This window comes from Amphiura filiformis, chromosome 15 (genome assembly GCF_039555335.1).
Source record: "Amphiura filiformis chromosome 15, Afil_fr2py, whole genome shotgun sequence".
Taxonomy (NCBI): Eukaryota; Metazoa; Echinodermata; class Ophiuroidea; order Amphilepidida; family Amphiuridae; genus Amphiura; species Amphiura filiformis.
In genome coordinates, this window is record NC_092642.1 from 31004870 (window position 1) to 31076958 (window position 72089).

The 72089-nt window shown below is 36.1% G+C and overlaps 1 protein-coding gene and 2 pseudogenes across 1 annotated transcript; 2 read left to right on the forward strand and 1 right to left on the reverse strand.

Annotated features, from left to right (window-relative positions):
- Window positions 1-2198: 2198 nt before the first annotated feature.
- Window positions 2199-29607, forward strand: LOC140170864 (arylsulfatase J-like; annotated as a pseudogene).
- On the reverse strand, window positions 15116-16116 carry LOC140171995 (uncharacterized). Its single transcript, XM_072195343.1, has 2 exons — window positions 15648-16116; window positions 15116-15610 (listed from the first exon to the last, which is right to left on the reverse strand). Exons 1-2 carry the CDS (start codon window positions 16114-16116, stop codon window positions 15210-15212), a joined length of 870 nt encoding a protein of 289 aa, XP_072051444.1. The 3' UTR covers window positions 15116-15209.
- A 15482-nt stretch (window positions 29608-45089) lies between the features above and the next one.
- Window positions 45090-65787, forward strand: LOC140171510 (arylsulfatase B-like; annotated as a pseudogene).
- Window positions 65788-72089: the final 6302 nt, after the last annotated feature.

Here is a 72089-nt window from a genome sequence, read left to right on the forward strand (position 1 = left end):
CTGTGACAACAAATCTCGTGATCAGGGGAACATTTTGCAGGGGTCAGGTCAAAGGTCATGCAGAGGTCAAATCTTAGAAATGTATTTTCTGTACATCTGTAAGGGGTACGCAGCTCAAACTCGGTGACAACAAACTTGATGACCAGGGAAATATTTTTGGAACATTTTGCAGGGGTCAGGTCAAAGGTCATATGGGGTCAAATCTTAAAATTGCATTTTCTGGACATCTGTAAAGAGTACGGGACTCAGACTCGGTGGCAACAAACCTCATGACCAAGGGAACATTTTTGGGTCATTTTGCAGGGGTCAGATACCTCCACAACACCAACACGCCCAGCTAGGTTTGTGGTCTATGGCCACCATTTGCCACTAGTTAATCCTGTGTCAGATCCTGGTCGGGGTAGACAATTTGAGAGTGCTTTGTTGACATCGGAGAATTGTAAAATGGTTTATCGCCCTTTGACCTATTTAAGCTCATATCGTACACCAAAGCATCTTCATGTAAACACATCTGACAATTGACTTTTATTCCTGGTGACTAGAGAAAGAATTTGACTTTAGTTACATTACAACTTGAGTACAACAACTCGTCGCCAGAGTGCTACACTATCGTAAGTGACATTTTTGGCCAACATGAGATTTTGACTAATTATGGAAGGCCATATAAAAACGCACATTTTAAAACAGGTTTTAAGTTTCAAAATTGCTTAATTAATTTGTAATTAATAAAATAAAATATCGTAAGGGCAATGCAATTTTAATTAATGCGTGCAAGACTATCGTACGTGCCACTTACGATAGTCTTGCACGCTAATTTTGTTTTTCATTTGCTGCAAGACCATCGTATGTGCCACATACGCTACTTTATTTGGGCCTAAACAACAAAATCACGGAAGGCTACACCATCGTAAGTGCAAAACAGTCTCTAACACATCACTGGCTGTGAAGCTGACGGCTGTATGCGTTGTCATCATGCTGGCTAAGTTCATAGCGCCCATGACTGGTAATAGAGACGATAAATCCGGTGTTTTTAGTTTTAGATTCAGTAATAAATCTTGAGAGATAACAAAATATGTCTTGCTATTGTTAATATTATGTGCCAAAATAAATTAGCACTTGTTAAGAAACATAAAATGACATACTATCGTATGTGGCACATACGATAGTGTTGCACTCTACACTTATTTCTATTTGAGTGCAACACTATCGTATGTGGCACATACGATAGTGTTGCACTCTACACTCATTTCAATTTGAGTGTAACACTATCGTATGTGGCACTTACGACATCTAAATCAGCAAATAATTCATCGATTTATTAACTTTAACACCATTTATATAGTTTATATTATAAAAAATCAAATTACTTTACATTCCCATGTCATTTTATGGCTACTTGGAAACAAACGGCTACGCTAAACACAAAAATGCTCCTCCTGTAAAACTGTCCAAACTGCACTTACGATAGTGTAGCACTCTGCCGACGAACTCTTTTAGTCCTAAAAAAAGGGGGCGTGGCCGATGACGTTATAAACAACTTTTCTGAAATTGTCATACCCATATAAAGTTTCCTGTCAAATGTCTTGCTTTAATCACAGATCCTCAACACATCCAGATGTGCACGATCATTGTGAAAATAAGCAGTTATTGACCCCTTTGTCAGTGTGCCAACATTATTTTCCTTGATTGTCAGTAGCATTTCAGTCGCACCATATTAATATAGAGACGTCCCGACCATAGGGTATAGAATTGTGGAATTTCGATAATGAACGTGGAGCTATTTTGTTAATGTCTCAGTTGTAGAATATACTGTCATGTAGCATAGACTGTAACCAGCTACCTGCGACTATATTTATAAATACGTATTTATAAATACGTACGTTACTCATGGCCACGACATACCAGGACCAACAAGCGTGACCAAATCATCATGCCATTGAAAAGGATAGGAACTTTTTAGATAAATATCATCAAATTTAAGTATTAATTGAATAGCAAAATTATTACAAATGCAGAGAGATTCCGAATTTGTAATATGTTATCAAAAATAACATTTTGAAAGTATTTGTCAACGAAACGTTTACAATAATCACAAAGTTGAAAAAAATAGACAATTTTGCTGCACAGTAGTCTCGTGTTGTACAGGAAGACCACCCGCTATGTAGAATGTTACTTCGAGACTTACTCTCTACAAGCTGTTATGGCAGCACGGAGGTGGTCACGTGCGTATTTAAAAATACGTATTTATAATATTATAGTCAATGCATACTGGTAACCAATACCTATATGTAACAGTCTATGAATATATGCTGACTGACAGCATAGACTATAGAGAGGCCAAGATTTTCGTGGAGAAACTTTAACCCGTGCTCTACGCAAAACATTTTTTCCGAATTTCGTAGCTTCGTGATAAATATACTTTTCTTGTTATTGTTGCTATTTTTCCTGCTTTATTATTCCTTTTTCCAGCGCATTTTATTTCTGCACAATTAAGGCAATGGAGGTATTATTTTAGTTTTGGCTCTGATAACATGGATAATATACCCTGGCGATTCCATAACATGCGTAATCTTCGATGGAAGCACAGTATCTGTGATGGGAAGTCAAATTGAACCATATGTTTAGACAAAGTGTGTTTAAACTGTCATCAGGTCATTGGAGAAGGATGTGATTGACAACGATTATGTCATCAATTTGACCCATTTTGACCATATCTACAGTGTTTACCATATGACTTGCAAGCCTACACGTGGTTTTGTGGAGAGATACTCAATTTCATTCACATAGTAATTCACATGATATGAAGATGTGGATATGATCTATAACAGGATCAAACAGATGGATTCCAAAATCTACCCTGATATGCACATGTTATTACAGACTATCTTCGCATGCCTAACAATATAAGGTAAGATTTCAATATTAATTATTTTCACCAATTTTATATCAATAAGAGTTATTCGTTTTGAAAAGAGGATTCGAAATAGTATACGAATCTTATACTGTTTCCTTTTGCACCCCTTGTCGTAAACATCGGCCGGAGGGGTGAGTGCAAACATGCAAAGAAAATTAGGCACGATGTAGGCACGCGCGTATGACCCCATGTGGCCAGGGAGCTCTGTGCAAGTTTTTATTAAAATTCCCTCTCAGCAAATAAGGGCACGGACCACGGACCCTTAATTTTTGTTGGAATTCTCAATCTCTATTATTTTGTATGTGACATTTACCCAAATGCAAAGTAGCGCATGTGCGCTATTGGGGAATATTTTATCGTTTTAACTGGAATTTTTGATTATAATGATAGGCTACATATCACGCAACTATCGTATTTGTACATCGCATGATTAAGCGCTGTTGGCTATTCGATTTTTAAAAGAGAAAATGAAGGGTAAAGTTAAAATCGCATTTTGTTTTTTAAAATAACAATATGATACTATTATACAGATGGAATTAAAACAAATTGAAAAGTGAGGTTAATGACTTTGCATCAGTTATTTTTCGGGTAGACCTATTGTGAAAAATCTAAACATTTTGCTTGGACTTTGGTTCCAAAAGCAAAATGTTTAGATTTTCGCGATATCCTCAAACCAACTGATACGCAGTCATTAACCCTTAATTTGTGCAAAGTAACAACTTTCATATAATTTGATCTATGAATCGTGCAGTTCCGAATTCCGCATTCTTGACCAATTAACCTTCTGCCTTGGATGCCAGTTGTAGCATTTAAATGTCTCAAACAAATTTATTTTTAACATTAGAGCAATATGGTACAATGCTGTGGGTACAATGGCAAGGATGGGAAAGTTTAATAACCTTTAATGTATGTCGCTGCCAGATGTTAAGAAGACACTGTTACCCGACACCTGTTTTTACATTTTTTTATTTTTTTCATTTTCAATAAAATGATGATATAAGAGATATTGCACATGCCAAATACAATTATATTTAACCAAGGGTCGCAGATCATGCAGTTTCCTGCATTCCCACCGCGATGTCTAACAAGTTTATTCAAAGCGGCCGGCTTGTCAAGCTGAAACTTTTAGTCTCGGCTTTTTAATGATAGCATAATAGTGTTAAATCGGTCTTTATTTGAGAAATTAGTAAGTTATCTTTGAGAAAAATTGTTAATAGTATATCGTTTTTAGAACCATTCAAATATATAAAACAATAATAATGATAATACATATAATATAATATTTCAAAACAACATGTTTATTTTAGAGAGTTTCATATGTGCACAAGTAAGTGGTTATTATGTGAAATTTGAAACTCGTTTTTTCCAATATTGACAATGCGCTTAATTTGTTTGATCGTTTAAACATTTGATAGTCATGTCATTGAGTCCCATGTCATTGGTCATTTCCCATATCAAATCAAAATCGCCAGGGAATAAGACATTATACAAACACTATTTTAATCCCGCTTAAAAAGCACTCGAATGATAAACCTGGAAACAGTCACACAAGCCATTCCATTAGTAGCTAATAGCAAAATTTATAACATTTCTATTTTGCTTTTTATTGGGTTTTATGCACAGATTAGGCCATGGCTTGTTTTCTACATCTTGGTTTCTTCAAATTATTCATCATATTCAATTGGTTTGAATTAACGGGATCAGAATCTCGTATACCTATTGATATAAGCTTGTCAACGCCCGTGTCAACACCAAAACCTCACATAATATTTATTTTGGTTGACGATTTGGGGTTCAACGATGTAGGTTATAACGGTAAGCTACAAGGGTCGGCTGTGAAGACACCAAATATCGATAAAATTGCTCGCAAGGGGGTAATTCTAAACAACTATTATGTACAGCAGAGCTGTTCGCCAACGAGGGCTTCACTTCTGACAGGAAGATATACGGTAAGGATAAGTACAATGTATATTAGGACGCCAGTGGCGTACTGGCAAAATTTCCAGGGGTGGCAGGGGCCATGTGCATAATTAAAATTATTGCAATATTATCTACCTTGACTCGCTCGCACCACATATCCTGGAAACTTTGCTCCACAATTGTCCTTACCGGGACTTATAAACATGAATATTGCCACTATGACTAAAATAATGTTAATTTTGGAGCGGAACATGGCGAAATGAAGGTGCAAAAAAAACCCATAAGATCCACTATTTTGGGCAAGAATAGCCAGAAGACCTATGATGGGCTCAAATCACTAAATTTTAGGCAAGAATTTTCCTATTTGTGGCAAAAATTACATTTTAGGACCCCCCCCGCTTGCATCCCCAGAAAAAGATCCTTATGCCGCATTTGCACTGCTCCCGCTTGGTACACACATGAAAAAAAAAGTCCCATATTCCTGGTACACCAGTAAATATAACGGAAGAAAAGGATGGGGAAACATTTTATCGTGCATCATAATACGCACATTTTATTTGATTCGGTTGACTGGTTGCGAAGACATAAACGATATCATAATGCACGCATCAATGCAGATCATTCCAAGTTTGATCAACAGGCGCTTTATTCATACTCACTCACCCCTTCCTAAAGTTTGTATATCTCATTAAAATTAGTCCTCATTATCTATTTTATAATCCGACGGTGTTATGTTCTATGCTTTCACTAAAGATGAACAGCAGTTTATCCGAGAAAACTTTGATTTCAGCAATTGGAAACTTCCCAGCTTTGTTTCTGTACGTTATGCAAATGTCAGCTGAAATGTGTTATATTTAAACTTTCCAAAGAACATTTGAGCCAAGAATGACAATGATCAAGTACTTACAGCTTTACGTGTGATTTTTGATACCATGCAACATTATATTGAAGCTTTAAAAGCTTTAAATATTGTATTACCATTTTTTGGAAATATTCCAAACACATTAAGGGGGTACTACACCCCTGCCCAATTTTGTGCCTATTTTTGCATTTTTCTCAAAAATTATAGCGCATTGGGGACAAGTAAGATATGCATTTTATAGGGGCAAGGACTACAACTACTGCACTGGAAATTTTATTTCAGCACAGACAACAGTAGTGGAATTACAGTCAAAAATGAGGGAAAACCAATATTTGATCAATAAATCAATAACTACTTGCTTTGAGTTGCTGAATTTTCAGTACAGTAGTTGTAGTCTTTGCCCTATAATATACATGTCTTACCTGTCACCAATGTGCTATAATTTTTGAGAAAAAATGCAAAAATAAACACCTAATTGGTCAGTAGTACCTATAATGTGCATGAGAAAACGTTTTAGCCAGCTGGAATACTTTATGCAATAACTTGCCATAAGTGTATCAACATTAACGAAAAAAAGATATTTACAAGTACCGAGCATTATAAAAGGTTGTCAGAAAACGTTTAAATGTCGGGTTATATAGAGTGTACATTAATGGTATGTTTTATACCATAATATAATATATAAAAAACATTTGTTGGTAATTTACTGCACAGCATATATACATAAATGTTTTACAGAAAACAATTAAATGTCAGGTTATATAAAGGGTATTTTTGAAAACTTGGTACAAACTATTCTAAACAGAATGTTATTTTGGGGTTGAAAAAATATTTACAATAACGTTTTTAAAATGTTTTCACGACCTTTATATAACCCGACATTTAAATGTTATTAAAACGTTTTGTAAAAAAACATTTTGAGAACATTTCTGTGTTTGCTGGGTGCAAATATTTTAACATAATGTTATTTAAGTGTTGACAAAATATTTGGCCAAAAATGTTTGCAAAAATAGTTTACAATGACATTTCGAAAACATTTTAAAAATATTGTTGTAGTGTGTTTTCATACAAAACGTTTTAAAATGATTTCATGACCTTTATATAAATGTTCAATGTTATTAAAACGTTTTTACCTGAACCAAAAACCTGCCACACAGACAACCTATGGATACGGCCACTAAGCAAAACAAAGGTTCGTTGTCTGTGTGGCAGGTCGCATGGGAACAAGTGAACACGGAACAAGGGCACGCGCCACAAGGGAACAGCCTATGGATACGGGGCCTTATCCATACGCCCCTTATCCATAGGCTGTTCCCTTGGTGGCGTGTGCCCTTGTTCCGTATTCACTTGTTCCCATGTGACCTGCCACACAGACAACGAACCTTTGTTTTGCTTAGGTTCGTTGTCTGTGTGGCACACGCCACAATGGTACAGCCTATGGATACGGGGCCTTACTCGACTTATGTCCAAATACATTCACCTGGTGTTTTTTTCTGGGACACCCTGTATGTGCACGCGGCATTTGTTGGGTCTGCTCGAACATGTCACAGGAAACATTGCCTAAAGTTGACCAAATGTTGTCCCAAAACGGCTGATATTTCACAACATTAATAACATTAATATTATGTAAAGTGGCCCAAAGCTGCATAGCATATTGCCTGACCGCTTTGAACGATTTTGGACAACTTAACCATGTTAGCGCAATCCGCGCTAAATTTACGCAGCTGTACACAGGGAGTAATTTTGAAAACTTTTGATCGTTTTTTCGGCAACTTTTGAAAAAAATTTGAAAAAAAAATCTTTGAACATTTTCATTTTGAGTAACTTAATGAAATTTTGAGAAATGTAAAGCAATGTTGTGAAACTTTGAATAACTTCATTCAATTTTGACAATTTCCTCTGTTACATGGGGCCTTACTGACCACTCCTGTTCCGGAATCATTTGGAGTAACCTTTATTTTTGGATAAGAAAAATATTTCAATTCACGGGCTCACTGGCATGACTCCAGCTATGCAATTCAATTAGGAAGAGATCAATAATGAGAAGAGATAAATAATTCCGTCTATTTCAGACAACGTTCAAGGTTGATTGTTCGTTTGTTGTATATTTTTGAAGTGAATTAACACCTCAAAAATTTCATTTATGGATTTTCAGATTCTGAGTGTAAAAACCCTATTTTTTTCCAATAAGCAAGATTTCCAAAGGTTTCACTGGGTTTCATTTGTTTGTACTGCGCTCTCTGTCGTTGCTATGCTGACAGTCCCGATGCTCCAGTGTAATATGGAATTTATTTATAGTCTACAATCAACGAAAAAAGTCTTGGAACGCTTGCGTGTAAATAACAAAAAACTCTCACCCCTCTCCCCCGTTCAATGTTGGGAAATGCCAATGTCTTCAGCGGTTTCCCAATGTGTTCCAACATTGATTGATGGGGAGAAGGGAAGGGTAAATCATTGTTGTAGATGTCATGCTTGTTCCCAGGCAAAATATACGTCATTTCTATGATCATATGAAATTCTGCACGGAATTTCGACAGAGTGTACCAAGCGTTCCAAGGAATTTGTTCGTAGATTGTAGTCAAGGCTCATATAAATATACAATTATGTAAGTGACGTCAGTTAATTAACGTGACGCGACGTGTACCGTAGTATTATTCTTAACCGGTTTAAGTTAACCCGCACTATTATCAGATTTCTGCAAAAGTCAGTAGCAGAAAGATAATCAGTAATATAAATTTAAGCGTACTGAAAAATACTTGACGATTTTAAGGGTTTAGTGATGAGGTCGTTACGGAAAGCCGTGAGGGTCAAAAGATCAGACACTGTACAATCAGCGTAGATAAAATAGGTTAGTTCTCCTATCAACGTCAAAGCTGTCAAGTTTGAATGATCCCATAAGGTTTTCAGTCCATCTTGTAACGTTTCCTATGAGGCCTATGATACAGAACTGAGGATATGATGATGCGATTCTTAAAATAAGAAAGTTAATCAAATGTATAAATGCAACACCATTATACTCTCTAAATGTAAAAGAGTGAATTTCCACTCTTTCAAGAAGTTGAACGAAGGAAAACACGTTTTTAAAATGAAAAAAGTACATTTTCTTTAGGCAATATTCCCTCTTTTGAGAGTATACAGACTACTTTTTTCAATCCTTTTAGAGTAAAATTTGTCCACTCAAAAAGAGGTTGTCCTCATTTTCAATAATCTCTTACTCTTTTTTTCCACTCTTTCCACTCGGTGTACATTTAGAGAGTACACCACAGACGGATGTATTATGCACCTTAAATTTACGAAAACCTTACGCATGGCGAAAGCATTTCTTTCAATGGCGTATATTTCTTTTTTGACATTGGGGGGGTTGGATTATTAGATTGATAATGAAGACTAAAATACTAGTAATATTTTAAGCACTTAATTAATATGATTACATTTCCTTCAGTTATCTCCTTGGTTAATCGGTTTATCCTGTCAGTGATTTCCTGTTTCCTTATGCCTGGACATATTAAGAAATTTGTTTCTTTTGAAATAAACACAGTGTCTTATGTTTGTTCGGATTATAATAGACGAAAAGTATAACGTCGCTTCATACACTCTTAGATAGCGAAAACTAATCAGAGCAAACGTGCGAATATTGTTTTAATTGTGTATAACTAGCGGGACACTTTTTTGAGTTTCTTCTACATGGGCCAATTTTGTTCCAGTCCTTTTTATCAAGATTTTTTCTCGTGTATAAAAATAGGTTAATAAATGCGTATTACTTGTTGCGAGTGAAATTGTACAAAATAATGCACTTGTACTGCGATGTTGATGCGCCTAATGCACTCCCCCAGTAACTTTTGGGGAAATAATGTATATTTTCATCCCAGCTATATACACTTTAAATATAATTTATGAAGTTTATCAAAATATAAAAAATATCACATTTTAATAATTTGCCATTTGTATTATATCGCGAATTAAAAACAAATCTAAATTATTTGATGTCAGAAGGACATTCTTTGTATTCAGAAAGCAATTCGATATGTCTGATGTGCTCTCATGTCCCATAAAAGTACTGGCAAACGTTGCTATCTGATTCTTTAAATGATTGCAAAAAAAGTAGTTTAACATTCTAATTCAAGGGTTTAAATTGAGTACTTTAAATGGTAGTTTCTTTAAGGAACCTATCACAAGCATAAGTTCTCAAAAAGCTGTCGTGATATTACACTTTGTGATAAGAAAAAATGCTGGTTTTTTTATTATTAATTTATCACATTATTTACGTGGTCTTTTTGGGTGACATTATGCAATGATAAACTTAGCGGCATAGATTTAGTCATTACAATTACACACAATTACATATCTCGTCCACACAATTACAAGTTTAATCTCTCTCCTAGAGCTGTACAGTTTAGCGAGTTTTTTTAGAATTTATGTATACATATTCCCAGATACATACAGGTCTGCAACACAGCACTATTGGACCGACTCGACCTCACTGTCTTGCATTAGATGAAGGAACGATAGCCGAGAAGTTAAAGGAAAACGGCTATGCTACTCATATGATAGGAAAATGGCATCTTGGATTCTATAAAAAGGAATGTTTACCAACTTACAGAGGATTCGATACATTTCTAGGTAAGGTAATAGTAGGCATGTCCACTAAAAATTGAAGTACTTTTAAATTGATTCAGACCTAACTTATTAGCTGGGAATTGATGATAGAAACATTTTGGCGTTTAAATAATCTTAATCGGACGTTTCATTCCAGAGATATGGCCTTTTGAGTGTTACGGTTTTATATAGGGCTGCTAGAACATGTTAAAAGTTAAAGTCCAAAAAGGATTACTAACAGAAAGTGCAATTTTAAGGTACTTTTTCTTAATGTATTTATTAACTAGCGTTATCTGGAACATTATATTTGCTTATAACAACATGAAAATAAGATCATCCTGAAAATTTAATTGATTTTGTTGACATACAACCAAAAATATAAGACCTCAAAACCCATGGTTTGTTTGGTGAAACCGCAAGCATGATCATAGATGGCCGCCATGGAAAATATCTCCATAGAGGAGATGAACAATAAGTGCATTATTTCTAATGAATGGCGGTAGTCTTAAACATTGTTCAATCTTTTACGGTCAGCACATTTTATCTTCAAAAATTATTATATTTCATCATGGCATAAGTTTGGTAATATTAATCACTACCAATTTTGAGAAATTTGCTCCAACTCAAAGCTTATCTTTAATACATTGAGCAATACACTGTGTGTGCATGGAAGCCATGATGGATAGCATATGAAATGGACATGGTAGTGAGAAGTGCATGATTTGAGATGGGCCGCGGTAGGCTTAAACATTCTTAAATTTCTTAACATCCTGTACATTTTGTCTTCAAAAATAGTTACATTTTATGACTATGTAAGTTTGCTTGTCTGATTCACTCCAAATTCGGAAATAAATGCGTTTGAACACCTGATGCACGGAATGGTGTCACTTCAACCTGTTGTAGTTCTCATCTCATTAAATTTTTCATTAAAAAAAGTTGATCTCTGCATGGAGGAAGGTCCTCTCTATTTACTGACCAATCAGGAAAAAGTTTGGTTAATGTTTTCCGGTGGAATCAGGAATTTCTTGAAACACCCTGATATAGGCCTACATTTGGATCAAAAACAAGTATGTACGCCATTTAACAGGCCTGGGATTTCTTGTATTGATCAGTTTCTCCATAGACAATACGTGTGTGAGTGCACGCACACAGTAAATGAAAAATCGTTCTAGTGGAAACTGTATGGACAGTGGGCATCCCTAGTAATAGAAACAAATTAGTTCGATTTTGCGATCGACCATTGGCCGATCTTTATTATTTATGAAATCAATTAGATAACATATGCCCCTTTCTATTTATAGTACAAAAGCTATATTAATTAGGAATTTTATATTTTTGATATATTTTTGAAAATGTCACATAGCCCGGTACCATTCATTTTGATACACCCTGTACATCCATATATCATGACTTTACTTTTTCGTGCTGAAAATTAGGCGCGTTGCATGAACTTCGACATTGCGTAAAATCAGCATATTTCTACGAAACACGTGCGTTTTATACGACGTTGGTATCTAAAATGTGAAATCACAATGTCATTTTTTATTCGCGAATTATCACACACTTTTCAATGGGCAGTCTGTACATATGAACATCACATATCTTTACAATAATATGATTTCTTACAAACAAAAAGGATCATAATAATAGTTTGACATTCTGTTGTATGTTCAGTATCCTTGACTGTATTTAACATATTTTGAAATGGAAAAAAATTGTGCATTTTCAACGTTGTAACCACGTTGATTTCGCTCGTGGAAAATCTTCAAAACTGGCTAAACACGCGACCTCGCTTTGATATAGGGGAGTGGTTTTGAATAGATCAACGTATGCACGTTCACGGCATTTGGAAATCGCAATCTCTTTAATGTCTTTTATATTATTGTAAAAAGGACACATTTTGTGTATTTTCTGTGTTGCCCACGTGTTCATTTCGTACGTACAGAATCGTCAATACTGGCTAACTATTGACCTCTCTCTGTCACAAGAAAAGATTTTGAATAGATAGACAGGTTTACGATCACGGCCTCTAATGGGGGGTGTTACACTCACGTCACAATGCTTGTATTTAATAAACAGTCGCTGTAAATGTAACTTATAACTATTCGGTATTTTTTGTATCCTTGTCATTTCCAAGCTCTTTAATCAGTGTACTTCGGTATCTATAAATGCGCTTTTATAAATGCGTACGTGACCCATGGGCACGACATACCAAGACCAGCAAGCGTGACCAAATCCTCATGCATTGACTACTATACAGAAGGGGATAGGAACTCTGTAGATAAATATCATCAAATTTAAGTATTAATTGAATTGCAAAATTATTACACATTTTGCAATTCCGAAATTGTAATATGTTATCAAAAACATCATTTTGAAAGTATTTGATGACGGAAAAAATATTCAACGACGGAAACGTTTACAATATAATCACAAAGTTGAACAAAATGGACAATTTTGCTGCACACCAGTCTCATGTTGTTCCGCCTTTGTATTCAAATAAGACCACCCGCTATGTAGAAGGTCACTTCGAGACTTACTATCTACAAACTGTTATGGCAGCGCGGAGGTGGTCACTTGCGCATTTATAAAAGCGCATTTATATATAACCGAAGTATACTGTTAATCTAATTTAAACCAACAGTAATATCTTTAAAGTTACAGGTTAAGACGCATTTGGTACATTTTTTCATAGAAAGGCATAGCGTAGTCGGCAGCATCTTGAAGATCTTGCGACAATTCACTACGTTTGGGTAATGCAGTCAATGGAAGAAACCTACTGCTTTTCATGGCATTTTCAAAGTATCCACCTTCTTTCTCCAACAAACTCCCTTGCAATTGAATACGGGAGCCTTTCCATGTTTTCATGATGCTGAGATCCCCCGGCAATTCTAGTAGACTGCCACTATATGGTATTCCAACGGCGTGACAGAATTGACTCAATATTGAAGATGTGTTACTCTGAAGGTCATCGGCATCTATGATGACAGGGTTGGGATCAAAATGTTCTTGAACATACTTGAGAAGTTTAAACTGCATTTCGTACGCACAGTTTGTTCGATCCATCGATTTCATAAGTTCATTCCAATTTGTAGTATCGTTATCCATGTACAGCTGTTTGGTGACTAAACCCTTCCACGAGGGGAACACTTTGTAAGGATGTCGAATCAGGAATACGTGTCGAAATCCAGGTGGAATGGTGTCGTACTTTGCATCTAAGAAAACTGCATGGTCTCTGACCAATAACACTTTCTTTTCAGGGTAATCAGCCTCCAGTTGTTCGCGTATCCATCCATAGGTACACTTGCTATCATCAAAGGCGTGTTCAAATATCACATGTTGGTTCAGTGCTAACGCACTGGTCACGAACTTTGTTTGATTCGCAATTGGCGTTTTACCTTCAGGGCCATATTTAAAAGCACTAACACAAGGTTCGTTAAATATTTGTATTCCATCTACGTAACTCAGGCACTTAGTAAGGACAGTTCCCAGAGTACGAGGTACACACCAAATGAATACCTTCGTCAGCACTGGTCCTGGATCATTGCTATGACTTGACGCCATGTCCATCGACATTATCTTCACTACGGATTAGGCTAGATTTATTGAGTAAAACCCGGAGTAAAGCCTGATGAGTAAACCAGATCAGGTATCTCAGATAGAGCAGTATTCAATTTTGTTCAAATTCCAGACCGTGAAATGCGAATATATTTACATGCCGATTTGTAAACAGTATGCACTGTACGCCCAGATGAGAACGCATTTTCATGTATTGATAATAATGTCTTTCCAATTCAATGTTCGTATATGGAACTATATAAATTGTGCCTAATCAATTTAACCTTTGATTTGGTAAATATTTTCAATTATCGTGTACATTGCACTTTGGTAGTCAATCAACAGCCTTCTGTATTCTGACCGACCGATCGTAATCATCAATTAAACAGTTACAAAGGTGACAACAATTACAATAAATTAGCCCTTTCTTTGTGTATTTTTGGCAATGAATAATATAAAAGTCCAGGGACCATTCCTAAGAATGTGCCTTTTAGTATTATATATCTTGGCCTGTTTCTGTGTCGCACATCCGAATAGGAAGAACTTTAGTAAGCGATTAAACCATATCACGAAATATTCCGCGATTTTGTAGCTTGTATACTACTGAAAGAAATTGATCCGGGAATTTATCACACTTATTTATTAACCTTGTAAAATTAGATGAGTGTAATTTCTTTCAGTAAGGAGTACATCCAATTTTTTACTGTTGTGTCTGATAGTCTTTGAGATCACGAAAATATACTTAGGAACCATCTGTATGAAATGACTTTGATTTCTGTCTCAGAGGTGATAGTTAAAAAATAAAAGACGGCTAACCACTTTTTGTCATTAGCTATTTTCAAACTATAGCCAGAATGGTGTCAAGTGACTCTGAAAGTGGAGTAAACTAGCACTGACTCTCAAAAGAAGTCACCTGACTGTCACAAGATAGTCAGTTGACTCTACCCGTGGAGTCAATTGACTCTACATTCAGAGTCGTCGACGGAGTCAAGAAATGTATGACTCTTCGAGAGAGTCAGACTCTGGAATAGTCAAATGACTCCTGCGTAGAGTCATCAACGGTGACTCTTCCGCGGAGTCAAGAAATTTGTGACTCTTCAAGGGAGTCAGATGACTCCCAATATGGAGCCATTTTAGACATAGAGTCGCAGAGTGGCTGGACTCTCCTTTTAGAGTCACCTTGACTCCAGTTATACTTTAAGTGCCCTTAGTGCTTTTAAGCACTAAGGGCACTTAAAGTCAAATTGAGTCAAGTTAATGAAAATTACAAAGTGCCATTTCCATAGCAGGTTTATCATGCCTTCTTCTTTCTCTTCTATCTCTTTAATCTAATTTAAACCAACAGTCAAATCTTCAAAGTTACACGTTAAGACGCATTTGGTAATTTTTTTCATAGAAGGGCATAGCGTAATCGGCAGCATCCTGAAGATCTTGCGACAATTCACTACGTTTGGGTAACGCAGTCAATGGAAGAAACCTACTGCTTTTCATGGCATTTTCAAAGTATCCACCTTCAGTCTTCAACAGACTCCCTTGAAATAGAATACGGGAGCCTTTCCATGTTTTCATGATGCTGAGATCCCCCGGCCATTCTAGTAGACTATCACTATACGGTATTCCAACAGCCTGACAGAATATTGAAGATGGGTCACTTTGAAGGTCATCAGCGTCTATGATTACGGGTTTGGGATCACACAGTTCTTGAACATATTTGAGAAGTTTAAACTGCATTTCGTAACCACAGTTTGGTCGATCCATTGCTTTCATTAGTTCATTCCATGTTGTAGTATCGTTATCCATGTTGAGGTGTTTGGTGACTACGCGCTTCCACGAGAGGACTTTTGTAAGGATGTCGAATTAGGAATACGTGTCGAAATCCAGGTGGAATGGTGTCGTACTTTGCATCCAGACAAAATGCCTGGTCTCTGACCAATAGCACTTTCTTTTCAGGGTAATCAGCCTCCAGTTGTTCGCGTATCCATCTATAGGTACACTTGTTATCATCAAAGGCGTGTTCAAATTTCACTTGTTGGTTCAGTGCAGACGCATTGGTCATGAACTTGTTTAGATTCGCAATTGGCGTTTTACCTTCAGGGCCATATTTAAAAGCGCTAACACAAGGTTCGTTAAATATTTGTATTCCATCTACGTAACTTAGGCACTTGGTAAGGACAGTTCCCAGAGTACGAGGTACACACCAAATGAATACCTTCGTCAGCACTGGTCCTGGATCATTGCTATGACTTGACGCCATGTCCATCGACATTATCTTCACTACGGATTAGGCTAGATTTATTGAGTAAAACCGGGAGTAAATCCTGATGAGTAAACCAGATCAGATAAAGCAGTATTCAATGCTGTTCAAGTTCCAGACCGTGAAATGCGAGTATATTTACATACCGATTGGTAAATAGTATGAACATGATCAGTACGCACAGTTCGCATTTTCACGTATTGATAATAATGGCCTTCCAATTCAATACAAACAATGTACATGTAGAACTATATAATATTTTCATTTATCGCGTACATTGCACATTTATCGCGTACATTGTTGTAGTCAACAGTGGCGTCACCAGGATTTTTTTTTGGGGGGGGGGGGAAGTAAAAATCAACTAATTTTGTATAAAATTGCCGTAAAAAGTGGAAATTTGTGATTTGAGGGCTTTTGCCTCAAAAGTGGGAGGGCAAACAGGGGGGCATAAAAAATATTTTGGGGCAAAATAAACCAAGTACACGGCGCGGACGCATCGTTGTTAATCAGTGATGAACAACGGTGAAACATGAATGATTCCCTTAGTAAACTCTTGCTGTTTCCTTTTTATAGTTGAATCCAACGAGCCAAGTCATGGTCAGGATTCGGTCGGCCATTACTGGGTCCCCGCAGCACCAAACTGGTGTTGTGACTGCCCAATTGAGTGGATTAAAGCCGCTTAAAATTCGATGTCAGATTCTTTTGTGTTGTAAACTGTCATCATTCTTTTGTCTACGTGTAACACGGGTGATAGAATGCAGTTTAAATTACCCTCCAACGCCGCATCATTTCACATTTTAGGTGAGATGGAGCCGACGGGGACCCAGCTATGACTGTCATTGAGGTGTTGGAATGCGTGATACAGTAAAGACGTGATGGAAGTATAATCAGTTTGTGGAACTTAGAGATGGTTGAACCCTGAAGGTCCGATTGTGGTTGGAAGTAGGCTATTTATATTGATGCAGAAAGGGTTGGATAAAGGGTAGTACTTTATGAATTCAAATGAAATAATCTATACTTTAATTAACATTGGGTTCGATATAATGCTTCCTTGTATGTGCTTTTATTAAACGTTAAGATAACATCAAAGATTTTACGTACTATTCTTGCTTTAATAAATAAATATTTTGTTCGATATTTGCAGGCTTTTATTTAGGTTCACAAGACCATTATCAGCATATACGACCCTTTAAAAAGATGCCAGATGCGTATGATTTCCACAAAGATAGTGGCAAACACATACATGTAGCACCGCAATATCGTGGCAAATATTCTACACATATTGTTGCACAGAAGGCACAAAACATAATAAGGAACCATAACCAAAGCACGGTAAGTTTGTGTAATTAAAGGAGGTGTTTATTTGCCTGGGTTTGAAAGCACGCAGCAATATACACTAAGCCAAAAAAAGAAACTTACAATTTTCCACAAGGTCATATCTTCAAATCCTGTCCATCGAAATGAACCAAAATTCAATACTCTATTCTAAACACATGCCAGTAACTAAGCAGTTGTCAAACTGACACAACAGCAAAATTCACAGTCCAAAAATTGGCACACAGCACAAGAAATTTGTGAGAATGCGGACAAGGTCCTTGCACAGATGATAATTCCCAAAGAGTAAGTGGAATAGTGAGGAACAAGACCAGTTTCTTAAAGAAACTGCGTGAAAAACAGAAAGCAGCACCGTTTTGTAAATTATAATCTGTTCAACGATTCTCACAGATTGGAACGTGTTTAGAATAGAGTATTGATGTAATTCTGTGAGTAATTTTGGTTAATTTTGATGGACAGGATTTTAAGATATGACCTTGTGAAAAAAGTTTCTTTTTTGGCCTAGTGTATATACAGGTTTTTTGGTGTATTTCTGAAGACCATGTAGACCATTTCTATCATTAGTACTTTCCTGTCGTTGATGGGGTGAACAACGAAATCACGCCGATGTTACGAATTATAAAATAATGGTAAGCAAAGTCAAGTAGGGTATCACGTGATAAATAAAATAACTAATGAAGGACGTGATATCGATATTCACCTCATCGTCGGCAGGAAAGTGCCAATAATGGTCTATTGCATGAAAATAAACGCGGTACATACGCATGATTTGGGGAGCCGTACACTATAAAAATATTTTACTCTAATTTACGTATGTACGAATATCCGGCAGTGGCGGTTCTGTAACTATATATATTCTGTGTAATTATGTAAATTTGTTATATTCTTACGGTGAGTTAAATATTTCTACGCAATTTTCAAGCACTTTGCTGCCAAAAATGTCCGTCAATAATGGAATTGTGTATGTACTTTCTGTAGAGGCAATATGTGTCCCGTTTCAAACCAAAAGTACCGAAGGCAAATTGATTTTTGGTAGTTCAAAGGTGGAGAACAGCTACCTTTTGAAGCACCTTAAATATTATGCAGTAAAATCAAATTTTTGACAAAAGATGTTTTTTATCTCTGTCATACATTCCACAGCCTTTATTCCTCTTTCTTTCATTCCAAGCGCCACATGGTCCGTTGCAGGCTCCAAGCCGATGTAAGAAAAAGTTTGCTGGCATCGTAAAAGACAAATCTAGACGAACTCTTGCCGCTATGATTGCTTGTTTGGATGAAGCAATTGGCATGATATTTAGGACTTTAAAGAAAACTGGACTTTACAAAGATTCAGTAATATTTTTCTCAACAGGTAAGTGATTTTCAAAACGTTTTACTACTGTACATAAATAAAGTCCGCACTTATGTAACCCGTCCTACACCAAAACCTGATCTTGTTATGACAATTTGATTGATAAGGTCGTGTGCAGAATCTTGTTAGCTCCAATTTACTAGATTTACTACCAAACACTCTAAATTCACAAAGATTAAAAGATGCAAATTAAAAACGGACCACGCCGACCTGTAGAGGTCAGCAGTAAAGCATTGTACAAATTCATGCGTTTTAAATTAACAATTGAATAAAGCGCGCACTTGGGATAGTCGACAGGAGCCCATCGTGGGCAAGCAAGCTTATCCACATTGCCATGCTAAGCAATTTCGACGGCGTGCATCGTTTTGATTTTCAACTTTTGAAAATGCACCAACTTTCATATACTCAATCTTTGTTAATTTAGAGTGTTTGGTAGCAAATTTGGTATCAAATTGGAGATAAGAAGATTCTTCACACGATCTGTTAATCAAATTGTCATAACTCGATCAGGTTTTGGTGTAGAACGGGTTACATAAGTGCGGCCTTTCTTTATTTGAGAAGTTTATATTGGAAAAACAACCGATTAAGCCGTTTCAAGAGCTAACATTGTACACATTCCTTAATATACCAGTTGAAAAAGAAGATTATTATGCGGTATATTTAAGAATTATACATATTTTGACAACTCCAAAGGTTTTACTCACAATTGGAGCTTTCGCCATCTTGGCTGATGTCTTGTTCATCAACAGGGATTGATGTGATCTGGTCAACAAGGTTTGATGCATTTTCGACTACTAAAAACAACATTTATTTTCATTTTAGACTTTTTTATAGTCTATATTTTCTTCATTTCACCTTAATTTAGCAGTTGTCATGGTTGTGTGCAAATTCCTATTACTATTAGATACGTTGTAATAAAACATGATTTTAAACATTTGTATATTACTTTTCTCTGAGGGCTTGCAGCAAAATTGATATTTTATTTTCCTTGGTATGGGTTTGTGGCTAGTAGTCAGGTAATGATGATGATATGATGATGATGACGACGACGACGACGACGACGATGATGATGATAATGATGACGATGACGATGATGATGATGATGATGATGATGATGATGATGATGATGATGATGGATAATACAACTGATGTCAGATGATTATTAGAGTCGACGATGATGGCAGTGATGAGGGATTTAATTTAGTATGACATTCTAACCCCCCCTCCCGCACCCACCATTCAATGTTGTTTTGATACTGAGACAGGAACGGACAATTGGTATAGTATTGGCTCCAGCATTGCTTGGGGGGGATTGCAAGCAATATGAAACATTAATGTTTGCCACTCTTGTTACTTGCAATGTTTAAACAAAGAGCACGTTTCTATATGGTATCAGTCACAGTATATGTTTTTGCTTAACACGTGTGCTATGACCCAAAAAATACATCATCTCCAAATACACAGTTCAGTGACCTCGAGGCCTCCATTCAACAAGAAAGTTAACCTGTTGTTATAGAAGGACATGCATTTATACCCAATACACTCAGAGGTCAATTTATAAGTGCACAAACATTATAGGGTCAACAAACTGTGTCTTTATAATCCGACATATTTATAATGTGACATATTTACAGCAAGGGCCCGTGCCAAGGCCAAATCGACTTTTACAATGTTTATTGAAGAGATAAGATATGCATAATCTCAGTTTGCGAGTAGATAAGAGGTCAAATTTTTCCATGTTAAAAATAGAATTACATGCTAGTCATGTTTGTTCCTCTTTTTCGTTTGTGTATTAATCATCATCATCATCGTCATCGTCATCATTATCATCTTTGATTTGATTTGATTTGTTCATCATCATCATCATCATCATCATCATCATCATCATCATCATCATCATCATCATCGTCGTCGTCATCGTCATCATTATCATCATCATCATCATCGTCGTCGTCGTCGTCGTCGTCGTCATCATCATCATCATCATATCATCATCATTACCTGACTGCTAGCCACAAACCCATACCAAGGAAGATAAAATATCAATTTCGCTGCAAGCCCTCAGAGAAAATTAATATACAAATGTTTAAAATCATGTTTTATTACAACGTATCTAATAGTAATAGGAATTTGCACACAACCATGACAACTGCTAAATTAAGGTGAAATGAAGAAAATATAGACTATAAAAAAGTCTAAAATGAAAATAAATGTTGTTTAAAGTTGTGTTCAGCCAGGATCTGTGGTTCAGCAGAGGGTTATATAATACGTCAATGATTAGAAGAAAATGTGCCATCGTTTGAGTTAATTGGCTTGGTTCCCTTCCTACGTATTTGTATAAGTCTTCGTGATGTGGCGCTAGAGTCTTAAATGCTTGCCCCCTCCTAGGAGATGCCATGATTTTTTTTCCTGTGCCATATAACCTGTGATTGCAGGCTTGTGTTGTTCTGATGTGAAACCTCTCTGTTAAAGTTTCGGAGTCTTTCTGCTATTCCTCTAACTGGACACTAAAACGTCTTTTAGTTTCACCGACGTATATTTATCGCATCATTGGTTTACATAGTGTCTTTTCTTGTCCTTTGGGTGAACAACGATGCTTTCTAGAGTATTGGTTCTACGCATCGCTGTGGGCCGGATCTTGTGTTTTTAAGGGCAGGCGAGGTATTATTGGTCAAAGCAGCCAAACAAAATCAATTTTCATTATCTAAATTAATATATTATTGAAAAATAACAAGATAACTTGCTTGATTTATTGTTGTTAATGAGTTATGTACATTTTACAAAAGTGTTGCTGTTTCACTCCTCTTTACAGAATAACTCAAGAACCACAGGACCCAAAAAATATATCTATGATATTTGAATTCCGTTTAAAATCAGTGCCGTAACTAGGGGGGGGCAAGGGGCAACGTGCTTAGGCCGCCACATTTAGGGGCGCCAAAATGACGGTGAATAAAACACAATCAATTCGGCACCCGCTCCAAGCGGTGAAGGTCACAATTGTGAGCGCTTTGCGCGCATTTCAGCATAAATAGTCATTTGACATGTTTGAAAGATGAATTTAAGACCGAAATTCAACTTCATTGTAACCAAATGAATCGCAACCGTTTAAAATCAGTGGCGTAACTAGGGGGGGCAAGGGGGCAACATGTTTAGGGCGCCACATTTAGGGGCGCCAAAATTACGGTGAATAAACACAATCAATTCGGCACGGTGAAAGTCACAATTTTTGAGCGCTTTGCGCGCATTTCAGCATAAATAGTCATTTGACATGTTTGAAAGATGAATTTAAGACCAAAATTCAACTTCACTGTAACCAAAATTTAATTTCATTAAAGTGGTGTTTGTGCAAAAAATGGGTGCGAGGGGAGGGGCATTATACATCCTTGCTCCGGACGCCACAAGCCCTAGCTACGTCAAAAAACCTCAATTAAGAAAGCGTAGGCACAAGCAGGTATCCCACGTGATGCTATTGCGTCATCATGCGAACAGTCATATGGCGACGGAAAGCTTGGCCGGGCAAGCTACTCCCCCGTGGCAAGGTAGGCCAGTGCACGGGCGTGGCACCCGAAGGGTCGATGGTTCAAAACCGCACCCAAGAAAAAAAGTTTTCTCTTCTTCTTTCTTTCTTTCTTTACTCCTTCTTTCCTTCCCCCTCGCCAAAAAGCAACTGGGACGTTAGAGTTAAAATACTTGCTAATCTTAAGAGATTCTCTTTAGCTTTTCTACTAGTCCATGTACATCATCACCACCATGCCCTTAATAGGACATCTTCCGCTTTCTTAGATTTCTTTTGTTTTTAAGGTTTATCCTTGATCTGTTGTTTTTCTCTATCCAACGCCCATTTGGGGTCGCCACATTCTGTTAAAGCATTTCTGATCTGATTCCACTCCTCCTTTTTTTTAATAAATTTCTTCACTCTTTTTCTTTCTGTCCATTTACAGTGGTCTGATGACACCAAGCTTTGGGTGAAGCGGTATTGGGATTGGAATTTTAGGCACTGTTCCGTATGCGTCTTCTTACGATAAACTAACAACTTTACAGATCCACCTTCCTTGTTCACAATAATATCGTTATGAATTCGGCAGACGGCCGAATCCGGATTCGGCTTTTGGTAAATTTATTTTACGCATGCATTACTTTTGAATTCGAGATCAAGGGATCAATATTGTACATAGTAGAGGGCAGCATATCAATTTTTTTAACGGAGATCAGACGATAACAGCATGATAAGTAATCAAAAGAGGGCGGCATACAGGGTTAGCTAACGGTGCATCGCAGTACGGTCAACGACGATAACCGTTAAAATATCGATATGCTGCCCTCTTAAGGTAAAGCATTTGATCCCTTGTTCTCTAATTAAAAAATGATGCATGCGTAAAATGAATTTACCAAAAGCCGAGTCCGGATTCGGCCGTCTGCCGAATTCATAACGATATGATGTCTAAGAATGGGATTTTCCTTCAATCTTCCTCTGCATAGGTAAACTTGATGCTGCTAGTTAGATTGATGGTGTTCAAGAACCACAGGACCTACAAAAGTATATTTGTGATATTTGAATTCTTCTACACACTCGCTATGAAATGATTAATGCATTTTTTTGCCAAAGCTCACTACCCTTCGCAAGATGCAGTTTAAAATAGTTGCTAACCTTAATGTGCCTACAACCTCTGCTCTAAGACTCTTCCTATGTGATTTCATGAAATTCACATACTACAGTATAATCACCATCTTGTTTTTCTTAATCACGTATATAACATATTGGTGAAAATCTCTTTCAGCTCGAGGGTTGAGAGTGCATACAATGTCAACGGGAAACGCATTGGACCAGAACACATCAATCACTTGTGATGAAGCCATCAATCCAGATGGCGAAAGCTCAAGTCCTGAGTAAAATTTCTGGATTTGTCAAGCAAATAATAATGCAATATTATGATCTAAAACAAAATGATATGAAAACATTGATGAATATTATCGGTAATTGTTTTATATAGATAATGGCGGGGCAACCGGAGTAGGAAACAACTGGCCACTTCGTGGATCAAAAGGGACTTTATGGGAAGGCGCAATACGAGGTGTTGGATTTGTTAACAGCCCACTGCTACCGAAGAAAATGAAAGGAACTATAAGCAATGCTTTACTACATGTAACTGACTGGTTTCCTACAATATTGCATAGTTTAGCAGGAGGGAAATTAAATGGAAATAAACCTCTAGATGGTCTGAATGTGTGGAGTACTATCATGTAAGTAATATCGCTTGCAACAAGAGCTAGGAATGATACTTTTATCAGGCTGGCAGAACTTAAAACTAGCCTAAGTCTATAACACGACGAATGATAGATTTCTGACAATAAAAAACGATCGCTGATGGCGCCATAATAAATTTAAGACCAGGCACGGTAAATAAGCGCTGTCTCGACAGTCAGAAAATTTAGCGTGTGAGTATGTTAACACGACGAAAAAGAACAAAATAATCCAGTCCACGGGTCACAAAAATTAATAATGTGTATAATGACTCATTTATGTATAATACCACTGAATACCCACCAGTATTTGATACCCTCAAGTATACAGTAAGCCAAAGAATTAAGGTACCAGTCGTGTTCACCCCTGTATATCCTAAATAAAGCCAAGTATGTCAAAATTAAAACAAACAGCTACTATCTGGACTCTTTAGCTCTGATTTAAGACCTCATTTGTTGAAATCGGTTGAGAATTAAGGAAACGGTTATCTAAAACCTAATGAAGAAACGAAATCAAAAGTTGCACTTTTTGCACGGCGCTAGTTCTCTTGTTCGCGAACGCTTTGTGTACAAATCAATAAGGCATGCAATGTAGCAAACTGCAACTTTTAAATTGGCATCTTCCCTGGGTTTTTGGATCGTCAAGTTTTTATTTCAAAAACAATTTCAACAAATGAGGTCTTAAATTCGAGCTAAAAGATGCGGCTATTGGCTGCTGGTTCCAATTATGACATAGCTGTCTTTGTTTAGGATATACAGGGGGTGAACATAACTGGTACCTTAATTTTTTGGCTTACTGTAGCTCTTTGACTCTATTGAATGCGAGGACCGTATAAACTGTCATCGTTATTAAATTTAATAGTCAATCTAGATTTATTCAGGAATTAAAATCCAAAGATATACAATTCCCGATGGTACCGTTCTATCGAGACACACTGTATCCGGCTGTTTGTGTCATGGAGGATTATCGTAGCGGACATTTTTCTTTCTCTCAAAGATTCGTTTATATACGAGTATGTTAATTCGAGTATGTTAATTTCTGAGTAATACTATTGGACAATTCGTGGTCGAAGTGACGTAGTTAATCGGATTAACTACCATAGCAATAGATGAATACATTTTTTACTATATCGCCCTGCACTACAACGTTCACGCGGTACCGATGCATTGAACCATTATTTCAAAGAAAGGCTGATCACTCGCACCTGTAAGGTAAGTATCTTTGAAAAGAGCGGTATTGTATTCAATCAATGTTTGATGATAATTATACATAGGTGATTAATGCAATCTGCTTGTAGTGCAGGGCGATCTATTCAAAAATTGTATTCATCTATTGCTATGGTAGTTAATCCGATTATGACGTCACTTCGACGGCGAATTGGTAAGATGTTATAGTTGTTGTACGAGTAGGCCCTACTGCCGCTGTTGTTGGTGTTGCACAGCGTCATTATCCCGATATCTTCGTGTCAGAAATTGCCATGATAGTAGGATGAATCCACTAGTTCTTCTACAGCCATGTTTGATCATGAAGAGAGAGGCTGAAGGACTCACGCTTAGTATAAAAAATACGATAGATTCGTACATTTCATTCCTACTACGCATACGCTTCAGCCACTCATCGGCTTAAAGGACTCGTTGTTGTTGTTGTTGTTGTTGTTGTTCTGCGCACATTAATTACGCATTTTTTGTTGGTTTTTGAGATGAATGCCCCGGCTGAGAGTTAAAGGCCACGACTGAAGCTTACTATATTCTTATATACACATATCTCCAACTGCAAGCCATACAATAGGTTTTTACAGATATCAACAATAACACGATATATTCGCTTTCTACCAAGGTCGAGATGTATGCATTCAACGAACATCAATAGTATTATACACCACCATACATGTTTCACTGTTTCTCTTTTTTTACATTAAAGCTAGGAATGAATACCAGAAGTGGTGGGTACTCAAATTATCTCAATGGAATTATGTGCTTTAGGAATGTGCTCTTCATTGTCACTGAGTTTTCAATTCTATAAACACAGTGAGACACTACAAGCTTATTGTCCGACGTGCAACAATAGGATTTTGAAAGACAACTCATAGCTGAATTCTACTGAGCGATAGCGATTGGTTTTTATCCAATGAGAAAGAACGCCGGGAAAAGCAAGCTACCTTATTGGTCAAATACCAATCGCTCAGCGACGGAATATAAATTTAGCTTATATTTGTAACTCAGCAGCGCCTGACGGTGCATATTGCAAATCCACGTGATTCGCTGCAGGGCGTAATTCTATTGGTTCGTTTACCGTCTATACCAACAAGAATTTGTCTTTAAAAAAGACAAGTTCACGGATCAGGTGTATAGTACATGTACGTTGAGCTACTTTGGTCTAACATTTAATATTCATATCTAACCTACTCTGCACTTATTCGACAATAAATAAGTGATATATGAGGCTTAATAATGATACCTGCGTCTTGACTCTGGAAAACAATATTTTTTAAAAACCTCATTTTGCATTTAGTTTTTTTAAGCCCCCTCGGGAGCCACCTACAGGATCTCATTTTGCATTTAAGTTTTTATTGTGTTGCAAAGTAGCAACACTTTCTTTATATATGGTGCTATTTGTGCCCGGAAAAGGCTATCCCGTCTTACAACCTATCGACAGGTCTGATTTCTATAATGAGGTGTCACCGGGTTTGCAAGAGATAATAATACCAAATCTAAACACCATGACATTCACCACATCACGACCAAGCTCACATTGGGCGCCCTATTCCTTTTTTAAAGGAATTTTTTATTAAGCTACCTATACAGGAAACAAATTTGGCTATAATTTTTATAAGTATACGAAGAAAATTGCAAGATGCCTTTATCACTAAAGTAAACACTGATTACACAGCCATTTGCTCTTGCTAGCTTTTGTCAGGGTCATGGTCCTGTTTTTATGAACTGAACACCAATATTATACAGGTTTATACACATGGGTTATCAGAGTCAATAAACATTCAATTAACTATAGATAATGGACTTAGTTTTGTGCAATGTAGTAATTTTCTGAAGTAAATCGCCTGCTGCATAGTTTTCTATACAGATGATGTTTATTTTGTGATCAGGCCTGGCCATGACCTGGTAACCAATCAGTTATGTGTATTGTCAGCATGTGATGGCTATAAGCCAATTACAAACATGTTTTTAAAAGGCTAAAAAATTCCTACATCTTCCCCGGCCAAGGGCTAAATAGTAAGTTGTCAGTGGGGCAAGATTAGATAAAGGCATACAAACTAAGGTATGAGATATTAGGAATTATTTCCTAGTCTCTTTAACCACAAGGTTGGTGGGCTATATAGCTATTCAAGACACAGGATATGTAAGGGATAAACTGTGAATATGAGATTTGGGTGCAAGTGGCATCATTTCACTGCCGTGAAAAACAATACTTACTTGGTGTTGACGCTGTGTGTTGTCGATGTTGGTGTTGAAGTTTGATTATACCCCATTTGTTTTGTTTTTTCAAAGGAATGGAGATCCTTCACCTCGAACTGAACTTTTACATAATATTTGATCCAAAATATGACAAGAGATTAAAGAAAGACATGCAGAATGGCTTTGACACGTCAATTCAAGCTGCAATACGAAGAGGCAACTGGAAACTTATAACAGGCAACCCAGGTAGGAATCATCTGTCACGACACAGTTCATTAACCCCAATATGATTGTATGTTCATTAAGCGACCTCTGATTGTTTTGTGTAAACCGAAACACATATTCCAGAAGGTTAAATTTGAGCTATAGTTGTAAGGGAGTTTTTGAACTATATCAGTGAACATGAGACCATTTTGACTCATAGTGTCTGTCTTAATCATTTTATATTCTGAACAATTTGACACTTCTGGAACAAAGTTTTGGACCTGTTCCATCAGGAAATAATACAATACTGCAATCAGTGATCAGTGCTTATCATACACTAGTATTACATTTATAAACATTATGTGGGACGCAAGCACGGGACCTCGCCAAAATACCCTGGATTCTTTTGCGACATTGACGAGTTTACAAATTACCGCCCAGATTGTGTGCAACATAAATTGATTTAGTATCATGTACTTTTGCGTTGAATTTGCAAACACAATGTGGATGCTTCTGTTTAACAATCCAACAAAAATAGACTGAAGTAGCCTGCATGTATTCAGGGTGCATGCAGATAATGTCTTTTTGCACTGAATTGCAGCTTTGCAGGGCCAACTTCAGTACATGGGCGTAAATGGCATTTACGACTTTCATGAACTAAAACATTTGATTAATAGTTTTTACAAGAACCTGCATTTATATGACCGCTTTTGCATCTTATGTTCTGCATAAAAAAGTTTGAGCTATGGCCTTCATAAATGCATTTCCAGCTATTTCCACCTAATCTTTCACATAGTCCATCGACAATGTCTTTTACGACCTTTTTGAATTCAAAAGGACTATGTAGTAATGGTTGTGCCGTTTCTCACCGCGCCAAAATGACTGTCCACCTCATTATTCAAAAGTAAATCGCTCATTACTGCAATTAAACTTTATTTCAAAATAAATTTAGCACGTCCTAACCTAACAATCTCAAACCAAGCTACTTCCATTGTGCAGGGCACGATGTCGCAAATTTATATTCCGTTCCCATTTTATTAGTAAAAGGAAAGTTATATGTTAATGTAAAGAAGGGTTTCTAGCTTTCGGACAACAAACATGCTGACCTCTTGACCTTGAGGGCGAGTGTCTGACCGAAAAGAATTGGCATGGAAAATCAAGTATGGTACTTTTCTCAATTTTTGTAGAAATCTGCCGTGCTAGTTGGATTCCTTTCCTTTTTCCATCATTTTCCATCATTTCCTTTCTGAAAATGTATACTTTTATATACTTATCATCATTACTTTTAAAGATACAATACAAAACAATGTCTAAAATTTCCTACTTTGAGTGATCCTGCGTGCCACCTTAATTAAGTGTATGCCAGTAGTTTTGCGTTAGAGTTTAGCGTTAGGATTACACAATTCGTCAAACAACCACACTCGACTGATAATGTCATTTATTTTATTAGGGATGAGCGAGAACCCTTCAATAAGTTGGGTTTTTTTCTTGTCTTCTTAAAACTATTATTATCTTTCACCAGAGGTTTGGTTAGTTTTTTAAATGAAACTAGTAATATTGAGTTTATCATGTATAAAGGGTTTCCTCTTATCTTGTTGTTCGTTCACTCAATTCTCCCTAATTCATTCTTTACAGGAGACGACACAGGTTGGACAGCGCCACCCGAATCCAATTTTACTAGCATAGAATCAAAGGACCCACACTTAAGCCAGAAACATCTATGGCTATTCAACATTACAGCAGACCAATCTGAAACCACTGATGTGTCCGATAGCAACCCAATGGTAGTCAAAGAAATGCTTCATCGTCTGAAATACCACTATGAAACAATGGTACCACCGCTATATCCGAGTATAGACAGGAACGTCAATCCAGCTGACTTTGGGGGTGTTTGGATTCCGTGGTGGGATAAACTGTATAACTATGCCGGAGTTAATAATATACTACAGGTTCATTAGATCATAAAATATTTCAATTTAATGAATAGAGACTATTGTTTAGTTTACGTTGACGTAATACTACAAAATGTACTCATAATCATAATACATGCAAAGCGTGTGTTAAACACTGCAAAACGTTGTTTGTAAACAAGATTTGATTTTGTTGTTCATGACACCGATTATTTTCCAGTTTATTTAATAAAAGTTAAACTTATTTATTTAAACTCGTAAGAATGATTGCTGTTACATTGCCTTGTGTACACTCTAAATTACAGGGATTTAAATTCAAATCCAATAGACTTACTTTCAAAACTTTCAGAGACTGTAGTTAGGGACCAATCAATATAGGATTAAACTAAGTCTTTACAAAGTTTGATACATTTCAGTCCCACCGGGATTTAAAAAATAAAACTTTCAGATTTAAAGTTTAATCTACAAAGAGCAAATGTTAATACTTCAAAGACTTATTTTCAAGTCTAAAAGATTAAAATAAGACTATCCTTAGACTTAAAATTTCAAATCCTTGAAAGATTAAAAATGCAAGTCCATTGGATTTAATATTCAAGTCCTTTAAGATTTACTTTTAAGCATATCTGGGATTTATTTCAAAATAATATAAATCTTTATAGGGATATAAATATCGATATTAAATACAAGTCCGTGTGACTTCTTATCAAGCAATACGTCTATTCACGGCAGTAATACCAAATCAGGACTACTTCTTTCATAAAGTTCAAGCAATAGTCTGCAGTGCCAGTGATAATTCCAGTGTCACTGCAGTGGCCGAGTGTGATCCTTCATGGAAATAAGCTTACCCATTTATAAATTATATTATGTGTATAGGTAAGCTTATACAGCAGAAGCACAGACTACTACCTTGGCGATTGAAGATAACTTTCACATTGGCCCTTCGTGCACAACAATGTAAGCTTTTTCATGGAAGTTATAGTCACTGACATTGGCAATTACAGCATCTGGGATGCCATTCTGCTAAACAAATTCGTCCATATCACTTCATTCATTCGCTCGCCACCACACGAAATCGCAAAAGAAAGATGGCGGTTGAGCAGTCCAGGAAAACGTTTCGATTTGATCACGTGCACGCACCATCGCGTTGTGATTGGTTCAATGTTTAAGTCTTTCGAAAGATTTAAAAATAGATTTTCTTTTTCCCGAACCCAAAGAAAATTTAAATCCCCGCGTAAAATAAATCTTAAAGACTTAAAAATTTACATGTCTCAACTAAGATTTAAATTTTAAGTCTTTCTAATTTAGAGTGTATCATATCTATACTATAATAACTTGCCGGGAAAGTATTGAAGTTTTTCGACTTTATTCTGCGCGAGTGAATAGCGTATGAAAGACCCTCATTATTTGTAACCTATTACTATAAACCCTTCCTATACATGTGAAGTGCTTTACGCGATTCCCGGGACGCGATTCTCCGAGCGAGTAGTGTCGAAGGAAAAAACGGCTTTACTGTTCCATAAAATCCTTAACATCTCCCTATGTAGACCGAATATATTTAGGTATCTTTGAACAGAATCATGAGGATCGTTCATGAAAGTCTCAAAACAGATACAAAATAAGTAAATTAGGAATATTTCACTATCGGACACCTTATTTAATAAGAAAGAAGATGGGCCCTCAAATTGTGCATTGATAGAAAACCAACTCATACGGACCAATTTCAATCGCATCATCCGTTACACCATACGTTAGGTGTTGTGAGAACTGTCATTGCCAGGAAGGCTCCATTGTTTCTGAATAAGCGGATCATCAGAAGGTAGGTAGAGCTAAGACAAAAGCAAAGGTCTTACAGTGTTGACATATGTGGAAGGCTTATCTGAACGGGCGTCCACAATTTTCAAAAAGCATGGTTTTATATCAAACCGCATTCCACCATCCGCAAATCCTTTGCACACTCGAAGGATAAACGAGACCCCCTCCAAACAGCCGTAGCAGTTTACGAAATTCCATGCAAGAGTTGTCCAACTACTATGGAAACCGGCCACTTATTGTCTATTTATCCAACCCTGGTTTAGTTGTAGATCATATAGCATCTCGCCAAAAGAAGAACCACACAACAAAGTTAATAGCATCCAATAGGGTACTGCATGACACACATGTATGTTACACACATGAGCAGTCCAGCGGGCAGTTGCCTGATAAACATGATGAAGTCTGATGGTATCAGACGCAACGCAGCAAGATGCACAAATAAGGTCCAGTATCAGATCTAATTCAAAATTTTATGTTTGTAACGACTGGGTAGCTGGGAATATTCACTATTATGGCACTGTAGGCCTATACTTTCAAGGTTTAAATAACAGTAAAAAATATTACAATTAAAATTCGAAATGTCAGAAATGGTCATCTATAATCAGATTATTGTATGTTTTAGAGGTTAGTTATGTAAAGTACGTTCCACTCCATTGCGACGTGAGCAATAATTTGGTTCATTTTATTAACAGTGTAACATAATTATAATGGTCACTGGAGCAATGGCAAAGGAGTTCCTACACCCGGGTTCATACGCTCCTTTTCTTTGTCAATGTTTATCCACCTTTGGGAGAAGCATCTGCAGATAAAGACAGATTATTATTCAAGCTAGCAGTCAATATATTTTTGTTAAAATGCAGGTATTTTTTTACTATGTTGAATTCAAATATGTTGTCTGCAAAGTTGTAAAATTGTGCGCGTATAGGACATGTTATGTAGTTTCGAGACGGAGCTCTAAAGCTCAAAAGGCCTATAAACCCGATTAAAATCAAGTGTGCAACCAGCTTAAGGGAAGATCCTCATCAAAATCACTTTTTCTTTAATAAAGGTGCTATGATTACCAAATTTGGTCTGTAGGACCTTTGGGCCAATAAAAGGAGAAAAAATGATTTTCACCTAATTTGCATATTTCAATGGCCGCCATCTTGGATTTGAAGGTGTTAAATTTCATTAAATTAAATTAGCCTATGGACACAGGGGAATGAGCTAGGAACTTGATTTTTATTTCAGATGAAAGAGAAAAGTCATATTAACAAAATGTTGGAGTCAGATTTTTTTTTTAACCGTTATTTTGGCCAAAAACAGGAAAAAGCCCCCAAAAAAGCACTTTTTTGGAAAAAAAAGGCCTAAGATAAAAATAAATTGGGGACAAAATCAGGAAATCTGACTCCAACATTTTTTGACAAATGACCTGAGGTACATTCTGTCCAAATTTCATAGAAATCCATTAAAAAATAGGGTCCACTGACTATTTTGAAGGTAAAAAATCATCATTTTTGGGAAAATGCGTTTATATCTAGAAACACCTTTTTTATTTTTTAATGCAAATTAGATGAACATTTATTACATGTAATATGTAAAAAAGCAGGTAATTGATTTATTACAATTTGTTGTGAAGATAACATGATAAAAGCTTATGTACTTTTTGAGATACAGATTTTTTACTGTAAAAATATTATATATCGCCACTTGAAAAACAATAAAATACATAATAAATATCACAGCTTGAAAAACAATAAAATACATAAATAATACATTTGATCGTGCAAGATGCTTCACTTCAAGTTGCAATTTCTTGGGAACCGTAAATGCGATTTGTGTGGAATAAAAAGTATGTGAAAGAAAAAAGTCTGCCTGGAGTGACAATGAAATATGACTATAAATGGGTGTTTTTGATGAGGGTCTTCCCTTAAATAACAACTGACTTGGTATTGACAGCTATAAATACCTTCATTTTCAGAAACTTTCAAAATCGAAACTTAGATTTATATTTCTTCATTCTCAATTTAAAAACAATTAATGTAAAATGAACGCGAAATTACAGCCCGTAGCATACGTGTCACCTTCAATATTGCAGTGTCCTCCAAATGCGTATGCACACACCCCACAAATCAATCCGCACACATAAAACAACCCCCTCTCCATCGCACACACCCTACACACACCCACACACCTCACCCTCTGGCAAAGCTCGATCGTTTGGCGATGCGATTATGTCTCTGGAAAAACAACAATTTGTATGCCCTTGTTTCACAAGAATATGTCGTCACCCTGCAACTATAATGCCTAATGCCCCCGTCATATTTTCCTGCCGCTTGCCGCTGGCGTATCAGCCAATGACAAGCCTTGGTTGTGTTTGTTTGTCTGCAATGCGCGTGCGCCACGCCGCTCAGCGGCAAGCGGCATGGTAGTATGAAACCAGCATTAGTCATTTTTGTTCATTTTCAGAATGAAGTACAAAATGTGTTTCAAGCATCCATCAGTTACTTATTCACCCTAATTATTTGTGATGCGATCAAGCAAAATCAGTCGGAACTCGGAAATATAGTAATAAACATTTATAAAGCTGCATTTTGAAGAAAACCCCATTGAAATTAAAAAAACAGCTCCAACGATATAAGCATTTAAAGAGTTTCTAAAACAACAGGAAACAAAAGGAAATAATTATTATCTTTGTTTGGCTATATCTCAAAATCAATATTAATTCGTCTCATTGGCATTTGTTCTTGTGCAAAGGATGGTGAATAAATATTCTTGAACCATATGTTGTACTTTGTTCTCAACATTACAAAAAAATGACTTAGGCAATTATCATAGCAGGTTTAAGATATAGTTAACACTTGAATTAGGCAAAAGGATTTCATCATGTGTTTGAGAATGTGAATTTGAAACGTTTCGAGCATCTCAAAGTTACTTTTAGTTAAGTAAATATTCGACTATTCGGTAGAAAAGGAAAAACGCATTCCGCAATTGGATTTTAAACAATTCGCAAGCGTTGACACATACTATTATTTTTGGCCTAGCATACATTTGTGTGTCGACGTCGAAATCCACTTGTTGACGATAACGTCTCATAACTAAATTTGAGTCTTTTTGTTTTGCCTTTGAATTTTCAGCTGTTTATGTACGTTTAAAGGAAATTGCCAAAGCTGGTGAGATGATGATCTGTAATGTAGGCCTACTCATCATCACAATGTGTAGCTTCCCAATGAGGATACGCTTACAGTGTTAGGGTTAAACCTACAGACAAACGGATACTTGAAGTGTTAGTCGTCTATATTGCATGTGTTTAATAAAGTAGGCAATGTATAGGACTTTAAATAATTCGTGATAATTCTGACGAGTTGTCTAAAGACAATTCTTGAAAGAAAATATATTGATATTAATCCGCGATGTTATAAGGCCCGCCGATTACGAGCTGATCAAACTGTATACGAGAATCAACACATATATAGTCTAGTTCACACCTATACGCCGTAGAAGTGACGTCATAATCGGATTAACTACCATAGCAATAGATGAATACAATTTTTGAATAGACCGCTCTGCACTACAAGCAGATTGCACTAATCACCTGTGTATGTCAGCAAACATTGATTGAATACAATACCGCTGTTTTCAAAGATACTTATCTTACAGGTGCGAGTGATCAGCCTTTCTTTGATATCTATGATTCAATGCATTGGTACCGCGTGAACGTTGTAGTGCAGGGCGGTATAGTCAAAATTGTATTCATCTATTGCTATGGTAGTTAATCTGATTAACTACGTCACTTCTACGGCGTATTGTTCCCAATACACCCAGATGCATTTTTTTCTAACCTACTTCTTCGTAATCCTTAGTGCACAAATTTTGTTGTTCCCAAAATAAAATATTGTCCCATGGGTGGGGGAAAGGTCATTAAACTTTACATAGAATCAAGTTTCAAATATCATCAAATTGTGTCAAAAACATTACTAATTTATTCCTCTGGTCATACGGACTCAGAAAATGTATAGCTTTATCTATCTAGGATGTACCGTTCTTGAGTTATTACCAAAAAGGTCTAAGGTCAAGCGTTGACCTTTAAAGGGTCAAGATTAAAGTTGCTCCGATCTTGATCAAAATAGTGCCAAAATCTCCATTTTGATAAAATCTTAAACAATGCTAGTTAGCAATATGTAGGATGTTTCAGAACCTAGATTTCAATACCATGGCCGCTATATTGTTTCTCATTGCCGTTGGTATAGTCACCAAAATTTAAAACTTGTCATTTGGCAGTTTTTTGTTTCAATCTACCAAAGGCTTTTAAAATGTGAGGGTTTAGATAGTAACTATTTGGAAATATTCGTAGGCTCTTAATTTTTAGGCTAGTCCATATTTCTTTTTAAGGGCTCGGATAGCGAGTTTTTCAGGTAGCACAAAAACCTTTTTGTGATACCTGAAAACCAAAAAGTCTTTTTGGGAAAAAATCTATATCTTCAATATGAACGGTAAATTTTTTCAATTGATCGTCGCCTTTTCATCCTTTAATTACATATCATTAGATTTATACTATTTACTTCGAGGACGGCTGCATTTGCCATTAAATGTGTATTATATCGCGAATTTCAAAAAATCAAAATTATTTGATATCAGCAGGATAGTCCTCGTTTTAAAAATGCACAAAGATCCCACAATAAGTACGTGGAAACATCGCTGTCCGAACCCTTAATCATCGATAAGTGTCTCTTACATGATAATGTAATTTGATTTGATTCTATAGACAGAATTTCTGATCAAATTTGGCTTGGAAAATCTAATGAGAACTTATTTCACTAGAAATCTATTCAAGTCGACAAGATGTTTTTAGAGTGATTTTACAATGTGCAAAAGACCTTTTCAAACTGAGTCATTCCGATAAAACCCGAAACATGAAATAATTTTACCTATCGCGCACGCATAAAAGTACCTCTTCAGCATCATGTACAGTGCGAAGTTCCAATGTGTATCAGGCATCATAAACTACGATGAACTTTCTACGCATCTGTAAGATTAGTATCTTTGAAAAGAGCGATATTGTATTCAATATATGATTGCAGACATACACAGGTGATGTGTACAACCTGTTTGTAGTGCAGGGCGATATAGTCAAAATTGTATTAATCTATTGCTATGGTAGTTATCCGATTTATTACGTCACTTCTACGGCGAATAGGTAATGACCATCGACAAAGAAAACCTAGGGCGGCTCAAAATGATATCACATTTCAAAATACCATGGCCGCTATATTGTTTCTCATTGCCGTTGGTATGATAGTCACCAAATTTTAAAACTTGCCATTTGGCAGTTTTTTGTTTCAATCTACCAAAAGCTTTAAAAATGTAAGGGTTTAGATAGTAACTATTTGGAAATATTCGTAGGCTCTTAATGTTTAGGCTTGTCCGTATTTCTTTTAAAGGGCCCGGATGGCGAGTTTTTCAGGTATCACAAAAACCTGGAAAAAAAGTTAAGTCTTTTTGGGAAAAAATCTATTTGAACGGTAAAATTTTTCAATCATCACCTTTTCATCCTTTAAGTGCATATCATTAGATTTATACTATTTACTTCAAGGACTGCTCTAAATTTCAAAAATATCAATTTCTAATCATTTGCCATTAAATGTGTATTATATCGCGAATTCCAAAAATTCCAACAACAAAAATTATTTGATATCAGCAGGATTTTCCTCGTTTTAAAAATACACAAAGGTCCCACAACCCCGAACCTTTTAACATCGATACAAAATTGTCTCTAACATGATAATGTAATTTGATTTGATACTATAGACACAATTTCTGATCAAATTTGACTTGGAAAATCTAATGAGATCTTATTTCAAATCGCCAGATGTTTTAGACCCGGGGGGGGGCACTTCCATGACAGATATGTATCATGTGCCTCGGGATAGACCCCCTTTTTCAAACCGACTTGTACCCATTGACCCCCTTTTTGTGTTATGGTCCTACCTATTACCCAATGACCCCCTTTAAAAAAATTCATGTACTCAATGACCCCCTTTTTCTATTTCCTGCTATAACCAATGACCCCTCGTTTAATTCCCAAATTTAGGTGGTATTTGTGTTCTCCTCCAGAAATAATAAGATTTTTCACATTTCCAAGGTGGCCAAGTTATTTTTACGCAGTTTGGCACTTATTTATGTGTACTTAATGATACTCTTTTGGCAATCCTGTACTCAATGACTCCCATTTTACTTTTTGTTACCCCAATGACCATCCTTTTTTCAAAGTTTCATACCGAATGACCCCAGTTTTATTCAGGTTGTGTACTGAATGACCCCATATTTTTGTAATTATTGTACATTTGACCTGAATGCCCCCTACTTTTAACATGGCCGAGGCACATCCCTGCCATTTCAGATAGGGAGTGCCTCCCCCGGGGTTTTAGAGTGATTTTAAAATGTGCAATTACATTATCATACTGGAGACAACTGATTCTCTCTTAACAGACAATGTTGTGAAAAATCTGGACATTTGACACAAAAATATTCTACATAAACAGACAGTAAAAAGTGATTACGCCGATGTTAAAAAAGAATAATGACTTGCCACTAATAATGGATAATGATTATTGACAGGAGAGGAGGAAACTAAAGCCGGTGCAAAATGACCACACTAATCACATTTCAAAATACTTTGGCCGATAACATCCCATAGAATAAATGTTACCTAAACCATACCACGTTAACTTCTTTAGATGTTAACTGTAATGAATATAGTTGATATAAAATATCATAAAATGTTATTCGTTGCGAACGAAGATATGGTCACCAAATGTCAGCCTAAAATGTTGGAGCTTGACATTTGGCATAGTTTATAGGCCCTACATATTTTGGCAAATTATGTGAATACCATGCATCGTGAGAGCAATCATCTATGACAATTTTAGATGGTGTCATAACCTATTTCCTATTAATATAAGGCTGTGGTTTATATTGTCTGGTGTAATATCACGTATTCATATCAGTTCATCAGATCATATCTGCGAGTTCAAGAAAATGATTGCCTAGGACGTTTATTAAATTTGAGTTCACACTGGGTTCGAAGACACATCTTCCAGATTGTATTTCTTACTACCATAAGTCACTAATGACTTATGGTTATTCATGTCAAGAGTAAACAAGAATAATATTATAGATAATATCAGTATTTTTTTTTTTCATTTTTGGTACCGTATTTATTTGCGCCTAATATTGTGTCAATATAGTAATGCCACACTTCTGCTTCACATTTTTCTCACGTTTCCGTCTGTATGTCTGTCTGTATATTACCGCGCACACTGTAACCGTATTATTATTGGGGAGTTAAACAGTGTAAACATTTGTTTTTAAAGTAAACACCGCAACCTATAAAATAAGGGGTGAAAGTCATTTAGGGGATGATTAGGGTATCATTATAAAATGGTGTGGTGGTGGTGGTTAAAACGATAACTCTTGTAGCTTATCATTCAGCCTTAAAGGAATGACGGAATTTCTACATTGTCCGTATAGAATTCCTGCATGCTTTTTAATATCAATTGATAGCAATAAATGAATAGTTATAGTAGTTTGTATACCGTAGATGTCTCGTTACCTAAGTAGCACCAGCACCTAATACCCATTCAGTCCTATTAGTCGTGACCTGTTTTTTTGTGTTTCATAGGTACAAAAATGAATAGAAGTAGATAAGTTATTTCATGTTTTAACCCGACATTTAACATTCGAACTTTTTGACACCTGCATATTATCTTTGACCAAAAAGGTTGTATTTTTACAAATAGGTAACTCACAAGGAGTCTATATGCCAATGTTATTGCTTCTATCACCTTGGGGTCAATTATGACCTAAACATTGATTAATTTACTGTACTTTAGAATAGGCATAGTTTTAGAGGTCAAAGCATATCGTAATTTAAAATATAAAGCAAACGCTAATATTCGGAAAAACATGATAAGATAGTATACAAATATTGAATGTTTATGAGTTCAATGGTAAGGATATTTTCATGAGGTGAAATGTGGACTGTTCCATTCAAGGCTTTAAGTTGAATGGTACATATTGCACCGAATGGAAATATTCTTTCCATTGAATGAATAAAAACATTCAATATTTGTTCCCTTGCTTACACTTAATTTTGTAAATCACCGGAAAACAAAATAAATTAAAAGATATCTAAATGCATATTTATTTTAGAAGCTACACCCGCACCTATGATTGGCGACTCGAGGTGGAAACCTAGACTTCTCCGTAGTCCACTTGCTCATTGTGCATACTCTGGCTATTGAATAAAAGCTTAAAACTCTGAATTAATTAATTTGTGCACAATTGATAGATTTTCACATCTGATCTTTTTAGTCACCGTACTCCCTCTGTTTGTTGGCTTTCCAAGTGGACTACTGACTTTGGATTGCGGTTAACATGTTTAACACGGTTGTCTATGGATGAGAATGTCGGATTTCTGGCCTACTAAAATTGGCCATGATGTAATGCATCTTTAAGTGGATCTGGCTTGTGATTGGTCGCCCAAATCTCGTTATGGTTTAAATCCTCCAAGCACGTGCCATTACCATTGATAACAACATCATACACAACTATGCGGCGCTTTTAGTACTAGGTGCATGAGCGCGTCTTGTACGTACAGCTTTGCGTTTGCGGTTACATTGGATTGATAAAGAAGTATGATTGACAGTGTGTGTTAGGGACTAAGTCCCCGGTCAAAGTCCTGTTAAAAAGGCAATGTCCATAGTCGATTTTAACTCGGGCTCAAATAATATGGGAGATTCTACAATTAGAATTGTTCAGTATTGAAGTGCCATTATACTTATGCCATTATAATATGTTGCATTTAATAATATATGCCTACTTATAGTTTACTGTTATTGCACTAATATAATTATAATAAACTTTTTCATAACCATTTATTAGTATTTTGATGTCATAGATATAAGTATAATTTCGAGTTCAACTGAATGCGTTCATCATGATTAATAACATATTTTCATTTATCAAAAATCGACTATGGCATAGTCTAGGTGGAAACCTCGCTCTATACTTTCGCGCGTCTGTCAGCGTTGCTATGGTACCTCCGCGTCCTTGCAATGGAAAAATAAATATTGCACGAAAAATAGCAGAAGTAAACAATATAGTAGTTGACCAATCAAATGACAAGAAACTTTGTATGAGTTATATAATACATTTTGTACTCTTTTTTCTAATATACCGTATTGTCATGATTGTGAATAATAGACATTAATGAACAACAGAGTTGATAAACTGTCAAAATAACGCTTAACAGTGGATGAGCCAAGTAGCAGGTTGGGAAGTACCACTTGGCGGGCAGGTAGTTGACATCATGGGCTACATAGCAATAATTGAACCTAGTAAGGCAATAAGTAGCTTTTGGCGGGAAAATGCCATTCGCCTTTAAACCGCAGTTACATTTTTTTTAAACTTACTCTAATTAAACAATTGACTAGAGGAAATAAATGTTAAGGTTTTTTTAAACACATTTTTAGCAAGTTTGAAATATACCCAGCAAACACAAAAACGTTTTAAAAACGTTTTAAATAAGTTATATTTTGGCTTTTGGTTTAGGTAAAAACGTTTTAATTACATGTACATTGAAATGTCGGGTTATATAAAGGTCATGATAACGTTTACGTTTTGTATGAAAACACACTACAACAATATTTTTAAATGTTTTCAAAAATGTTATTGTAAACTATTTTTGCAAACATTTTGCCAAATATTGTGTCAATACTTAAATAACATTATGTTAAAATATTTGAACCCAGCAAACACATAAATATTCTTAAAATGTTTTTTTTTCAAAATCTTTAAATAACATTTAACTGTCGGGTTATATAAAGGTCATGAAAACGTTTTTAAAACGTTATTGAAAAATATTTTTTCAACCCCAAATTAACATTCTGTTTAGAATGTTTTGTATCAAGTTTTCAAGAATGTTTTTGGAATGTTATTAAAACGTTTTTATACCCTTTATATAACCCGACATTTAAACATTGTTTGTAAAACATTTTTGTTTTCTGTTCAGTAGATTATCAAAAAATGTTTTTAAGGTTATAAAAACGTTTTATACTCTTAATATACCCTTAATATAACCCGCCATTTAAACGTTTTCTGACAACCTTTTATAACCTTTTGCGAATGATGTCGAAAACGTTTTGTGTTTGCTGGGTAAACCCTATGTAAAGTTTCAGGACCTTTTCCCGCCGAAAAATATTCCGGTCCAATTGATATCATGGATTTTTGTGTATCCTATGATGTGAACTATCACCATACTGGAATCAGTAACCCCCCCTCCAATTTGGTCTGGCTTATAATAGGGTGCATTTATCACCATCGTACTGGCTGCTGTTGCCTGCTGTCTCTAAAGTCTCTATATTATGTTGAACAAATCGATCGTTCACTTTTTGAGGAAAAACACAACGTTTGTCACAGATATAGAGTTAAATATGATGAATAATTCTGGATATCAACCAAGTGAAAATACAAGTTGAGACATTCCGGTGAAAAGTGCATTTTTGTATGATTTTTACACCAGTATTTTCCGTCACTCAACAGCCGGAAATTCTAACACAGTGGCCTATAGGGACACTGTAATACATGATATTATGCGTAACTCGCGTATTAAGTTCAATTTCCGAGTCAATTTAATATTTTAGAATTAAGCTATTTTCATGTATATCAATTGAATCATACCCTAAAAGGAGGGTGCTGAAATACTACTTTAAACTAACATATTGATCATCAATACCATTATTACACTGAAGTTTGTTGATTGACTTTTTAGATTCATACTGTTGCTTCTCTAGATTCAAACAAATATTTAGTACATTTCTTTCTTTCTTCGAGCCACCTCCCTTGAGATCTTATAACCTTTCATTAAGCATGTTAAGTGACTATACGCCCGGACTATACGTTACTTAATACTCCAATTTTACAAGCATTATTGTTGCACTTTATGGTAATCATCATCAGGTTGGTTGATACAATTTTCCTAAAGCTCAGCCTGTAATTTATATTCAATCTGTATTAGCTTACTCATCCTCTGTTTTTGTGAGCTTGTTTGTAAATTGAACATACATTTTAGTGATACATTCCTTTATGTTGACCTTGGCAAAGGTTAGCCATAGGATATCATACATTAAAACCGCTGATTGATGCGTGTTCTACAATGTTCAGTAATACATTGTTCTAATGTATAATGTATGTAGGCCCTATTTCCTTTGTTCGTATGTATATGACGTTGTGACTAATATGAAGCTAATTTATTTCATTCAGTAATCATTCTTAAATTAATTATTGAATATCCTTTTTAAATTTTCCTTGCCCTTATACAGTAACTCTACTAATCATAATCAGATATCTTTTAAGATTTAAAGTGGCACCTTGTTCTTTGATGGGACTAACAGAGCTACTAACTTAATCCTTATCCAGATTCTTAAAATGAACCACAGATAATTATGTTATCAATTTAGACAGGCTTTTTACTAATTGTTGCTTGTCACCTATACAGCCGTATAGGATTCAGTAAAAGAAATAAAATATCTTGGACATGGTCTCTTATTTATTTCGCTTAGATTCCAAACTTGATATAAGTTTGTAAATAATTTTAAACTTTCCTCCCAACCATACATAGCATGTGCAGGAGTCTCCCGACTTCCCGCTTAGAGTGCACTGAGTTAATGTATCAATTCGGTCACAAAAAGAACCGAAAATGGGTCAACACAGGCTTTGGTATGGCAAGAGGTGGGCGTAAAATTCAAAAATAAAATAATAATTTGATTTTGTAAGACCTGATTAATTTTCCGCTGCATAACAGAAATAGTTGAAGCCAAGATATTTGGGGAGATTAGAATTAGTACGTATATAATACACATCGCTTGTACTCTTTAAGGTTGAGTAACTTATTAATGTGACACTTCTCAGAACAATTTTCAATCATCAAATTATTGATTTTTAAAAAGTACAAATCGCAGTTTAACAAATAACGGTTACAATGAACACTATTATTGGGGGATAATTATTGTATCATTATATTAGATTGTATCATTATATTAGGTCTGACACCGATTTCAACATTTGTTGTGGAGACTTAAGGTCCCGGGGGGCACTTCAATATGAAATGGATATAGGTGTAGGGCTGGCACTTTCGCACTAAGGGGCATTCGGTGAGAGCAAAATGTAAAAAATATGGGGTCATTGGGTGAGAGCATGATTTTTGGCATTAGGTGAGAGCAAAATGTAAAAATATGGGGTCATTGGGTGAGAACATGACCTAAATGGAATCTTTGGGTGAGAGCCGAAACAGCGCCACAAAAACCTCGAAAATCTAATTTCTAGTTCTAAATGGCTTCAAATTTCATTGTTTTTTTCAAAATAAGTAACAAAATCAGTGAAAAATGAAAGTTGCTGTTCAAATTGAACGTGTAAGGGTCTTTGGGTGACAGATCAAATGGAAAAATAGGGGGTCTTCGGGTGACAGAGCGTGTGTTCGTAAAAAAATATGGGGTCTTTGGGTGACAGCGATGCTGAAAAGGGGGGTCTTAACTGCCCTACATACGCGTCACCTCCAAAGTTGGAGTGCCCCCCACCCCGGCTAGGTCATAACCATTTTAGGCTCACGCTCGTTTTACAGGTGGCAGCGAATTGCATACGAAGATCTCACACCACCAAAACAAAAGTCTCATAAAGACGTCGCGGTTTGAGAACCAGCACCAGAACGCCTTAAAGTCACTTTTTGTGCCATTTAGAGATTTTGTACCAAAGTAAGTACCCAACACCAACCATTAAGGCTTTTACCCAATCAAACTTCATATTGCAAGATAAAGCACAATTCTATTTAGACACATCTCTATTGAGGCATAGATCAAAGAAAATCTCTACCATAATATTAAACACATGTAGGTTTCCTCTTTTACTTAAATTTTGAAAATAGAAAATATAAGATAAGCTTGATAAATCAATTAAAAGCTCTTCTTATAGCTTCTTTAAGAATTTATGTGGGTTGTTCTGCTTACCGGAGATTTGTTGAAGAAGGATATAGTGTGTCTCTTAAAGAATAACTTAATTATTTGGCAAATCCGGCATGTATCATACTTAATATCCTGATGTTTCCTTGATTCTGCTCCCTGTAATCCAATAGGTGCCATCTTAAAACATATCACATAATTTGAATTACACTTTGTAAGGCATAACTGTCAAATCTGATTTAGTATAAAGCATGGTTATATTTAAATAAAATTACTGATTAAGTAAGTTAGATGACAGATTAAGGCTTACCCTTACGTGTATAAGCTGCTGTTTACACTACTTACACGTGCTAGTAGTATTAAAGGATGGTTAGCCTTATTCAGAGCCCGCACTCAGAGCCGACTCGACTGAGAGCCAAGTTATCATTCGACTCCGTGTGTCTCACTAGTTGGCTAGCGCCCCTGGGTTGACAAAACGAATCTTATAGAGTTGCATGCCTTGTTATAAAAGTGCTAGTGAAAAAAGCACAGAACTCGTTTAGTTTATTCACCAGCAAGGCATGCTATATTATTGAACCCGGGATTTGAACAATATTTCAAGCTTACAACATTGTTGACTAAAATACTTGTGATGTATTCTACTGCAAATAGTGGACTTCTTCATCATGGTATAAGATGTAGTAACTTTGGGTGACCATTGGTGACGGTGTAGTGGTGGTGGTTGTTGGCTGCCGAACAGGTAAATAGATAGTATTCAAGAAAATGTTCCGTCTCTTTTTAAATTGATGCTCCTAATGCATAATAATCGCGTCCATCCTCCTCTCATCCTTTCTTTTGTGAGCCTGTAAACGCCTTCAAACGAAGCCCAATCTTAAGTTTACACACCTTCAACCGAGAACACACTTCCAACCGTGGACATCCACGGTTCCTAAGGGGGTGCAGTATGATGTAAATAACTTATATATTTAGAGCATGATCATATCGCGTCCTCGGTCGGCGGTTACACAATTTCAGTCCTCCTCGTTTGGAGGAGCTTACCCTCGCGCAGGTGGGTGTATGTGTGTGTGTGTCCACGGTTGTTTGATGTGATCATTTAACAATATTTTTTACTAACAAAATATTACAAAGTGTGCAATTCTAGACCTGACAGTACTAACAGCTAGCTGTCACACTAATATACACATATTTTTAAAATTATTTTTAACATAGATTTATATTTCTATATCAAATAAGTCACCTTTTGCTGCTTTTTTGTGATTATTCTTGTTCTTTAAACTGTACATATGTGTGCAAATTGAGGACGCTATTTACATATATTTTTAATTAAAACTAGCCAAATAATATGAATTATTACTTACATTTCATGACAATTTTCTTGAAACTTTTTTTGAAAATTCCCTTGCCATTTGTTAGTCCTTTTTCTGATCTTCTAATACCACCAAACAACCGTGTGTCTCTGTCGGGTATATCTCTATCTTCCTTTCTCTGATTATTTGTCTCTTTACTATCAACGTACCCATGAAACTGAAAAGGAGAGTCAAAAAGTTAATATAGGTACAATATCCATCAATTTAGGATAATACCCCCTGCAAGCTCATCTCCTTGTGTTTAAGTGTAAAGTCAAACTGTTCATATCGTGCACTTATTTACAGATTATTCAACCACTGTGCTCTGTGATTTAGCAATCAACATGGTCTGCCAAAAAAATCTGTCAAGTACGTGTTGGCTACTACTTCTTTGCCTTCTCTACAGTGGAGTTATAAACGCTGGTAGTAAGCCGAAACCTAAACATAAAAGGCTAAAACAAAAACAAAAAGACGATTCCTCTCAGCAACCCAACATTATTTTCATACTTGCTGATGATTTGGGGTATTCTGATGTTGGTTTCAATGGCAAGCGATATGGGTCACAGATACAGACGCCCAACCTGGATCGATTGGCGGGAAGCGGCGTTATTTTATCGAATTATCATGTACATCATCTGTGTACACCTTCACGAAGCACACTTATGACGGGACGTTATCCAGTAAGTGAAAACTAGAACGTAAATAATTTTAATGTTGCATCTCCAGAAATATAGCCTATTATTACATTATAATCTTTCCAATACTTTTGAAGTGTTTTGTCTTTCGTTTTTTAACTATAGAACTAATTATCATGATCTGTAATGATCTTTTCTAAATTTATTTAGATGTAAAACAAGTTATTATCCAAGACAAGTGGGAAGTATCACTTTTTTTAAAGTTCAAAGCTTTTAGGCATTAAACTTTTAAGCTTTTATCCAAAGTGACGATATCTGTCATCATCTTAAAAGATGATAATTGCTGATGATTACACTGTTTGCGAATTGCGTGCTTACCACTTCTATGCTAGAACGTTTTTTTCTCACCAGATATACGATTTACGTACATCTGTGTATCCCATTTGGTTTATAATACCTGTGAAATATTTCCTGTTTCTTGTTGTCATAATACCTAACGGTTAAAAGGAACAAACATTTATTTTTACATATTCTTGTTTGCCTTTGGACGCATTTTGCGAATATATATACATGTACATTTAACTAATTCTTGCCCATACTACTTAGCCCGAATAATAATAGACGCTCTCGTGTTTTGGTATGTGTATATGGAACGGTTAACAAAACTGAAGCATTTAAGCCTGAAAAGTTCCAAGTTGCTTTATATTGACCTTAGCCTAGGTTTGCCATAGGATATCACGTCTTAAACTACTGATTGATGTATGTTCTATAATGTTCAGTACTGCATTGTTCCAATCAGGGAAGTGTAACTTTAATAATTGATTTCTTCCAGTAATCATTCTGTAATTAATTATTAAGTATCCTTTCTAATTTTTTATTGGGCTTATCACAATCAATTAATGTGCTGGTTTCATACTGCCATGTCGCTTGCCCCTTAGCGGCGCGACGTACGCGCACTGTAGACGAACGGGCGTAATCAAGGCTTGCTGAAGCGCCAAGAGGCATGGCAGTGTGACTTAAAGTGACACCCTGCACTTTGATGCGACACAAACATTGTATATAAACTTTAATGAACCAGAAAATAATTGTAATCAATGTAGAAACGTCTGAGGGTCGAAACTTTGTGTTTTTATTACCTTTTGCTTTGATCATTAAAAATGTGAACATCACATTGTTGTGAACAATAACAAAAATATTTTTCCAGTTATTATACTTCATTTGGAATGTGAGTACACGTTGTAATTGCTCTATGGCACTGATTGCCCGAAATCTGACGTATATTATTTCAAAAAGTGGTAGATGAATTATTATTCTTACGAAAACGTTTGAGCTTAGAATTGGTGAGACGAGGCATGTGAAACTGCTGCTGGTCACGTACATGTATACAGCCGTCAGGTTTCAACATTTTTTTATTTATTGTTTTTGATGAGTCAGTCAATGAAACAAAATATCTTGGACATTTAAATATGCGAAAGTGACATTTTGTGCATGCGGTAGCTTACTTGATTGATAATAATCTGAACATACAAAAGACATACATACAATGAAAGAAAAATGTGCGGAATCAAATCTGTTATGTTACACATTTATACCAGGATAATCAGATAATAGCCTACACTCTTAAAACGATGTACTCAGTTCTAGTTTATCTTCAAAATTAATCGGATATTCTCATCAAAATGACAAGAAACTCCTCAAATTGATCAAAATGGAAAAGATTGCCTTGACATTTAAATAGATGAATAGGTTCTTGTCAAAAATGAATAGGTTTTATCAAAATGACCAAAAATTAAACGTAAATTGTTCATTTTGATAAGATTATCGGTTCAAAGTTATAATATACCTAATCAAAATGAACAGTATATCATCAATGAACAGTATCATCAAAACGAATAATTTTATTAAAAAAATGAATAGTAGAGTGTATAGGGATAATAAGACAATAAATATAAGCTTGACTTTTGTTTCATGTAGGAATTTAATATTCGGAGCAGAACAGCCATCACTAATGCAATCAGTCAGTTACTCAAAATTAGAACATCAACAAAACAAAATACCTGGTGCCTAACAGTACAGATCCATACCCCTCCCAAACCCAACCAACCACAGACACATTAATGTTCCGAATACTTATCGATACAATGACCGAGAACTGAACTAAAGCATATCCAACCGGGAATTAAACCCATCACCTATTCACCTGAAGTCTGCATGCCACCTGCAATCATAAAGTGTAACTGGAATGATTATATACCTTAAATAGAAGTGAACTGTGAGCTAATTTGATATGCTCACATGGAGTGAATTGTAAAATAATACTTACTTCAATTTGAATAAGATGATTAATGTTTTTGTTGTTTTTATTTTTGCACTTTCGATGACGTATTATTACAGTAGTTTGTCGTCATAATGTATAAATAACGATTTATTTCTAATTTTCCTGGGATACCCATGATAAATCGACATTTAAATATGTGTATATAGGCTACATGTTTGAATCTATAGTTACCCACCAGTGTACATTGCGTTCAGTGGTCTTTCTTTTAAACTTGGGATGAATTGAATTAAGGTTGGTCTGAACCCTGGAATTATGGAAACTTTCGGGCCTCATAACTTCTAAATTGTTGGTCTAAAGTATATAAAAGTATACATATTTAGAATGGCAAAGACTTGATAAGTTCATCTGTGAGGTCAAATTTGGGCCAAAATGCCGTTTTGGCCGAAAATCCCGTTTTTTTCATTTTTTTGAATCATGACCAATTTCACCAAAAATGTTTGAAATTTGGGCCAAAATCGGGCTTTTTTATGGTTTTTTTGAAAAATCAGCATTTTTTGACTATTTTTGGTGCAAATTTCTCAAAGTTGGTCGAAATTCAAAAAAATGAAAAAACTGGTCCTAGATATTTTGATCTAGTTTTTAAAAATTAGTAAAAAACAAAAATTTGGGCCCAAGAATTTTTTTGTTACGATGCACACAAAAGAAGTGGGCCAAAAACCGTTATTTTTGGGATTTGGGGCCAAAAATGGCATTTTGGCCCAAATTTGACCTCACAGATGAACTTATCAAGTCTTTGCCATTCTAAATATGTACACTTTTATATACTTTAGACCAACAATTTAGAAGTTATGAGGCCCAAAAGTTTCCATAATTCCAGGGTTTAAACCAACCTTCGCATGCGTTGTGTAATCGCTCATTTCTTCGCAACCAGTCAACAGATTCAAGTACAATTTTCATAGTTATGAGGCCCAAGAAGTTATGAGGCCCAAAAGTTTCCATAATTCCAGGGTTTAGACCAACCTTCGCATGCGTTGTGTAATCGCTCATTTCTTCGCAACCAGTCAACAGATTCAAGTACAATTTTCATATAAGATGCAGAATAACCCGGCTAATTTGTTGATTCTGATTTTTCAACTTATTTTCAAATTAATTTTTCTGGGACACCCTGTATTAAAATCATGGTAATAAGACACGCATATTTTCAAACGCTGCAATTATCAGATTGTCTTGTACACAAAGATCCAGGACACAGATATATTTCAAGTTCAATAATCAAAGCAGAGCCTTTGCTAACACCTTGAAGTCATATTAATCAGTCTAGCTGTAAACCTAACATTACGAAATCATTGCCCTTATGACTGGGTAATTATCTTAACTCTTATAGTATCAATGATTAAAATTGTTTTATTGATCTATGGAAGCTGTTCAACCAAACATCGTGAACATTGTTAATGGTACTCTCTTTTCAAGAGCATGTTGAAGAACCATTGTAAAGATGTTTTTAAATGTCGTACTTTTTGGTAGCTTTTCTGACAATTTCAAGGACTAAAACTTTGTACAGATTTTGGTGCCTTTTCCGATCATTTCAAGGACGTTTATCAAAAACCAAAAACTTACATCTTTAAGAAATGGCAATGTTCACAACGTCAATGGTGAATATTAATAATATTATTATGTAGGTCACTTTGCCAGCGTATCGTTTTTACAATTTGTCAGCTTAACTATATTTGACCGAGAATTAAGAGTATGCTTAATAGCTGTAACTAGATTAAAGTGTGACGCCAACTTGCCAACTTTAAAATGATTTAGCTGTTGCTTTTAATAATTCATCTAAAGTGTTTAATCCACGCAGTGTCCCACATTGATTAGTGCCTTCTTTCACAATTTCCAAAATATTTTGAAGTTTTACTTGACCATCAACTTTGCTAGATATGATGTATTTTACTATACGTGTACCTCTCACGGACTGCCTGTGCTATAAACTTAGATTGCCATAACTGGACATTGCACTCGTTGTACTAATTCCAAGAATGTCTTTGAACAGATTGTGGCATGTACCGGTACCAATTATTTTGGGACACCCTGTATTTAAGTTGAATAAATGTTTAAAATATATTATTTAAATTCATTAACAGATCAACACGGGACTTAGTCACAGCAACGTAATACCAACTCGCCCTATGTGTTTGCCAGAAGACGAGGTAACTCTGCCTCAAAAACTAAAAGAAGCTGGTTATGTGACTCATATGGTTGGCAAGTGGCATCTTGGTATCCAGAGGAAGGAATGTCTACCAACATATAGAGGGTTTGATTCATTTGTTGGTAAGGCTATAACCCTTTTATTCATTCCCTATAATTTCTGTTTGTAATTGTGTTTGGATCTCAGTTCAAGGGGTTATATGTTCTTCTTCTTTTGGTTAATAAATATGATTAAATAAAAACATGATTCCCGCATAGTGCCGAAACCTTCCCTATATCTAACAAGTGAATTGCTTTGAGCGACTCGCGACCAAGGCAGAAACGGCTTAGCCCATAAACATACATTCTGTTGTCATGACTCGGAATACTACCAAGGGATGCGGATTCAACATGTGCACAACAATTATACATGTACGACAAATGCAACAAATAAACACCAGCATTACAATCATAATTTTATAATTATTTAATAAGGTACATCATACAAACAAAATTGCTCAAGGAAGCCCATGCAATGATAAAGTTAACGTTAATAACATCTTACAGTTAATAGAACAATTTACTCTGAAATATAATTGTATGTGGTTGCAAGTTGTGTGTGCTTGCCGAAAAACTGGCTGAAAATACTTTTTTTAATCTCCAAGTTTTTAATGTTTTTTTAATGTAATAATGCAGTCTTGTCTGTACCTAAATTGCAGACTGGACAGCCAGGATGCAGATATTTCTTTTGAATATAATTCTGTGAAACTATTCGAATGGTTTATTCCAAAGCTTTATTCCTTTCTCTTTTTCCGTCACTTACACAGGAATGTACCTTGGGGCAGGGGAGTACTTCACGCACATGAAAAAAGTTACACTTAATAACCCTCTTCGTGTTATCAGCGCGTATGATTTCCACCGAGACACAAGACAAAACAGAACTGTGGGATACAAGTATTATGGAGAATATTCTACACATGTGTTCGCACAGAGAGCGAAGAATATCATCAAGACATACCGGAGTAAAAAGGTGAGATACCCGTCTTTCATGTCAATAGTAGTCCAATAAATTACTGTAATCATGTTGAATTTGCTGTTTTTAGCAGCACTTATGAAGCACTGAACATGCTGACCATTATAAGCTATAGAGGCATTTCAACATTACCCCTATTTGGTGGGAAAATGTCGTTGAACTTTTACACCTCTATAGGCATGATAGGGGGTGGGCATTTATTTTCAGGAATAGCCCATAGTTGATAGCTGAATGTCTTGTCTTCTTGTATACAGACACCACGTCCAAGAGGTCTGTCCTGCAATTAGGTGTCTTTTGAAATCATCATGGTCTGCAAGAGGACATATGAAAACCTTTGATTTCAGATAACTCCACAAGAAGAAATTGAGACGTGTAACTATTAACTTTTCCGCAAATAAAATGTCCAGGGAAAAAAATAAAAAAATCATTACCTAATTAGGTACAGTACCTAATCAGGTACATTGCCCGGACTGTAAATGGCGTGTGGCAATTAAAAAGGACTCAGTAGCAATATTGTGAACCGTGTAGGGTCTGTGGTAAAATGCAGTTACGTAAAGTCAATTAAAGTAATGTTTCACCACATTCTATACAGTTTTTGATCGAACGACTTGCAGAATTGTTTGGCAATCGTGTAATTGTTTCGAAACACCAATTGGATTGGCCCTAAGGTCTCCAATCTTACACCTCTCAATTTCTTCTTGTGGAGCTATCTGAAATCAAAGGGTTTCATAATGTCCTCCTGCAGACTTTGTTGAACTCCATGCAAGTAATTAAATTTAACATTGAATTTTGATTCATTGGCGCAAAATCGTGAATAACTAATCTTGAAACAATTTTTAATCAAAAAAAAAACTTGAATTCAAAACACTAGCTGCAATACATTATCATGATTATGGGATGCACTTGTTACTGATTAGGTAATGCTGTACCTGAAGTTGCCCGGACTAGTTGTGGCAGGATAAGATGTTAATTCAGCTATCAACTAAAAGGGGGACAGCTGCAAGCAAAGTGACTATGATATAATGATCCAGCAGTTAGAGAGATAACTACGTGTTAGAGAGACGATAAAACCCAGAAGAATGGTGGAGCTAAGAACTACGAAAATATTACTCTGGGTAGAATTAAGAAAGCAAACAGCTATCATTCCCATAGAAGCCCTGTAAAAACATGTTGCCAAAAAAGAACTAGGTTTTCTACATACATGTATAGTTTAATATAATAATATTTAATAATTTTGGGCTACTTAAAGGGGCATTTCGTGATCCACAGCCTCATCCCCACTTTTCTCAAAAAAAGTTGAGATTTTTATATCACTGGAAACCTCTGGCTACATAATGTTTATGTACAAAATATTTCTTGCAGATTAATTCGTTTTGCAAAGATATCGTGAAATTTGAATTTCGTTCTGGTGCACCAGAACGAAATTACAACGCCATGTCTATGGAGCAGTGTAATACACTAAATCATGCATAACTCGCGAACGCAAAGTCGGAATCAACTGAAATTTTGGGAATAGGTTTTTTTCGTGGATATCTAATGAAAAATGACATAAATAGAGGATGCTAGGATCACGAAATACTCCTTTAAGTTTTCCTCCCCGGAGTCTTCATCTCCCTCTCTTTTATTTATTCACGTTTCCTCTCTGTTGCTTTTCCTTCCTTCTTGGTCCTTTCTTTCCCCATTCCCTCTTCTTCTCTTCCCTTTCCTTTCCCCCTCTCACGAAATACTCCTTTAAGTGCCCGGACCAACAAGAACTAAATAGGTGACGATAAAAGTTTGACTTTATTGTAATATAAGAATTTAACGAAACTACCTCATTTTCAATCCGTTCCACGGAGTCAAATACCAATCAACGACAATAGACGCACCATGCGCGATGCGCAGTGTTTGGTACTCCCAAATACAGATAATTGATTAATATTTGAATCAATAGAAAGGTTTGAAAATGAGATGCGGTCAATTGTCAAAATGCAAAAAGTATGTGGCACCTGATTTATTTCTCAACCACACCAGTTATTTAGTAAAGTTTTTAGTTTAGTTTCGGCATTAAAATACCCAAACAATTAAGTTTCCGACGACACAGTTCTTTCAGGGACATCCTGTACGTATGTAAAGTATATTGAAACTTCAAAACATTATCAGTAGCGTACCGGACTGCTAATGTGCCGCTCTGAGCACATGGTACCCGTGGTACCAAGCACTTAATACATTAGAATGTTAAATAATTTATATCGTGTAGATCCAATATAAAGTTGATACAAATCTTGACAAGCGTGCAGCATTTCATTAATTTCCTGTTCATGTGCTTGTATCGTGAATGTGTTGCGCAGTTGCAATTTACACTGATATTTGCGCTATTTCTTTCTCGATGTTATTTTTGCAATTGAAAACTTTTATTTTTTACTCTCGATCGCAATGCAGAATGATATTTTCATCCAAAATTTTACTACAGCTGCCCCACTAAAATGACTTGATCTGACTAGTCTGTGTTACAGATCATGTACCTATATTGTCCATGGGGAGATCACCTACTGGGTACTAGTGCTTGATATCAGCGCCTGGCGCCTTCAGCGCTCCACACGAAGGTCGCTGCTCACCACCTCGATATAGATCGCGAGGGTGTTTGACAAAGACTAGATCGGATCTACTTGACGCATGTTTCACGTAATTATTGCATCATAGACCTTTGGTTACCGGGTTTGGTTATTTGTAACGCCCTCGGTCCTTGTTGAGAGATGGTTGGTGCAGCCCTGATGTTGATCGAACTTCGTCAAAGAAGGGTTAAAAGTGCTAGTGGGTTAAACCAAAGTACCAGTGGCTAGACCAAAAGTACACTGAGGAAAACAGATACAAAATGCAGGAAGTAAGCGTACAGTGCAGTGTAACTGAATTTGCATAAGAGAAAGGAAGAGCACATTAATTGATCATGTTGATAGCCATGAGCGCTGTGATAGAAATAGGTCAAGTGTGATCGTACGTGTACTTTTAAGTTTAAATCCTTGACGAACACAATAAGTTTGGCAACGATCACCGTACTACATCTGAAAACATCTGAAATGATTCTGTTTAATATTCAGTTTACATGTAGTTCCTCAATTGGCACGTAAGACTCCAAGTTCTTTAACAAAATTAGGCCAAATAAGTGCGACATTGTTAGTTTAGTCCCCACACATTAATCGCATTATACACACAAACAAATCTACTATTTCATCAAGTACTGTGAACTTTCAAACGTAATGCGTTGTTTGAACGTTAACAGAAGACATACACTTCTACCCTGTTATAAAACTGGGCTAGGAAACAGCATATTCCCTAGTTAAATCAGACTATAGTGAGACTATGTCCCCTGTGGTACGTCTACAATATGACAGCAAAGTTCCCTCCCTGGATTATGGAGCAAAATGTCTTATATCTTTATTTTCTTGATTCGTCAATCAATCACTTATCATCTTGATAGATGTACTTTTGTAAACATTGTAATAATGAAGTCAAAATTTGGTTACGCAGGAATGTACACTTCTGGTAATATATTTCCAAAAGTAAAAAAAGGTGCAATGACGTCCCTGACGATAATTGAGCACAAATAACCATTGCGTCATTGCACTTAGACAATTTCAGCGCGGGAATTTTGAATATCGCGTGGTGAGAGCCGGCTGTTTTTATTCGGTTTTATGGTCAATTTGAGTTTGTTTTAAATAAACCCATGTGGTTCGTGCTTAATAATATTATCTTTCTAACATATAACGCATAATGTTATGATTGCCGGGGAGACCCCCTTTAATAGTTGTGTTTTAATATTTTTTTTTAAATATTTATGGATATCAACTTCAATAAGACGAACAGGTAAATTGTTTTAAGATAGGAATCTATTGCAATGAACATTGTTCGTAAAGTATAATAGAAAATAATTGAGTGAGTTTATTTTTCGCATGACAATAAACGTCACGCCAAAAAATGAAACTTGATGATTTTTTGCCCAAGTATAGGGCTAAACGTTGCTTTACTATCTACACCTTTGTTTCAATTGGTTGAGAACCGTAGGCCGGTGCATTTTTGTTTAAAAATACCAGACGAAGCAATCTATTGTAAATGGCAGTGTGGCGAATTGGTAACGCTAAAACTTTTACGGTATACATTTTTTCGGGAAATGGTTTTTGTAATGTGAGGAATAGGGTTGTCCACACCCCAATAAAACGTCGAATTTTGTTTTTGTTATCGTAAGGGTGTTAAATTAAGTTAGTTAGTTTCAAAAGCACTGAAAGGTTCCTGCGTGCTATACACCGAGTAAACAGTCACAATACAATGCAATACAATACAATACAATACAATACAATACAATACAGTCATCCGTCTGAGAATCACAGATTGTAGTCTGAATTAATTATTATACCTAAGGTCTTATATACCTAAAGCATTCAATATTCATTTGTAAACCTCACACTCTATCAGTTTGTCATACAATCAATAATGTCATCAACATGTCCTTTTGGAGATCTAAATAAGGCAAACATTGAACATCTCATTTACATAATAATGACATAACTGACAACGCATCTTGAGCCTATTATATTTTATAAAACGTTTGAAAGTCGTCTACATCTCTCTCAAATGTGTTGTGACTTTTTGTGACACATGTGGCGTGGGTAGCATTACTAGGCCTACAGCCTACATAATAGGTTTTTAGGTTAACATGGTTAATACGCTGCGGAAAAATCTTAAAAACAATATCAATAAACTTAACATGATGCAAGGTAATGAAAGAAACATATTCAATTGAATTATAGCAACACGATGGAAATTGCGCTTTCAACACAAGAAGTACATATTTATTTATCACATTATGATTTAAAGTCTTTACTACAGAACTATTACTTATGATGTGCAAATTAATGCTCTGTATGCTAGCCATAGGCCATAAAAAAGTCCAAGTTTTGAAATAATTTTCTCAAAATAACTAGAGCTACCTTAAGATAATATACTGAATCAATATTAGGCTTATTTTTACTCATTTTTCGTGCTAATTCCGAATATGGGTATGACAATTTACATTTTTATTTTCAATTTTATTTTTTTACTTGTCGTCTGCAGTAGAGAGCCGGAGTTAAACGTCAAACGTAAATGTTGAACGTACACATTACTCATTTTACTTGAAATAACCAATGAGCGATTTCTTGTTCGTCTATACTAACCAAAACAAACTGTACAATCACGAACGAGATCAATCGCTCATGGCTAACGTGGTATTAGTATAAGTGTGATGTTTTCTCCTTTCCCAATTATTTCTGGCTAGACTATCTGCCTCTTTTGAGTGTGTTCCCAAATTAGAAATATACCCGGGACATTTAACACAAATGACCATACGGGTATGCCCCCCCCCCATCTTTTTGGATATCGCAGCTCCAAAAGACTCCCTAAATTTGACCAAATGGAGCTCCGTGAAAGTCCAGATTTCAAAGACCCATTTAAATAATTGCTCATTCCCCACATTTCAGGTGATTTTCAACCGAAAAGCCAAGAAAGACCTTTGATTTTGACTGTTCACAGCTCCAAAAAGACCCTCTTTTACCTGTTCGCAGCTCTAAAAGACCACCTTTTACCAGTACAACGTCAGCTCCCGAAGACTCAACACCTCAAAATTCGTGGGAGCATACCCACCAAAAATTTGTCATATCCTTCCCCTCTCCGGGTACATATACAGGGCTTTCTTGTTTTGCTATAGATTCATACCTCTTTTTCAGTGTTAAAGATATAAGAAAAAAATAGAATACTATAGGGATATTATCCGGAAGTATTTGTCGGGTGTACATGAATGTTCTCAATAAGAATATTGGCCTATTATTAATTCAATCAACACCTAACAAATTATTCCATTTCCTATACATATTACGTGACCTAACAGCAGTAAGTTTATGGCAATGTAGCCGGAAAGTAGTGCTACATGTGTTAGGGGGTTGCGGGAGAAGATTTAAATAAAAATGTGCAAGTGTGAATGTTGATTGACGTCACATTTATGCATTCCTTTTTGCATGCTTTTGTCATCATTTATTTCATAAACTACCCAGCAAACACGAAACGTTTTCGACATCATTCGCAAAAGGTTATAAAAGGTTGTCAGAAAACGTTTAAATGTCGGCTTATATAAAGGGTATATTAATGGTATAAAACGTTTACATAACATTAACTAACATTTGTTGGTAATTTACTGCACAGCAAGCACAAATTTTTTACAGAAAACATTTAAATGTCGGGTTATATAAATGGTATAAAAACGTTTTAATAACATTCCAATAACATTTTTGAAAACTTGGTACAAATCATTCTAAACAGAATGATATTTTGGGGTTGAAAAATATTTTGCAAAAAATTTTTGCCCAAAATATTTACAATAACGTTTTTAAAATGTTCTCACGACCTTTATATAACCCGACATTTAAATGTTATTAAAACGTTTTGTAAAAACATTTTAAGAACATTTCTGTGTTTGCTGGGTGCAAATATTTTAACATAATGTTATTTAAGTGTTGACAAAATATTTGGCCAAAAAATGTTTGCAAAAATAGTTTACAATGATATTTCGAAAACATTTTAAAAATATTGTTATAGTGTGTTTGGTTGTTGAACAGCAAGGATGACTATAACTGACGAGTATCTTTTTGTGCCTGTTGTATATGCTCAGGAGGATGAACTGCTTCAAATCAGCTGGTACCCTTACCTTTTTGAAACATCACTCTCTTGTTGGCTGTACAGCCTATCACTAATTTACACGTATTCTGGGAACCTTAACCTTTTGCAAATAATGACGAAAACGTTTTGTGTTTGCCGGGTCATTGCATGGGGACACACCGGGCATGATCAAGCAGACATAGAGAGGTTAGATTGGCCTTCAAGGCTTCAAGGAGTCAAGATCTCAACCGTAACTTATGGGACATCCTAAAGAGGACCGTCATAGGAGGATAAATCTCCACACCACATTGGTAGATTTGTGCCGCATTCGTAATTAAGGTTATTTAAGATCAGTATTAGTTAAACAAAATAATTGTTCTCGCAAAATAGGACACGGTCAATAATGGGAGTTGTGTTCCGAGCACGTTGTAGTGTGCATCATTGTATCTTTGATATATTTTTATATGTTTATTGTTGTTTTTATCATTCTATACAGCCTCTCTTTATGTATCTCTCTTTTCAAGCTCCTCATGGACCTCTTCAAGTCCCCAATAAGTACAAGCTTCCATTTGCGAACACCAATATGACTTATGATAGGAAAACGCTGGCAGCGATGATATACTGTATGGATCAGGCCATAGGCGATATTGTCAAAGAGCTTAAAAGTGCCGGAATGTATAAAAATACAGTAATCATATTTGCATCAGGTAAGTATATACAATTATGCTCAGTTTAATATGCCCACATTTCTTTTCTTTTTCTCCTTCCTGCTTTTTGTCTTGATAAAAACATTGACAAGTCTGCGAGACACATTTGCAACAGTTCTGTAGGCTTTCAAAAGAGTGATACATATTTTACTTAAAATAATCACACACGCAATCAATTATACTAAATCATTGAATGACTACCCTAAACCATTAGGCTACCATGCAGAGGTTTAGCAAGCGGGTGGACAGGGTGAATGAAGTCCAGTCCAGGGTTCAGGTTTTGATAAAGGAGATATCAAAAGGGCCTAGTGCGCTGATCCTTGTCCATGGGCCCCGAGACTCTTGATACGCCCTGCCAGCATGCTCTCATTATGCTATTGTCTGTTTCTCAATTTTATTTCAAGATAATGGTGGACCTCCAGAATTACCTGCGAGCAACTGGCCATTTCGGGGAGCTAAGGGCACATTTTTGAAGGCGGTGTGCGTGCTGCTGGATTCATCCATACTCCTTTATTCCCCAAATCTCTGAGAGGAACCGTTAACAATGGTTTAATGCACGTTAGTGATTGGTTCCCTACGATTATACAAGGATTATCTGGGGGAAATACGATTGGAACCAAACCATTAGACGGATTTGATATGTGGGAGACTATTAAGTAAGTAAAATTGAGTTTTGTAAAACACCGTAAGCCGCCACATCACTAGGATTGTCAATCAGTTATATTAATACAAATCCAAAAATTGACAGTTTTATACTTAGAGAATAAATATATTGCTTTTAGCCGCTATCGTGCATCTATCGTCCCATATAATACGGGCGACATCATTATTTTAGGTAAAACAATAAGTCCAAAAACGATACCTTTATTCTCATTCTTACACACTTCAATTCAAATAAAAATATCATAAGTATACCAAATTTTAAAAATCCTACACTTGACAAGGGCTTAAAATCGAACAGTCCCGTTGTTACTATGCGCCTCCGATTGGTTCAAATAGCGAGTACACGTATTGCGTCGATGTTCACGCGCTTAACCGTGTTGTATCGTGGCATATCACACGGGTAAGAACCAATAACATAGCAGGTACGGTTCATAGCAAAAGGTTTGGCTACAAAAAGATTCTCTTGTAAATGCATCTATGCACAGTTTCCACCGCGATTCACCTGAATACACAAATGTGTCAAAGCACATTGATATAGCAATGCCTTGTCTCTACACAGTCTGTGTCTACACTGTACGGTTGAGTGTATAGCATCAAAAGAGTTGTGAGAGCTTCTAGCTGGTAACTATTGGAAAATACGGTACATGATGCAGTCATGTCTACAGTAGAATTCATCTCGACCTTTGCAGGACTTAAACCCCATTAAAAGCTATTAAACCAAGATAACACTCATTGAAGCAGCTCAACTGATTAAATCAGATCGTCTCTGGTTGTGCACAAGTGTCTGTTTTACATGTGCGACATCGCAATAAAGCTGGTATTATAGCTTCAGTTGGGTAACCGATTATAAAGGAAACGAAAGGAAACAATGGTATGTGTACCTTTGTTCACGAAATGAGACAATGACCTGCTTTTTGTTAACCAGCATTCTTCAAAATGAGCAACATAATGATTGTTGACTTAACACGGTTTGGAAATAATTTCTTCATATTTTTGGTGTTATCTGTCGTTTACATATCCTTCCTAAAACACATCTAAATTAGCTAAAAATTTAGGACATGTTACAAAACTATACTTTCTAGAACCTATTTAGAATAGTTTAAATGTAGCTTGTACCGTTTTTGTGGCATCCTTCAGAACGGAGCGGTCCGTTACCAATATAGCTCAATATTTTCGGTCAAATCTCCATTCAATTAACACGGGGAGTTGGCTAGCTATGAGCTAGCTATGCTTTGCCCTCACTCATATTTTACAAAAGTGCGACCATTTCTGAACATCTAACCTAGCTGTAATTTTAGGTCATGTTAGAGAAACATATTTGCTAGAAGTTTGGAGAATAAATTAAATATTGGCTGGTTATTTTTCACACAGTGATGTTAACTAGGCAAGTGTCCATTCTTCCAACATACATCATTTGTAGAGGTCACGCGTCAATGGTGAGAGCACTGTGTCTTGTGTATAGGAAAACGGACAGTAACTGTAGTATGATCTGTGATTGATTTTGTGAAAACTCCCATAGTTTTCTTCGTCCAATCAGAAATGTTTTTATATCGAACGAAAGCTAACACTTCCCGCTAAAAATACTTTTTTCATTACATCAACAGTTCGCGCAACTCAATGTTTATAATGTGGAAAATTGTTTACAACGGCCTATTCACGCACAATTTTTGACCAAAATATAGTTGTAAAAGTCAGAACCCCACACGGTTGATCCTTACAATATTTAGAAAATTTTATGTCATTAAATGAAAGAGCATAATATCCATATAGTAGATTCATTGCAATGAGCAAATCATTGCAAATCTTGTGCAATACGGTCATACGGTTGTAATTCAATGAACAATGACTTTGCTTAAAGAGCGCTTAGAAATTGATATGCTCAAGTGTCTTAGAATAAAACTTATTAGTGCATTTTAAAATTGAGTTACAAATTCCTGTTCATCGTCGATTACTTCCTCCTGTTTGAGCTTAAAGCATGTCGGAGTAGTCATGGTCGTCAACTCAAAAAAATTATCTAGATTAAGTTTCAAAACTTTTATGTATTGTGGTTCTTGATATACGGTATGTGGGTTTATAAAGATGTTTTGTTTCGATACACTCTTTATCATAACTTTTAAGTTATGATAAAGAACCATAAGACCTACAAAAGTGAAACTGTTATTTGAATTCTTCGTCAAGCCCGCTTCAAAATAAATATAACAATTTTCGCCAGAGGTCATTTAAATACTATTCACAGGATACCACTTTTCGACCAATTCGCAACAGTAATGACTCCTGGCGAAAATTGTCGCGCCATCTACGTTAAGGCCAGTTCGCCTGAGCTAGCTAGAGTAGTTTATAAATGGCACTGCTTTGTAGGTAAGAACTCTATTTGGGTATTTTGGGCCATCTTTCTTATCCACATGGTTGTTGTATAATATTTACCTACTCGGTTTGGATGGAAAGAGACAAAAATCACAACCATATTATCAGAAGCAGAAGCAATAGCACGAGCGTAGTAATAACCTGCGATTTTTTGTTTTTCAGAGCTAGAACAAAATCTCCCAGGACGGAGATATTGTATAACATCAATACAGTAGGGGTAGAACATCGAGGTCCTCAATTTCATCCAAGTATGCAGTCAGCTCTACGGATGGGAGACTGGAAAATCATAACTGGTCATAAAGGTATGAGCTTGAGTATTCAAAATTTTCTTCGATTATCATAATAACTCACCATGAGCAAACTGAATTCAGGTTGATATGTCATTGGCAAGTTGTCAACGGGAACGGAATGTTTCCAAATTGTTTTCAAATTACCTATTTGTCCATTGCTTTCAAAAACCATCGTTCTAACGAGGTAGCCATGAAAATGAAATCAAAGACATTAGGTCTTAGATCTTAGATCTTACTTACTGATCATGCTGATAGAGAAACTTGTTGACATTGCTAGCCACATCAAAATAAATCGTAGAGGCTTATATCATCAGAAGTTAAACTATCGCGTCCGGGGGGGAGGGTCTTCTAACAATTTTGTACGGGAATGTGCCACGCAGACTTTCAGATACTGACTTTCTCTATACCTACTTTTTACTGTTTTTGCCACCCATCAGTATACCAATTTTCGCCAAAAATAAAACCAAAAGCACCCAAAATTGCCATAATTGGGCTCGTTTAGGGCTCTTTTGCCCAAATCCACTAAAAACCCACCATCGATGTATCAAAATTGCTAACAAGGTACCCCAAACCGTGGCACATCCCCGTATACCTTCAACAAGCCCTCCCCCCGGATCGTGTCTGTATATTACTTTAGACAGATATATTTAAGTTTATCAGTTTACAAAGTACAACATTTTGCTTTTTACCTCATTTAACATTTCATCAGATAACTATGCACATACATAAAGAACATTTAATTTCCTCCACGAGATCAGATTTACTGTGCTGATGTGACATCCATGGGCGCAACAGGTGTTACTGTGTTCACATGGTTAATGCATTTCTTCAATGCAACACTTCATGTTGACCAAAACTAAAACGCGTTTACAATACGTTTTAATTTTAATAACATTTTTGTGTTTGCTAGGAATAGATATCGTGCAAATATTGTTGTCGACAGGTTTTGCTTCTCTTGAATTTACTTGAATTTTAACCTATATAGGTAACCCCTACGTAGGAAGTTGACTTCATGTTTCGGAAATTGTCAGTAGATTTTGTCCGGAATATGGACAAGAAACTTCCAGTCTATGTAATATGATGGCAATTGACGACCTGAGCGCAAGAAGACTGTAAGTCCACTTGGCCCCTCAACATGTATACACCAAAGTTGCGTATTATTTCGTATAGTTTGGTAATGTTTTATACAAGGGGCCAAAACAAATCTTTCACAACCTTTGATGATGTTTTCACCCTGGAACATGTATTAAACATTATAAAACCCTAAGAAACTATACGTAACTTTATTGTATACATGTTGAGGGGCCAAGTGGACTTACGGTCTTCTTGCGCTCAGGTCTTCAATTATGACGACCACGCCCCTTACAGTCAACATTTAATGGTGAAATTTTTCTAGTGTAACCTCCTCACAATCACGATTTTTTCTTTGTATTATCGTGCCAAATGCTTTACCCAACATATGTTTAAGAACTTTACTGAGACAAAAAAAATCTCCAAGGGATTGGATCAACCATTGATGATTGTATCATCAATGAATTTTTACTCTAAGATACGTATTTTTGCTTTGTTTTAAAACACAGGAGAACATCGATGGCAAGCTCCACCGGAATCCAAGCATTCTGACATTGAACGCACCGAACCACGCCACAAAAAGATCTGGCTTTTCAACATTACCGCCGATCCATACGAATTCCATGACGTCTCTGAACTTAATCCTGCTATAGTTAATGTAATGCTAAATCGATTACAAGAATATTTGGATAACATGACAACTCCTATTTGGCCAAAAATGGATGCGTCATACGATCCTGCTAATTACGGAGGAGTGTGGGGGCCCTGGACAGTACGCCCATCCTTTGAAGAACCATTGAAAGCGGAGAAGAGGCAAAAGGCACAAGAGGCACGGGAGAGGAAGAACAATGGGAAACAACAGATAAAAGGAGACGACACAGAGGAACAGAAAAAGGAGAAAGCAAAGGAGAAAGGGAAAAAACATAAAGCAAAGCAAAAGAAGAAGAAGAAACAGAAAAAGAAAACAACGATATTGACCGGCAAAGAGTTACAAGATTTCAAATCGAGTAGAAGAGAGGCTTTGAAGAAGACAAGCTATATAATACCTGTTAAACATACTTTGAAAGTTCAAGAAAAACTAGATAAGTTAAAGAGGGCTAGAAAAAGAAATATGAAACAAAAACAGCAGAAATCGAAAAATACACGACAACGTAAGCAACAAAGAAACCAGGGACGTAGCAAGCGGGTGGACAGTGTTGACGGAGTCCAGGGGCCTCGAGCAAAAGCAAAAATAAAGTAAGGGCTGAATCACCTAATAAAGGCGATGTTAAAAGGGCCCACACTGAAAAGTAACTAATATTATTGCTGCTACAATAGTTTGTATGTTGTCATATTTACGGCTTAGAACCACGAGCCCGCTATCGACCTTCTACAGGTATATTGAACATGCTTTCCCTATGCCAAAATATTTCAAACAATTTATGTTGACCCAACATGCCCACTGAATAAGCCAAATCGGTATTGGAAGTTTGCAATGCATTGTGGGACGGTTACACTTTGCTCTCTGACCTATCGGGAAAATTCAGAAAAATTGCTTTTTGTGCGTACAAAATATAATTTAAAATGTTTTACTAGAATAAAAACAAACTCAAAAAACATAGTTATCTTATAAATTAATTATTTAAATATTTTTAATGATAACATTTATTACAATAACTATTAATAATAATTACAGTAATTTCCCCGATATGTCAGAAGTCAAAGTGTCCCAAAACTGCTCTCAAAAACCGGAAGTTACAATTAACGGAAGCATAATTCGTTCTCCGCCATTGAAAATATGTACGCCATACGTCATAGACCCCTCGGTATTTGACGATATAATAGAGAGCTTGCGGAATGAAGTTACTGGAACTTTAACGGCAACTTCAAAAATATCGATTCGATTTCTTGCTCAACTTCACTTCAACGCGAACGTCAGATTGGTTTCTGTACCAACAGCGTCTTGTTGTTTAAACTAGGGGAAGTGTACAATGGGTGATCAAAAGAAGGGTGTGTAAAAGCGACTGCATCAAATTTGTCCCTTTTGTTTGCTGAAGTGGTTTGTTGGTAACACTTATTCAGTTAGGACGCTGGACAACCGATTGTTATTGTTCTGCAAGGCTCACTCAGTCATTTAATAAGGCAATACAAACGATCGAATTTGGTATTCAAATGAACAAAATTTTGAGTTACACCTTTTCAGTGTAAATTTTTTTTCTCGGCCAAATGAAAAGCAATAATTTTCATTTTTCAGTAAATGTCAGGAAAAACTGTAATGCTTGATACTGTATTTTTTTTCAAATCTTAGTGTTAAACTTAGTCGTAAAATTCAGTCATTTAGTGTAAGATTTTTGATTTTGATAGGCTTCAACTCTGACATGACGGTGACTGGGTATAGTGCCTTTTGTTTGTGTTTGTTTGAAATTGCTTAAACCCACCGAAAGTCATAATGAAGCAGCCAAAACAATACAAGGTTAAACATGGAAGTTTATAACAACCTATTATAATGACCTAATGGAAAAATCATTTATGGCAACAATGAGCCTTGCATTGTAAGTCATGGTTAAAATGTGTTGAGTACCCACCCCACCCCCATAGGCCTACATACTATTACATACCGGTACCTTATAATATTTATATAGCACGGCTATAGCTATACATTTAGAAAGTAGGTCCTATAGCGCTAAATTATGACAAATAGGCCTACACAAACCCGAACGCAAGTCTGAAGGGTGTAATGAAAATGCCAACCCGCGATGGGGGGGGGGGTGTCATTCAAAATTTACCTGGAGATAGGAGGGACAGAAAATTAAAATCCCCTCTAATAACACGCGAATTGTTCTAGGTTTGGACAGTGGATTTTCCCATGGACCTCATCCTAGGTAAATAAACAAACAAACAAACAGACAGACAAAATGGTTTTCATAATCATGGAATCCATAGCCCCTATAAATTGAAATTGCAGGCTATCACGGGAGCAAATTTCCAAAATTCACCTCATTTACCAGAATTGGGGATTTGGGCTACCAAATCGCTGGTCAGGCAATCCTGGTTTTCAATGGAAAAGGGACCTGGTTGACAACAATTGAAATATCGATTATTTCTGCTGGTTGCTCTTGAGATAAAGTACTGAGTTTGACATTTTCGGAGCATGAAGGAAAAAGGGTAAAATAAAAACGGAAATTCTGACAAAACTATAATATATAGACCCACACGATGTGCTTTACAGAGGTGGGAAATATCTTTCTTTAGCAAACTATATTAGTTTCAGACGCTAAAAAATGAATTCCGTAAAAAGCTCGCGGGCGAATTAAAGGCCTATAAAAATCAAAAATATCACACTAAAAGACAAAATATGATGCTTGAATTTTAACACCAGGATTTAAAAAAAATGTATATCCAAGCACTACAGGCTGAGTCAAAAAGAAGTAAACTCATGTTTGAGGGGCTGTAACTCGAGATCTGTAAGGAACCTGCTAAAAATGAAAATACCACTGGAAAGAGCAAATTCTACACGTTTAAATTAAAACAAGAATTGTTGCAATTGCTCACAGCAAACTTAAGTTATACTCATTTGAATACAACCAACCATTTTTGTAGCTGCACGCGGTTTCACTTCCCAAGTAGGGGCCTACCTATTATATTGATTGGTAAGGCGCGATATTCAAATGCAAATAAAGTTCTGTGGTAGGTGTGGTTTCGATCAATAATTCCTATATACATGTTAAAGGGCTCTTTTCAATATGAATTTTACCTCATTGCACTACATTATATTAAAACGAGCCAAATAACAATCCCCATGGCACCACAATTTACCGCACGGGAGCCGAGCGCACGTTTCTGTTGACGAAGTATCATGAAACTACGAGTCCCACTGAAGATCAGGGTCTTTTTCGTCTCCAATTTCCTACAGCTAACCAGGTTTCATGTAAGGGAGCAGTATATAAGAATGTGAACAAGCTCAATATGCATGGGACACTAAGGAACAGACAGCCGGAAGCTTCAGGCAGACCACGAACTGCTAGATCACAAGTGAACATTGCTAGAGTTAGACATGCGTTACAGCGAGACTAAAGATCAGCTCAATCCTGTACCCAACATTCCCAATCAAGTTTCTGCCAGATCGTTCGTAAAGACTTGAATTGGTAGGCCTATCCCTACAAACTATATTACCGTCATGCACTTTGTTGAATAATAATTAAAAGCAAAAGTTGTCTTTTCAACAATAAATCCTGTTAGCCCTTTGCTGATTCGTCGAAATTGAAATGGATGAAAATCAATCAGCCGTGTGCAACTACAAAAATGGGTGGTTGTATTCAAATGAGTATAACTTTAGTTTGCTATGAGCAATTGCAACCATTCCTTTCTTTATTTAGACGTGTAGACTTTGCTCTTTCCAGTGGTATTTTTATTTTTAGCAGAGTCCTTTCAGATCTCGAGTTACAGCCCCTCAAACATGAGTTTACTTCTTTTTGACTCAGCCTGTATGTCTTTAACTGACATTACTGAAGAAAAAAAATATTGCTTTATATTTGACCGAGAAAATAAATTTCATAGCAATAAGGTGTATCTCTGAATTGTTCTGATTTTAACATGTATCGATCGACTTTTAGCGCGACTATGGGTCTTTTTATCTTTTCAGTTTCCGTAACTCTATTGTTCAGATACGAAAACGCAAGGGATTCAGTAAGTTTACTGTAATCTGACTTCATTGTTGACTCTGAAGTACCAATCAGCTTATTTCAATAGAGGTAATTGCCTGTGTCAATAAAGCCCATAAAGGCTGGAGATAAAATAGTATTGAACACCGGTGTCCGACCGCTGTTTTAATGGTCTAGCGCCCTCTCGTGTTTGATAGTGATAAATTGATTCACATTATTATGACAAAATGCAAATCCGAATGAAAAGGTCCACTTTTTTCTGTAAAAACGTTGAAAATAAGCCCTTCAATCACAAAAGGTCCGCTTATGAGCCTGTCGCGCCCCATTGCACTTGTGCAGGGCCACAGTGTCGCCCTTCCCTCGTATCAATGTCTATCTCCCTATTTTGCTTCCTCCTGCCCCCCCCCCATGATCAGGCTCCCCACTCCCTCCCCGATCCCTACTCTCTCCTCTCGAGCTTTCTCTTTCTAGCCTTTCCGTCTCTCCCTCTCCTCTCTTTCTTCCTCACCCCTCCCACTTTCGCTTGTTCAGTCTCAACTTAAGTATCTCCTCCTCCCTCCCTCCCCTCGCGAAATTTATCAGTATGATCCATGACTGAAAATAAGCTCTGCAAAAATAAACATTTAAAATAAACCCGAGTCTTGCATATAGGCGCAACCAATTATCAGTTAGCTTGCCATGAATAGAATACATTATCTTTGCTCCAATGCAAATTCTTTTGTATTGCATTTCAATATAAAACATGATTACCAAATCACCACTTGTACGCGCCACATTGGGAGATATTTGACTATTTTAGACGCTCGTTTCATCGCCAATATGAAAGACTCATTGCTTATAACTTGGCAACATGGTCAGTATATATTTCAATGCAAGACTTTTTTTACTATCCACTTACGTCTAGGCGTAAGTACATATACACCAAACACAAGTCAATTGAAGCCGTACAATTTACCGCGAATTTAGGACCGTAAAATTTAGACTCTTCTTTTGTCTAGATTGGCACCCAACCGCACATCTCAAGGTTTTATGTAAAAAATCAATATAACTTACCAAAACGAAAACTGAAATTCACGAGCTTCAAATTTTCAGTAACTAACAAAAGGCTAGAATAAAAGATTGGTCATACCTTGGAGACTACCACTTCAGAATAACAATGACTTACAAAAACTATTACGGATACGGAAACAGAAACTGAAAAGATAAAACGACGGTATGCATTTCTAAAGAATTGGTTGTCCAGCGTCCTAACTGTATTACAATAGGCGCTTAGTTTGAATAAACATGGATTACATCTCTTGGCGATGACCAATGCAATGGGAATTAGGCCTATGTTATGAGCTATACGCTAATATTATACTTCTAAACATGTTTCAATTAAATATTCATGTGATATGCCTATATTATTGTCCCGGATTATTATAATAAAAGCTCAATTATTATTCCAGTAAACGTCAGCTTTGTCAATTTTATATTTCCATCAGGACACAAGCCCATTTTATCTGTTTGCTCTCCCTATAATATGCGTATAATAGCGTGGCACATGTTAGACCAGCTTTCTGCTGAATTGGGGTACATAATGTAGGCCTAAATGAATAAAATAATAATTAAATAAAATACCTGAACAGTACAAACATATTTGGTTATACAGAGGTGTAATTATAAGACACGCAACGTTGTAAAAAAATGTTCACAGTAGCTGCAATTCGCAGAAGTTCACTACACTGCTGGGTCCCGTAAAATCAGTCCATTTTACTGAACTTAATCCCTTGGCGTTGAAGTCAAGCCAAAAACTTGGTTCCGCAAGCTGATTTGGTGTACGTCATGAGCACACACAAATGTATATATCAAGTGTGACGTTTGGAACAAAATTTATTTTGATCTAATTCAATCAGTAATTTTTAGCATCATGTGGCATGTTTTTTACCCAAACTAAATTAGATTTCCAATAATTTGTCTATTAACTAGACAATACATAAGTGGTAATTATGTAGTCTATGAGGAAATATGCAAACCAGTGTTTTAATTATGACGTCTTTTCATCATAATTTACGGCACACTATAGATTCTGGCGTTAACTTTAACTTCAAGCGGCTTTAATGGCAGAGTGGTTTTGAATACATAATCCTTTATAATCCTCTAGACGTTAAAGTTAAAGTTAAAGTAACTCCATTTCGCAAGCTCTCTAATATTTAAAAGAATGTATACCGGTAGAGTGTTTAATGAAAACCTTTGGTATGGTTTTAACTAGGACTTGATAACTTTGTTTCAAAGAGCGGTTAGTCAACCTTGTATGATAATTTATAAATATTTGCTGGATAGACTGTCAGATGACTATTGTTACTCCGTAACCACTAACAAGTATAGGGTTTCAGCAGGTTTACATTAACTTGAATGAAATTGATGAATAACTAAAACACTTTCGGCGAAATTCTGAATTTTCCATCTTTACAAGTATAAGTAACTGACTCTTGTCTACAATAAATCTGAACAGCTTTTTTGTAGCCACCTTAATAGACAGAGGGAAGTCTAGCTTTGAAACTAGAGCTATGAACAGCAACCGTTGGAGCCAACATCGAGGTCGGGCAGTATGTAATGAAAGTTTAATTGTGACCCCATATATGGGTTATTTTATGGCATTTCTCTATGATCACCTGAACACCGTCCTGTACTTTTTCTTTTCAAACAACACATGTGAAAATGGTATCCCACACCTGATTACATAACAGCATTAATAGCATAAAATCAGTGGTCTACAGTCACTGGCTGGAAAGAGGCCGAAATGAGATATTCACTCAGAACGCTAGTCACTCCATGGCTATTGTTATAAACTGGTCCCAAAAAGTAACTTACCAGGTAAGAAATTCGTCTGTCAAGTTCAAACGACAAATCGTATTATACTGAATAGCATATGAGTGGAAGCGGTGTACATTTACGCGGAGTTTGACACCTCATTTGTCGCAAACAGATCAAAACTTTTGAAGTTATGCTCATTTGAACAAGCCTACTATCAAATTTGAAAGTTGCAGGTCCGCCCCAATGAATTCAGATGATTGAATAAGGACAATTGTCATTGAACTTTGATCATTCTTCATCCTCACAAGAAGCAATAGGAAAGTTAGTCATGCAAAGAAGAAGAGGAGAGCACTGATTACACCTGTATACTGCCAACCATCTCAAGTGGTATGAGTGCAACTTTCATTCCAGTGGATAGGTTCGGTTAAATAAGCATAACTTCAAAAATACTCATCCGTTTGCAACAAATGAGGTGTCAAAATTCGCGTAAATTAACACTGCTTCCACTCATATCCCATTTAGTGTAACACAATTTGTCGTTTGAATTTGACAGACAAATTTCTTACCTGGTAAGTTTCTTTTTTGGAGCAGTTTACAAGGCTCACTTGTATTGGTTGATTGCAATCATGCTTTTGTTGAATGCATTTGAGTAGTCCGCCATATTTACGGTATATGCACAACCTATTTCAAATCACATCAATACATTTTCACTAGACAATACCACAGAACAGAAACTGCTCTTCTTCGAGTTAATGATGACATCCTCACAGCACTTGACAATTGTCAAATCACAGCTTTGATTCTTCTCGATTTAAGGGGTACTACACCCATTGAATTTTTTTGCATTTTGTGAAGAAATGAGAAAACAAATTGGACAAAGTAGTATGCAAAATGAAGGGGCAAATCTTCTCGTTCTATTGGTGGCATCGGTATCAATGTAGCTTACATGCTTTTACAGGTAGAAGCCAAAAGGTGGTACATCACCAATGTTTTAAATTCACTTCATTTTGGAAAGCTTACTATCAACGGATTTCGTTAAAATTTTGGATACATGTTGCAAAC

Coding starts and splice junctions, on each gene's coding strand:
- LOC140171995 (XM_072195343.1), bottom strand. CDS start 16,116: ATGTCGATGGACATGGCGTCAAGTCATAGCAATGATCCAGGACCAGTG. Junction 15,611..15,647: donor TCACCAAACACCTCAACATG/GATAACGATACT, acceptor AACTAATGAAAG/CAATGGATCGACCAAACTGT.